We start from the raw sequence: 60,948 nt of genomic DNA, 5'->3' as shown, positions 1-60,948 counted from the left end.
TTCTCTTTTCTCCCACGTGCCATCTTCTTAATTCCATTTTACATGTTAAAATTTTCATTTTTTTGAATGTCCTGTTATCAAATAATTCTTTTAAAATCCCAACGTTTCAAATTCATTCATTTATTTTTTATTTGTCCATTTATTTATTTATTATTTTATTTAAGAATATATATATATACACGTATCCTTTTCAAAATAATCTCGTAAAATGTGATTTTTAAATTTATTTTACGAAACTTCAGATCTAACATTCACTTTTCCAAAACTCCAATATTTTAAATTTAATTTTTCAAAATTCAATTCTCAAAATAATTTTCTAGAACTCTAACTTTAAATTTAATTTTCCCAAAATTCAAATTTTCAGTTCCAATATTCCAAAAATTCCATTATTCACGTTCATTTGTTTAAACATTATTTTTATTAGTATTATTATTATTCCATATTTATTTATTTATTTCTTTTAAAAATTTCAATAATCAAAGTTTAATTATTCAAAAAATCTGACTTCCAAATTTAATTTTCAATCTAAAAAATTTCACTATTCACTTTCATCCGTTTAAATATTATTCTTGTTATTATTATTATTATTACTCCGTATTTATTTATTTAATTCTTTAAAAAACCCCAATCATTAAAAATCAATTATTCAAAAAACCTGACTTCCTAAATTAATTTTCAATCTCAAATATTTGACTATTCATTTTCATCTGTTTAGATATTATTCTCGTTATTATTATTATTATTCCGTATTTACTTATTTATTTCCTTTAAAAATTTCAATCATTAAAATTCAATTATTCAAAAACCTGACTTCCTAATTTAATTTTCAATCTCAAATATGCGACTATTCACTTTCATCCGTTTAAATATTATTCTTGTTATCATTATTATTATTTCATGTTTATTTATTTATTTTCTTTTAAAAATCTCATTCCTTAAAGCCCAATTCTTCAAAAATCCAATGTCCTAATTAAATTTTCAATCCCAAAAATTCTACAATTCATATTTATTCGTCTAAATATTATTCTCCTTAATTAGTATTATTATCCCATATTTGTCTATTTATTTCAATAATTAAAGTCCAGTTCTTCAAAAACCCAACGTCCAAATTTAATTTCCAATCTTAAAAACTCCATTGTTCACATTCAGCTGTTTAATGATTATTTTCGTTATTAATGTTATCTCATCCATTTATTTATTCACTTATTCATATACTAAAGATCTCATCTCTAAATAATTCTTCAAATTTCCAAATCTCTAAATTCAACTCCCAATTTCCAGAATTCCCATTTTTGTAATCATTTATCCATACTTTCGCTATTTTGTTCATTTATTTATTCACTGGTTCATTTATTTAAAATTTCATCCCTAAATAATTATTTAAATTTCCGATCCCTAAGTTCAATTTCCAATTTCCGAAATTCTAACTTTCACAATTATTTATCTAGTCATTATTATTTCATCATTATTATTATTTCATTAATTTTTTTATTCACGTATTCATTTATTTAAAATTCCGTCTTTAAATAATTCTTCAAAATTCTGATTTCCAAATTTAGTTATCTAAAACTCCAATTTTCCAATTTCCGAACTTAATTATCAGTTTCCAATATCTTAATTCTCGCATTTCTTCCGTTACTTATTTATTATTCTCATTTTATCCATTCATTTCTAAAAATTCTGCCTCCGAATGATCCCCAAGATTTCCAATTTTTATAATTCGATTTTCACAGTTTCTACTTCTCAAATGATTTTCAATTTTGGTTTCCTTCAAAATTTAATTTTCGAGGTCCCAATTTTCGTAACTTAATCCCGAACTCTCAAATAATTTTCAAGGTTCCAATCTCTTTCAAATTTAACTTCTAAAAAAACTCATTCTTACATTTAATTTCTAAAAATCCTATTTTCAAATAATCTCTAAAACTCCAATTTTCAAATAAACTTCAAAAATCCAGTTTTCCCTCGAACAGTTTTAATTTCTGTTTGGCGATGTATGTGATAGGTTTTGTGCTTTTTTATTGTACACTGACCTCATTTTTATGATAGCACATTGCTTGTTCGTGGCCCAGGTACGCATCCACTTTCTTTCTGGTCATTCTCTATGCATGTTTTGATTCCCATATGTGCATGATCGATTTGACACTACAAGAAAAAAGCCTTTCGTTGACAGTTTTTCACCATCAAGGTAGGGTATATCTGTCAAGGTATGTTACTATTTATATATGTCATCTATGCCAGTGTCAAGAAAAGTTTAAATCTACCTTGACATTTACATATGTCAAGGTTGTTTCTATTTCTACCAATGATCAAATCTTTGTTACTATGATATATGTCAATGTTTCTTTCACTTTTGTCAAGGTTCTCGGACTGAAATACCATTTTTCCAAACTCCAAATCCAATCTCCACTGTTAGAATGAAGATCAATGCGTCCTAACACATGCTCCTAAAATTGCAACTCAATCGGATCACGAATTGACCTCAATCAAAGCTAATGATCAAAACAGTTCGGAGAGAAAAGCCCACCAAAACAAAGGTTCTATTTTTGGCCGAAATATGACTTTCCAAAACTCTAAATCTGATTTTCACCGTTCAAATTGAAGATTAATGAGTTTTGAACCTCTCCTCCATTTCAGCTCGATCAGACCATGGACAAAGTGGCATTGTACCTTTGATGAAATTTGGGCATGATGTAAAAAACCTGCGTTTTTCTCTCTTCTCCTCTTTCTCTCTAATGACTGTCCGAAACTCCAAATCCAATCTTCACCGTTCATATTGAAGATACATGAGCCATAAACCTCTCCTTCAAATTTCAACTCGATCCGACCACGGACGAAGCCGGATCGGACATTTGATGAAATTTGGGTATGATGAGAAAAACCTGCGTTTTTCTCTCTTCTCCTCTTTCTTTCTAATGACTTTCCAAAACTCCAAATCCGATCCTCACCATTCAGATTGAAGATGAATGAGTCATGAAACTTTCCTCCAAATTTTAGCTCGATCGGACCACGGACGAAGTGGGATCAGACCTTTGATGAAATCTAGGCAAGATGAAAAAAAACCTGCATTTTTCTCTTTTCTTCTTTCTCTCTAAGAACGGTGGCTCTCTCCCTTCTTTCTCCATTCTTTCTTGTCTTCCAAAAGTTAGGGTTTTCAATGGAGAGTGAAAATTTAGGGTTTTCAATCAAGAAAATGGTAAAGGCTTGTTGAAGTATGAAATATGTCTTTCCGTCCCTTCCTTTCTCTTTTTATAGGACTTTATAACAAATTCCAAAATACCACGCATGTCCTTTTTCAATAAATTAAAAATAGTATTCTTTAATATTTCATCTTCCAATAATAATTTTTATATATTAAACTCATAATGAAAATTGATATTAACATTACTAAAAAAAATTATTAAATATTAACTTCCTTAATCAAAATTGATTGTTGTCACTTCAATTTATAATACTTAGTAAGTAAATTAGATATACACATATTAAACAAATTATTATCATTATTGCTTTTATTTAAGTACCTTGAATACATTGATTTATAAATTATCTGTCAAAATTCTATTATATAAGTCATGAAAGAATTCAACAAATTTTATATATGTCATTATTGGTTTAAACAAGTTGTATATGTCATAGTTGTTCATTAAAATAAGCAACATTGACACATATCACCTTAAGTCAAGATAATATATGACAACAATGACCTTTTTTTCTTATAGTGTGAGTATCCATTGATTTTCCTATTTATTGTCATGTCAGCTTCATTTTATTAGTAAAGACCCGATTTTAGGAACTTAGAGGGGTGCTACGGTTTTTACTGTACTTTCTCAATAAGTAACCCGATCCGGTTTTTCACATACCACCTTTTCCAAAATAAGGAGTCACACTTAGGGTTTTCTTTTTTATTTTGTTACCCTTTAAAAATAAAACAAAAATAAGTGGTGACTCCAAGTTATTTTCCTAATAAATGAAATCATTTTTCAAAATAAAAATCGAGCTCACCATCGAGTGGGAAACGCATGAACCGAAATGCAGGGTCCACACATGGTAATTTAAGCATTATTTTTAAAAACTGTCATACTCTTATAAAAAAACCCCTCTTGCTTCATTGGCCATTGCGACGCGTTTTTTCTTGGTCCTTTTGTGTGCCACTGCCTTCGTTAATATATAAATCAAATTTCACTTTCATTAAAAAATTTTATTATTCACTGCCACTCTTCCTCCCATATGTTCACCCCGAACTATACCTCCACGTATTGGAAGTTGTAATAAAAAACTATTGAAGTGGATGGCTAAGACCCAGTCTTTCACATCCAGTGGTCCAAAGGTCTTTTTGGTACCTGCGGTATGGTAGAAGTCTAGAAGATTCCATATTGGCATCGTCACATCTTTCCTCCAACGTATGGGCAGGAAGACTATATGTTCTCTCTCCATCTTTACCCTCAGATATCCAACGATGTGTAGAAAGTTTCCATGCTGTCATTCTCGCATAATTGTTCCAGGCGTATATCCTTATATATAGGGTTCAAGGCGTTATTCAATTTTATATAGTATTTTATATAGTCCAGAATTGTTCAATTTTATATTGTATTTTATATAGTCCATAATGGTTTAATTTTTATATAAAATAGTATTTTATATAGTCCAGAATTGTTCAATTTTACATAGTATTTTATATAAAAATTGAACAATTCTGGACTATATAAAATACTATCTGCTGTCTTTACCATTCCTTAATACTATCTGGTCTGTAAGAAATATTATCGTGTGCTGAGTTCATTTTCGCTTCCCAAATTGCCCCTCCATGGCTCGAGGCAGCTACATCCCTGTTTCCACGTCGGTAGGGAAGGTTTTAAATAATAAAAAAACACAAGAAACCATGGTCTGATATTTGGGTTACATTTCCTCACACCCGACCCGAGAACCTAAAATTTCCCAAACAACCAATCTTCTTCCTCTCATTTTAGAAAAGAAACCCTAAAAACTCCAATCTGCATATTTAATTCTTCTCCATTGTCTCAGCAACCAAACGGAGCACTTTATCATAAGAACACTGAGTAACTAGCCGGGTTGAAGAAGCGTAGCTGTGAGTGTGATTTTGATACAGCAAAGCGGACCCGAACGGAGTGTTGAAATCCGAAATATTGGCTTCCTTTTGATCATGCTTCTGTGGTGTCCATCAATCTATTTGTGGCACTCCTTTGTGGTTGCATTGTGATTGGTCATCTTCTTGAGGAGAACCAGTGGGTGAATGAGTCAATCACTGCCCTTGTGATTGTGAGCCTCTGATCTTATTTTTGCTTATGGTAAATTTTGAAAGAAAGTATCTGTATGGTTTCTTATGATAGATTCTGTGGGTAAGTAACTCTAAAAGAGTCCAACCAAGAATGTGAGGATTCAAGAGGATTGCCATTCACTGCAAGATTTGTTGTGAAGAATTAGAGTGACATTTTTAATGGATTTAACTATAGATAATGTGGTGGGATGATATTCCAAATAGCTCATTTTTGGCAAAAAGAAAATTATATTTTTGGGGGGTTTTGTTGATGTGGACAAACATTTTAGTGAAGGACAATTAGGAGTAGATTAGTTATAGTCAGAAAATAAAAGAGAATACCTTTTTAGGTGTGGAAACATCTATATTATTAGTAAATAAATTTATTTATGGTAAATAAGCAAATTTTACTCGAATACGTGCAGGAAAGGGGAGGAGTTATGACGGGATATAGAAGAATATCATGACATATTTGCTTTTGACAAAAAATTAGAGAAGAATGTTTGGGGAAAAAGTCCATTAAGGAAAAGGAGACTATGAAGGAATTTGTTGGAGATATGAGTTGTAGATTTTGAGTATGTTGCAATACCAATGGATGATTTTCAGTTGAGGATTATAGGATGGGAAATCGTTTTTTTAGTGCTATAAAACCTTTAAACACACGTTCTCTTGATCATCTCCAATATCTTTTTCTTTTTTTTTAGTATTTTAATTTCCTTACAATTTACTTTTCCTTGGCCTTTAGCATTTTTGTAACTTTATTTTCTTCACACATTTATCTTTGTTGGCAAAATTTTCTTTATTGCATGTTGATATCCATGCCTTTTCATTCTAGTCTTATATATTTCAGTTTATCTTTCTTTGGAGTCCTAGGCAGGCGAGGCATGGAAAAGAATCCAACATAGATCAGGGTACTTGACCTGTTTGGACAATTGCCTATTGGTGACCTGGTGACTGAACTTAACCTAATGTAGGTCGATTTCAATCAGTTGATCCCCAACCAATTTTAGTTGAAAGACTCGGGAACATCTGCACACATCAGTAGCATTGTATTTAAATGTCTATGAGGATACAGGTTCCTTACCCTGCTTCCTTCACTAGCGGGGCTAGCTGTTGTTCATGGATGCAAGCAGGCCTGCTCCATATGCATTCTACTCTTTGCAAGCAGGCCCTCTCTATATGCATTCTACTCTTTGCATGCAGGCCCACTTGCTTGGTTGTAGATGCATTTAATTGAATTGCAACTATGATATAATCTTCTTGGTTTCATATGCGAACCTATCCTGTCTTCTTATGTTTAATCATGTCACAAGCCCTCTGGCTTTGCCAATACCTGGATCAATTCAACAACTTCATAATTAGTCCTGCAACTTCAAATTATTTTCAGTGTTGCAATCAATTTTGTGTTTTCAAAATAGGCCATGTAAGTCTACTAAAGTAATCAACTGCCCATAATGGGCTTTCTTGAATGCTCTAGTATCTAATTTAAAGAATCAGGTTGTTGGATTTTGAGATAGCTAAGAGCGGTCATGTGTGTTTTGGAGATGGATTTTGGCTCAGATTTGTATATTTGGAATGCATGGGTCCATATGCATGGGAGCTGGACTTGATTAGAGGATTGCTTATTATGCTCAGGGACTTCAAACTATCTTCAAAAGAGGACGTGGTGCTTTGGAAGGGGGGGGGGCATGGGAGGTACGGGGTGAAGGATGCCTACAACAAGCTGGTTGGTAGCAATGCTTGCGACTTTCCGTATAGAGGCGTTTGGGTGGATAAGGTCCCAACCAAAGCGGCATTTTTTGCTTGGGAAGCCGCGTGGGGAAGATTCTTACTTTGGATAGGCTTCAAAACGGGGCTGGCAATTTCCTAACCGTTGTTTTTTGTGTGGTTGTGAAGAGGAGAGTGTAAATCACATTCTTTTGCATTGTATAGTGGTAAGGGCCTTATGGGAAATTATTTTTGCCCTAGTGGGGGTTCAGTGGGTGTTCCCAGAGTTGGTGAAGGAGGCGTCATTCAGTTGGAAGGGCCCCTTTGTGGGGAAAAAGAGGAAAAAAATTTGGAATTCTATAGCGTTGTGTATTTTTTGGACGGTATGGAAGGAAAGAAATAGGTTAGCTTTCAAGGGAGGGGTATTAAATATACAGAAACTCAAAAATTCTTTTGTTTGTACTTTGTGGAGTTAGGCTAGGGTGTATATTGGAGAGGAGTCCTCTTCACTCTTAGGTTTTTTGGAGTGGCTAGCGGCCACTTAAGGGAGGGTAAGGGTGCTTGTTTTTTTGTGCTCTCGTTTGAGGCAGATTGTATACGTCCTGTATGCTTGGTGGCCTTTGCCCTTTAATATATTCGTGATATTTATCTAAAAAAAAAAAATGTATTGTAGTTTAATGATTTGGACAAGCAGCATAAGATGATTGAGGAAATGCCTCTTAGGGCTTTTGGTTTCTTGGAATATAGCATAATTGGAAGAAAGCATTGGAAATTAGTTTTCATTCCAAAATTGTGGGTGTGGCACCAGATTTGTGCACTGTGCCAGGGCTCTTACCTGCCTGTGAAGGTTTGAGCGCTCGTCAAGAGGGTGGGTTAGTTCATGGGTTAATTAAAAAGCTTGGGAGTGAAAGGGATATAATTGTGAGAAATGTGCTTTTTTCCATGTACTGAAAGTTTGATAGATCAATAGATGGTAGAGGATTAAAAGTTTACTTTGGATGCATTGATTTATGGGTCCTCTCAAATGGATTTGTTTGAAGAGGCAGTTAGTTGTGTAGATGGAGAACCAATTTAGACCAGATTCGCTATCAAATCTATTCTTCACCATGAGACTTAGAATTTGGAAAATATGTTCACGACTTCATAATCATAAGCAATGTTTTAAAAGGTTAAAAGGCGGCTTGAGGTGTTTTCCCCAAAGTTTGCATGTGATTTTGGTTTGGGAATTGATATAGGAAATTTTATCTTGCATTCCTTTTATGGAATTAATTAAATGCATTAGAGATGATATATTCCTAATGTTTTTATGGCTGAATTCTAATATATATAACAATTTATTTATGAAAATTGATTACATAGGATATTCATAAGGAATAGAATTTGGGAAAAATTATTCCTAATTTCTAATAATTTAGCTGTAATATATAATATACAAAGATAGATGTTAAATTAAAAACATGATAATTATATATTAATAAAAGCATGGTAATTGATATACATATGAATATGGATATATAATAATTTTAAACTAGTTATGGATATCAAAAATTTATAATTACTATATTTAAATTAATAATTATATGTATATAATGTAATACAATTAATTACTTATATGCATTAATCAATTAATTCATGTTCAAATTAAACTTATAATATATGGATATTATGTATTAGGATTGAATGTATATTTAGATTTAGGGAAATGGATCAAATGCTCTCAATATGCAAATAAATGAAAGTTAGAGGACTGGAAAAAAGACCCTGGATGTAGATGGATGGAAATACAAAAAAACAGGGTTTATGTTTTTGGCAATGGGAATAAGTTTTCCAACAATTTGGTGAGGTTTATTAGGGATACTTGCTGGTTGAACCTGTAATTGTGGAGATTACCTGCAATGGATTGCTTGCTTGATCACATTAAAAAATAAGATTGCAATGGAGGAAAAATATATAGAGTCACATTGGCTTGATATCATGTCATTTTTCCTTTAAGGAAGTTTTGTTTGATAATGTTCAATAATCAAGTGCTTGTTTGGATATACTTTGTTTCTATTTTAAAAATATAAAATAGTACGAACTTCTATATAAAACATATATTAATCTTTATAAAAATAAAAAATAAAAAGATTTACTTTATGTTCTTAAAATTACTTCTAAATTTTTTAAATTTGGGGGATAAAAGGTTTTTATTACATAATTTTTTTTAAATAGTTTTTAAAATCCTCTTTTTAGGGTAACTCTCAAAGAGTTCTTACATTTTATATAGAAGTTACTATCATTTTCCATTTTAAAAATAGAAAATAGTAATGGCTGATTACTTCTATGTAAAATATAAAAAATCTTAGAAGGAAAATGTAATAGTTTTTAAAAACTGATTAAAAGAATGGGATATCAAAAAAAATTATTATCTTAAATTTAAAAATTTTTAAGAACGTAAAATAGTTTATACTTTTTGCATAAGAGATTTACTTTCTATATATAAGTTCTATTTTTAAATAAGAAAATAAGAATTGTATCTAAATGAAGCCTTAATATGTTGTTTTTTAATTGCAGGAGTTTTTGGAGCATCAAAGTACAAGTCTGTCAAGGTCCTAGATGATGCCATTAAGTTACTTTGAGAGTATTCCAACAGAAACTAGAGATCTCTTTGTTATACACCTTCTTGATGTTTTTGATGACAGCAGAAGCTCAGGTAAGAAGCTAGATGCCCTAAATTCAGAATGATATTTATCTAAGCTAATATGTGTTAAGGAAATGCATACTCTAAAGTTGTAATTGAGATTAAATCTTCTTAAGTAAATGCAAAATCATTAGTGAGTCTCACATTGGAAATTACTTGATGAGAAGCTAGAATATGCAGTATTTTATTTTATTTCTAATGCATTAATTACATAAAGTGAATTTGTCAATAAGACCTTGTTTGATGCCTTTGTTTTGGTCCAAAATTGAATTATGGGACTTTTGTGCATTGGATTTTTAGATCCAAATTTCAATTATCAGAACCTCAATTTTGTCTCATTCAAGTGTTTTAAAGGAACTCATGATGTCCTTCATTTGGGCAAAACAGTACTTGGACATCAGGAATTGATTTGATTGTTAGGGATGGTGATTGCATTAAGCCACTTCTTAAAGGGTGTTTGGTAAAACTTATACTTGTTACTTAATGATTTATGTTGATTTTAAGTTAAATTATACTTAAGTTGTTGACTTAGGACTTGTTACTTAATTATTACTTTAAGTATTAAGATTGTTTAATAATTAATTTAAATTTATTCTAAATCATCAAATTGACGTATTATCCTTATAAATTATAACTAGGGCAAAGGAGGTTGAGTAACAATAGAGTTATGAAGTAGCAAAAGTGATCATAGAGGTAATTAGGACAAATGGGATAAAAAGGTAAAATGAAGATGTGGACTTAAGAATAAGTTAATCATTTTTACTTATTGCTTAAAGTTGTTTTTACTTTAAGTCATACCATCAAATTATTTTATTAAACATACTTAATTACTTAATAACTTAAATTAAGTTATTAAGCCACTTTAAGTTATTAAGTCGGTTTGCCAAATACCCACTTAGTCCTGAGAGAATAGTGGACAATGTAGCTCCTCCAAAGGTATGGTCTAATGGAAGGGCCATGATTTTAATGGAAAATGAGGAAGAAGGAGAGGATTGTATGTAGAAAGGGAACTGAAATGAAGATATATAAATAACTACCACATGTATACATGTGGCTGGGAGCCTGGGAGATCGTCCTTGCCTTGTTTGGGGCTCAATGGGTGTTCCCAGAGACAGTCAAAGAGGTGTTATTTAGTTGGAGAAGCCTTTTTGTGGGGAAAAAGAGGAAAAAGATTTGGAACTCCATTCCGTTGTGTATTTTTGGACGGTATGGAAGGAAAGAAATAGATTAGCTTTTAGGGGGGGCTCTTTAGCTATACAAAAACTCAAAAATTCTTTGTATGTAATTTGTGGAGTCCTCTTCGCTTTTAGGCTTTTTGGAATGGCTTGCAGCTCCTTAAGGGCTGGTGAGGTTGATTGTTCATGTGTTTTTTGTTTTTAGGCTGCTATGTATACTACCTGTATGCTTTGTGGCTTTTCGCCCTTTAATATATTTGTGCTCATTTATCAAAAAAAAAAAAACTACCACATGTAAACATCATCTAGATGCAAAAGTCTTTGCATGTTACTGTTGAACTTTTGTTCTACATTCATATCTGCATACTTTTGTTAATGTCATTTTGTTGAGTAATTGAAATGTTTAAGTACTCCTAGGATTTGGGCTAATCAATAAGAAGGGTTTTGGTTCTAATGGAGAAAGCAAGTCAAACAGGAAAAGCAAAGTATGTTTACTTTAAAGATTTTCAAATTCATGTGCTCTAGTTCTTCATTTCCAAAGAATGTTGTATTTTCTGGTACCCAATATATTCATCACTATCCACTTCTGATTCATTGTTTTCTGGTGTCTTTATTCCTATCTCTGTGTTCTGCACTTCCTAATGCTGGACAGGAGAGGTCAAGGAAAAGGTTGAGGAGTTGATCTTAGAGGTTGGAGTTCCAAAATCACGTTTTTCTTCTGGTCCCTGAATCTAGAGAAGTGTGTGAAATTCCGTGTCCTTTAACATTATTACCTTGAAGGTATGGAATGTATTTATTGCTGGTAGAAAACGTTGGCAACTATATTGATAATGATTTTTGTTTTCTTTCCATTTGGGAATTATAGGATCTTTTGGCCTACAATTTTTTATTTTTCGTTGGATTGGACTTGATTTTTGAAATATGCAGCATTGCTGTTCATGACCATGTTCTACTGAATGCAAAATAAAATGGTGTTAAATCAATTTTGTTGCAGACCCAAAACAGCTGGGGATAAGGCCTTGTGCTGAGTACTGGTGCAAGGGTTCTTCGTTGGGGAAGAAGAGTGTTAGAACACTCCCTTTATATAATTCCAAAGACAAACTATTTGAAAATTCCACCTGCATTCAAGCATGCATTTATATGAAATATGCATGTACCATTTGGTTCTTGTTCATTCTCCTTTGTGAACCTAGAGGTTCATTTAGATGTTGATGCTGCTGCTGCAAGGATGGCATCAAGAAGGGCTTGGAACTAGATAATCGTTTTGTCTCAATGTGGCCAGTTTCCTTTAATGATTGGAGCGTCTGCAAAATCTTGTGTCCATGGAGACAACAATGGAAATTTCTCCTCATCCCCAACTTTTAAGCCAACAATCTCTTCCAATATGTTAATCAAGTTAGCGAGCCAACCCAAGGCAAGGTCAAGAAACATGGTTGTCTCTCCACTAAAGGACATTTTTCCCTTCAACTTTTCTTCCAAGAACTTCAGGTACTCTATGGCTTCCTCCAGCTCTTTCCCTTGTGTGATAAACACACTTTGAATTGATGTCAAACCATACATCAAAAAACAAATGAATATCAAACTACAAGATTTTTCTGAAGCTGAAAATAACACTACTTCTCTGGTTGATATATATTTTTGTTTGCCTGTCAGAAAAAAAAAAAAAAAAATCTATTTTTCTGGTTGATCAATACACATGAAGTCAGATGCTAATATAGCTCAATTTCCTTTCAGTGTTTGTCCTTTTATTTAAAATGCTGATTTTGGAAGACCTCTTAGAGGGATGTATCATCTCATTAAATCAAACAGCTAATTTGAGACGAGTGATGCGTTCCTCCTGAATCAGTTGGAGGACATTTATTGTTTGGAGAAGATTGATCTGCATGTCTTCCTCCATATATACAAAAAGAACAATAGCTCAATTTCCTCACGCAAGTTTCTGTGTCTAAATACCATGAGTTGAATATAAATACTTGTATAGTGAAACCTTTCCTGGTATATCTTATAACCTGAATCCACATTGCATTTCTACTCAGTCTTCTATGTTTTGTACCATTTTTTATTTGTCAGCTTGTACAAGCTCCGCGAGCTATCAACATCTTGGAATTTGACCTTTTCTTCCACATCCCCTAGCATATAATCGGTGCATTTGTTCTTCTAATTCATTGGAGTCTCCATTGCTTTTAGGTGGAGATTAAAAATAGCTGATAAATATGACAGAGGATTCAGTGGACTTTTGATGAAGGGCAGGTTGACGGTAAAAAAGGTGTTGGAAGTATGATATTTGCCTGAAGAGCTTAGCATACCTGTAGCAAAAATGGGGAAAATCTTAATCTTGCTGTAAGTACCATTTTGATACCTTTGCTTATTTTACAAATCTGAATCATTGACCAATTCATGCTTTTCCTGCTTTTGACTTGTCCATTAATTTTTTTGGTCGTTGTGAAGTAACTCTTAGGTATCATGACATAGCATAATAAGAACTGCCATCATTTCACTTGTCTCAGTGTGGAGACTTCCTGATACAAAATTCACATATTCAACTTACCAACTTTCTTCTGGATGGTTATGTTGTCTCAAACAATGGTATGAAGAGGAAATGACGAGGCCTGAATCTTTTATTGGGTCAATTTGGAAAAAATACCTACCAGATATAAGCCCTTTGCTTGCATGTGTGTGCATTGACACACATGTGAGTGAAGATATAATCTAGAGTCCAACGACTTTGCCCTATATAGGTTCCTTATATCTTGTAAACTAGGCTGTCTAGTTTTACCTTTTAGTAAATTTGGATTTTGAATTGGATGCAACAGGCAACCAGTTACTCTAGTTGGTAAGCCATGCATGGAGAAAGTTGCAAAGTCAGTTTCTAATTTAAAAAAATAAAAAGATAAAAAGTTGCAAATTCAGTTGGACGATGAATTTCAGGATGACATCTTACGTGGATCATATGTAGTACATATATATCCTGTGTATGTACCTATTAAGAGTATTAGAGGCTGTAATGCATATTTGCAGGTATGTTTATCATATGATCCATATACACTTTTGTGTGTGTGTATATATTTCGTTGACATCTAATGGAATTTTGATGTTCATTTTTTGTAAGAAATATTTGAGGCACAAAAATGTTTCATCATTCATGGCCATTGAGTTGGAATGCCACCAAAGATAATATTTGATCACAGATGTAGATCATCGAATTCATTAACCCACACCTTTCCTTGGGCAGCAGCTGCACATAAGCAAGGGATAAGGTAGGAACTTCAGCCCCATGTGTTTATCTTCGACACAGTCAACAAACTTGTTTGATTTTATTTTCCATCACTTTCTCAGCAAACAACTGGAAATTTAGAGCATCAAGATCAATGTTGTTGCTAGAACTAATGGATTATTGTTAATCATGCTGCCATATTCTGGTCGGCTTTGATTAAATTTAGACAGAGCATACCTGTTGCACTATGCTCTCCAAGATAATCATGCTATAATGACAAATTCCGCAATGTTCCTTAGATTTATCAGTATTAAAAAAATTTAAGAGAGTGATATTTAAAATGATTTGTTGTACATTGACAGAATGAATTAACATATAGGATAAGGATGACATTGGGACATAGTTAACTGAAAAATGGAGATTAGAAATGCTCTGGAGTATGAGGCAATTGCAAAGGAAAAATGGCCTGACATGGTGTTTGACTAATGTGCATCTGGTGCAGAGGACCACTGGACTCTGTTTGAGAATAGGCATGTTTTTTCAAGAATTCTTAATCCTTTTTATCTTTATCCATAAAAGCTACTGCTAAAACTAAATCATTCCACTATAAACCTTTGGTTCAATGCTTTACATATCATTTAATATTAACAAACTTGTAGAAATTTATATAGCTGTTCTTTGCAAAATTTTCTTTTTATTGAATTATAGGTTTCAACTCACATTCTTATTGATGTACGCAAGATAAACTTGGCCAAGGTCCTATGTTGTGAGGCGAGGCACTATTTCTTATCTTTTAAATATTTACGAAAGCCTAGTTTTTCAGTAAAAAAAAGGTGGCAGGTGGAGACGAAGGAGAGAAAAGGAGAAGGGTTCTTCAATCACTGACTCAAAGAGAAACCTGGGAGAATTTCCAGAAGCACAATGACAGAAGAAGCCAACCCCAACCCATAGGCCTTCCGCTTTGATGATGCTCCTCTGAACCTCAATTTTCCTTCGCTTTCCTCAGCTGCCAAACAGGTCAGACCCATCAATTTTCCCTCTGTTTTCTCGACTTTTCTTTCCCTCAAAGCCGTGAATGTCTACCATTTTTATTTTTTTTATTCTCTCAACTCTCTGCAACAAAAAAGAGGAAAAAATAGGATTTTTTGGTTGTTTTGTTTGGGGTTTGTGGAGATTGTTGATTGCGTTGGGGTCTGGTTTATTTGAAAGAAATGGGATCGAAAGAAAAGGGGAGAAGAGGGCTGTTCAATTTTATCGTTCCTCTCTACCATAGGAATGCTTGGGGGCGAGAATTTGAGATGAGGCTCACTTGCTTGGTTCAGAAATTTGGGTTTGTCTTTGTACTCGTCTGGCTTCTGATTGGGGATTGTTGTGATATTGAATAATTTGGCAAATGTGATGTGGGTTTATCTGGAATTTTTTTTTAGTTTAGCATTTGATGAATGAAAAAGGTAGAGGACATGGAAGAAGGTGATGAGATTATGCAAGAAGGAAAATTCTATGGTGCAAGAATTGCACTTGTACCTACTGATGCATCTGCCGAAACTCTTCACTCAAAACCTCTTTCTTTTAAACCAAGCACGTTGGCTAGGTACGTGTAGACACGCTTGTCTTAAAACAAGCTCAACTTTGAGACGAGTTACCAAAATCTTTCATGTCACTGAAAAGCTAAGAAACACTCCCTTTTATAAGTACATATGGGAAGATATTTATTGTGAACGTAAGTGATGATTTCCATTAAAGCTCATAACTCTCAACTTAATGTTAGAAGTATTTAAGGCTGTTAATAACTAATTAAGCTATAGTTGACTTACCAAGCCAATAAAATATTTTATTCCTTTTTAAAAAAAATAATTAAAGTTTTAAACTTTCTTTTCCCGCAAAGTTTAAAACTTCATAAATAACAATAAATTAAATTAATAAAAAAATATGTATGGAAATGAAATAAATTTGGCAACTTTATATTATGTATAAGTGTTTTTTGGACTTGAACCTACTTCTAGTGTTAAAAATTTTTATTTAGGGATCCATGAGCTATATTTTGATCTAAGTCCTTTAGCCAAATTACAACTATCACACACATTATAGATATAGGACTTGGTTTTAAGCGGGTTAGTTGATTGAATTAATAGCGATTGATTGATACCTTAATTCTCATAAGAATTACTAGGGAATAGCCTAATCTCATAGTTCATTTCCATCATCCCCCACGTGTGTGATGACCACAGCGCATGGCAATCTTCATTCTTACCATCCTTCACGCCCGTTATCAACAACTCATACCCCTCATATGCCCTTTTCCATCTATCATGTCACCATCTTCTTACAACGCCCATTAATACCCTCCTCCCATCATCCATGTCACTAATGATATCCACCCCTTCATAAACATTGGTCCCCATGCATGGAGTCTCGACATTGTGGTTGCGGGTTGGGATGAGTGAGCCAGGTCATTCCATAGTAAGAATGATGATTTCTCTTAGATATATCTAGGCCCAAAAAATACTCAGTTGGGGATGATTCATGAGGTGTTTGGCTACATGCAGATTTGGTTAGTTTGTTTTATGGTATCAGTGCACTGGAAATTCATTTGGTGAGGACATCTAAGCTGCTATAAGAGCTAGTATCAGTCATGTTGACGTCTATGCAGAATAAATTAAGCTGGAAACTCTTAATATTAACAAATGTGCTGATCATGTTCACAATGTTCAAAAGGAATCCATTGATAATTGAGATTGGGCCATCAAAGGAAATACAGAAGGCGCACTAGCAGCTAGAATACTTGCAAGCAAAACTTATCATTTGTGAAGAAGGAATTTCATCTGATGAAATGCAGGTTCTTTAAGGGAAGGATTAATGTAGATGTAGCCAAAGTCAACAGATTATGAAGTCAAGGAAGGTTAAGAATGCAAGACTTCACTCATTCTCTCTTGATGAAGATATCTCCAATTATGGCGCTTATTAGAGAGGTGGTACAGTCACATATGCGAAGCAACCAAAAGCATTAGACTGGGAGCTTTTGAAAGAGGCACCCAGTTGTTTACACTTACGGTGTTCATTTTTATACTTGCATTAGTGGGTGTATTTCATCCACACAACCGAGGAGCACTTTTCACTGCAATGGTGGTCATCTATGTTCTTACATCTAGCATAGTAGGATACATAGCAACCTCTTTCTATTGTCAGCTTGAAGGAACCAACTGGGTTAGGAATCTGTTGCCGAAAGAATGCCTTTTCTGTGCTCCTCTGTTCCTTACATTCTGCTTCCTTAACACTGTTGCAATTATTTACAGTGCAACTGCAGCACTCCCCTTTGGCACAATTATGGTAATTGTCCTTATATGGACATTAGTAACATCACCATTGCTTATGTTGGGTGGGATTGTTGGGAAAAATAGCTAGGTTGAATTCCAAGCTCCTTGCCGCACTACAAAGTATCCCCAAGAGATTCCGGCACTGCCATGGTACAAGAGCACTATTCCTCAGATGGCCATGGCAGGGTTTTTGCCTTTTAGTGCCATCTACAGTGAGCTTTACTACATATTTGCTAGTGTATGGGTGGGATCAGTACAACATCGCTATGGCTCGTCCAAGTTCAAATATAATAATGAGGAGGCTTTCAGGGGTTACTCCAACGTGTTCTGGAGTTGGAATAGGCAATGAGATGCCAGGCGAAATTTCAAATGTCACTATTGGTGGGTTGGCATAGTTGGGATTCTACAGCTGGGGTATGAATGAAGACTGATGAGGGAAAAAAAGAATTATTCGTAGTAGGATTCATTTAATGAATGGCAATGATATGAAAATGGTAGATGTTGAAGCAGATCGATTCAAAATCTGGGAAGGAAGTTCCCAAAACCCCTGGCTCTCTTCATATGCGGACGAGAGGTTCAAGGGCTTTGGTCATGTTGAGTTTGCTACTCTAGAAGCAACACAGAAGGCTCTCCAAATGAATAATAGAGACTTGCTGGGTTGAGCTGTCAGACTTGATTTGTCCTATGAAAGTGGCACATGTACTCCACATAGCAGAAGAGAAAACAATTCACTCTAAAAGATCAGGACCAAGGCAACTGACAGTTCCCTTGGGGTTTGGACCAAACAAAGCAACTGGGGTTGGATTTGGTTGGAATGGTGCATGGCCACCTTAGCATGGCCACTCTTATGCCACGTGTCACTTCCTTTTATTTTTCTCACTTTCACCATTCTTGGTTTTAAAAATATTTTTTCCAAATCTCATTCTTAGCATTATTTTCCAGATTCTTCATCCTTAGAGTTTTCAAGTCCCAAAAATCACATTTTTAATAAAATTTTGCTGTCATTTTCCTCGACATGCAATTTTCATAACTTCCATGATTTCTAAAACATTTTAAAAATAAGTGTGAATTAAATTTTGTAATTCTAAGTGATAAAATTTACGAAATTAATTCATGCAAGAATAAATTAAGCTTTAGTGGGGGCCCAACGTTGGACGTTTCCCTTGAAAATCCATTTGATTGAATTGTGATATATGATGATTTCGTACTTGATTCAGTGACATGTGAGCTATGTTTTATGTCCATTATTTGTGCACTAACCTCATTTCTTGATAGCGCATTGTGGCTCGTTACCCAGGTACGCATCCACTTCCATTCTGGTTATTCTCTATGCATGTTCTGACTTTCGTATGTGCATGATCGTTTTTAGTATCCATGGATTTTCTAGACCCGACTTTAGGGATTTAGAGGGTGGCTACAGTCTTTTTCGCACCTTCCCGATAAGTAACCTGACCCCCGAGCTCAATCCGGTTTTTCACAGACTACCTTTTCCAAAAATAAGAAGTCACATTTAGGGTTTTCTTTCTTATTTTGTTTACCATTTTAAAAATAAAACAAAAATAAGTGACGACTCCAAATCATTTTCTAATAAATAAAATATTTTGCAAATAAAAATCGAGTTCGCCATCGAGTGAAAGTACATGAGCCAAAATGTGGGATCCACAATAATATTCATAATTTACTATTTAAAATTTATTTTCTAGAATTAAATATGATTTCATTCAGTATATTATATCATTCCATTATCTTAATAAGTTTGTATTATTATATAGACAATGAACACAAAAGCAGCTAGCAGGCAGTACAAGCCGATGCGTGGTAGGGGGTACAAGCCGATGCGCGATAGGGGATAGGTGGGCCCAAGTGCTGATGCAGGGAGGGAAAAAAGAGGTGGAGTTGGGCCCAAGTAGCATCGACTCAATGAGAGGGAAAAGGGTGTGTGTTTCCCAACCACGGTTCAGCAGTGATTGTTTCCAAAACTAAAAATTAGACCTATTCATTAAAAGCATTTAAACTTTTGTTTCCAAGATAAAAAAACATATGAATGGCTTGTGAATTTAATATTAATGAAGACGATTAAGAGGTGATTAATTAGATATAAACAATTTTGATCTAAGAAAGAAGTGAGAATGAGAACATGGAAACTTTCTACTGAGACTGGGGAGTGAAGATGCGAGAATGACAGCATGGAAACTTTCTACACATCGTTGGATATCTGAGGGTAAAGATGGAGAGAGAACATATAGACTTCCTACCCATACGTTGGAGGGAAGATGTGACAATGCCAATGTGGAATCTTCTACTATACCACGTTGGCAGGTACCAAAAAATCCTTTGGACCATTGGATGTGAAAGACTGGATCTTAGCCATCCACTTCAATAGTTTTTTATTTAATTTTTTATTACAACTTCCAATACGTGGAGGTATAGTTTGGGGTGAACATATGAGAGGAAGGGTGGGTTGTGAATAATCAAAATTTTAATGAAAGTGAAATTTGAGTTATATATTAACGAAGGCAGTGGCACAGCAGGACCAAGAAAATACCGGTCATAGTGGCCAGTGAAGCAAAAGGGGGGCAACAAAAAAGAAATGATAAGGTGAATGAGAAACTAAAAAGGGGTACAATTTGAAAAATCAAACTTGTACGTCATTGTCTGTGCTAAAATATAAAGCAGGCGGCATGTGAGAGAAGAAAAATTGTAGGAGAGGAAGAGGAGGGAGGAAGACGAGGCAGCGAAACGCTTATAATCAGGTAAGTCCATCCGAAACCACCCTTGTTGCTGTTGTATTGAATGAGTTACTTGAGGCCTGAATCATGTCATTCTCAGAGTTTACTAATTTTTTTAGACAGATATTAACAGAGTAATATCCATAACAACATCATGCTTACTCACTATGCATCTTCCATTGATGTTTTGGGAAGCTGCCGGCTCGAACAACGAAAGCTTCATGCCGCCACTTTGCCCTGCATCATTCTTTCCCTTCTCAACTTCATAGTTCCAGTGCTTGTGGCTCTCGTTGGTTGGAGGTTCCAAAATGATACGGTCTCCGTCTTTCACTTGGAAGGAGGTGTCTGTCGGTTGGCCACAGAATATTCATGGAGAAACTTCACACTCTATTGACAAGAATGCAACAAAGTCAAATGAGAAGAAACCCTCCGGTTCTACCATTGACCATCATCGATAAAGGTCATACAGTCATTTAAATGCTTCAGTTGTGAATTTGATCTATTGGAGGGCAACTTTGATATAATAAAATTAAATAAATTTCATTTAAAATAAAACTTAAATATTAATGAATAATAATAAATAAATGTCAACAGACATTTTTAAATAATATAGCTTCGATAAAATTTCCCAATAGAATTTTTCTAGTAAGTGTATCCTTCTATCTTTATGTAACATGAAAGGGATCCAAACAAATTAAACTTCCTGCACTTATTTATATGCAAGTCATGTTTTAAAAACTAGACTGGATCAAACCGACAATCAGACCTTAATCCAGTTTGATTCACTTAATTGGACTGGAATTGATATAAACTGACATTGAACCGTCCAACCACTAAATCAGTGGACCGGCTCAACTGAAGTTAAAGTTTTTATTTTTTCAAAATTTATATCGGGCCCAACATTCCTAAGCCCAATATATAGTTCAAACCCAACTTTTAAAGAGCTGACCAATATGCTTTTTAATGAGGGTGCAACTTGGATAAGTTGATCTGACCCGACCCAAACTCAACCCGATATTTGGCCGAACTTGGGTAATCATTTTCAATACTCAAGTTGGGCTAAGGTAAAAGTGGGCTCTCATTTTCATGATATTTAGATATGAGAATCCCACAACCCAACTTGGGAGAATTCTACCCTACGGCCTGGCAGTTGTGCACGTGGCAGCAAGAGGTGTAGAAAAAAGTCAGTGGGCAATGGATAAAAAGGTTGTCAGGCAAAGGAAAAGCCAAAAATCAAACATGTGCGTCATTGTCGGTCCTAGAAAATAAAGTGGGCAGCAAGAACAGGAAAATTAATTTGTTGGAGAGGAAGTGAACGAGGGAGGAATAGATGAGGAAGAAACCCTCCGGTTCTACCATTGACCAACATGGATAAAGGTCATAGAGTCCCCATAACCAACATGGATGCAGTTTATACAGTCCCTACTAGTACAAGTCCACAATAGTAGAGCCCTTCCTCTTGTGTTTTTCTCTACTACGTACACACTTATTCCAGAGATTTGTTTACTACATACACAGCTATTCCTGACTTCTATTGTATTTCTTGAGTTAGTGTTACCAAGTTCTAACAACAGAGGAATGTGTTACTCAAGTTGGGCTAAGGTTAGGATTTTTCAATCCGAGCTCAATTGGGTTGAGTTTGGGCTAAAATTTGAACAACCCAAGCTTAGCACGAACTGGATTTTGAATGTTTTTATAACATTTATAATACATATTATCCTATATAATAATATTCATCTTCTTTTTCTATTTTTAATAAAAAAAATATATCAAATTATATAATATCATATTTTTTCATTTTTTAGAAAAATATATAAATTTATGTTTATTCTTTTGTTATTATTTTAAAATTTTGTCCTATTTACTATTTAAATTGTTTCTTAATTTGGGTTGGGTTTGGGTTAGTCATCAACTTGACCAACCCGCCCAAGTTGCAGCCCTACTTTTTAAAAGCCATTTAATACTCACATAATGGGCCTAATATTCTTAAGCCCAATGCATGCTTCGAATCCAACACTAAAAATGATTGATAGGTGTGTTGTTAGGCCTTTTTATGGGATAGGTTTGAAGGTTTTGCTAATTATATTCTTATGTGGGACTTAGAAAAGTTGGACGAGACTGGGTCTGTGGTGGGAAAGCGGGGGTGCACCAAGAGTTATTAAAATCTAAATATAAATATTTATAATTTATATATGTATATATATATATATAAATTAAATTTAATAAAATATATAATTATTAAAATCTAAACAACTCCGAATAATAAAATTTTATCTTATCTTAATAATTAAAATTTAGATATATTTAATCAAATTAGAAATACTAATTCAATAAATCTTCATATTATTCTTATCATAGTTTAAACTATCAATATTAATGATAAAAAGATAAAATATAATTCAAATTTTAATTATTATTTTTTTTAAAAAAAAAAATTATAGTTATTTTTAATTTTAAATTATATATTTATTATTTACAACACTGATTCGATTATCAACATGTGAACCAACTTTTCCTAATTCTTTTTTAACGTATAAAAAAATTGTTTATCATCTCAAACGTGAGGGATTGTGGTTGTAGAAATTGGAGCATACTATACACATTGATAATCTCCATATGTAGTGTCCTACTAATATTGTTCCTGAATATGTAGAAAATCATAGTGCCATAATGATACAAAAAAGTGAAAAATATCTTTCCATATGATAAATTGATGGAAGTATGCAAAATGAGGGAAAAACTATTATGTTAATGATAGTGCAGGTGCAATTCTTGCGTAATCTCATCACCTCCATGTCTTCCATCTCCTCTGTTTTTTTCAATCATCAAATGATAAACTAGAAAAAATTCCAGATAAACCCAAATCACATTTTCCAAATTATTCAATATATCACAACAATTCCCAATCAGAAGCCAGACAAGTACAAAGACAAACCAAATTTTTGAACCAAGCTAAGTGAGCTTCACCCCTAATTCTCACCCCCAAATTTTCCTCCGGTAGAGAAGAAAGATACAATTAAACAGCTCCACTACTCCCCTTTTCTTTCAATCCCGTTTGTTTCAAATAAACCAGACACCAACGCAATCAACAATCTCCACAAAACCCGCATAAAACAAAATCCAATTTTTTTTTCTCTTTTTTGTTGCAGAGAGTTGAGAGAATAAAAAATAAATAAATAAATAAATAATTGGTAGACATTGACGGCTCTGAGGGAAAGAAAAGTCGAGAAAATAGAGGGAAAATTGATGGGTCAGACATGTTTGGCAGCTGAGAAAAGCAAAGGAAAATTAAGGTTCAGAGGAGCGTCATCAAAGCAGAAGGGCTGTGGGTTGGGGTGGCTTCTTCTGTCATTGTGCTTCTGGAAATTCTCCCAGGTTTCTCTTTGAGTCGGTGATTGAAGAACCCTTCTCCTTCTCAATAGGAATGCGAGTTGAAGCCTATAATTCAAAAAAAAAAAAAGAAGTTTTTCCAAAGAACAGCTATACAACTTTCCACATAAGTTTGTTCATATATAAATGATAAGTAAAGCATTGAACCAAAGATTTTGAGTGGAATGATTTAGCTTTTATAGATAATAGATAAAGATTAAAAAGGCTTAAGAATTCTTGAAAAAGCATATGCCTATTCTCAAACAGAGTCCAGTGTTCCTCTGCACCACATGCATATTACTCAAACACCATCTTAGGCAATTTTTCCTTCGCAATTGCCTCATACTCCACAGCATTTGTAATATCTATTTTCAGTTAACTATGTTCCAATGTCATCTTTATCCTACATGATAATTAATTCTATTGAATTGCAACATATAATTTTAAATGTCGATCTCTTAAATGTTCAGTACTTTATGTCAAGAAACATTGCAGAATTTATCATTACAGCATAATTATCATGGAGAACATAGTGCAACAGATATGCTCTGTCTAAATTTAATCGATGCTGACCAGAATATGGCAGCATGATTAACAATAATCCATTATTTCTAGTAACAACATTGATCTTGATGCTCTAAATTTCTAGTCTGAGAAAGTGAAGAAAAATAAAATCAAACAAGTTTGTTGACTGCGTAAAAGAAAAACACGTAGGGCTCAAGTTTCTACCTTATCTCTTATGTGCAGCTCCTGCCTAAGGAAAGCTGCGACGGGTTGATGAATTCGATGACTACATATGTGATCAAATGTTAACTTTGGTGGCATTCCAATTCAATGGCCATAAATGATGGAACATTTTTGTGCCTTAAATATTTCAATGAAATATATATATATATATATATATATATATAGATATATATGTATATGTAGGGAGAGAGAGAGAGAGAGAGAAAGAAGTATATATGGTATATATGGTATATATGGATCATATGATAAGCATACCTGCAAATATGCATGATAGCCTCTAAAACTCTTAACAGGTATATATACAGGATATATATATATATATATATATATATATATATATATATGTACTACATATGATCCCACTTAAGATATCATCCCAAAATTCATCATCTCCAACTTAATTTGCAACTTTTATCTTTTTGTTTTTTAAAATTAGAAACTGACTTTGCAGCTTTCTCCATGGCTTACCAACTAGAGTAACTGGTAGCCAGTTGCATCCAATTCAAAATCCAAATTTACTAGAAAGTATAACCAGAAAGCCTAGTTTAAAAGGTATAAGGAACCTATTTGGGACTAAGTCCTTATTCTCTAGATTATATTCTTCATTCACATGTGTGTCTATGCACACATATGCAAGCAAAGGGCATATATTTAGTAGGTATCTCCATGAGATTTTCTTTTTCCAAATTGACCTGATAAAAGATTCAGGCTTTTTCATTTCATCTTCATACCATTGTTTGAGACAACATAACCATCCAGAAGAAAGTAAGTTGAATATGTGAATTTTGTATCAGGAAGTCTCCACACTAAGACATGCAAAATGATGGCAGTTCTTATTATGCTATGTCATGAGACTTAAGACTTACTTCACAACGACCAAAAAATTAATGGACAAGTCAAAAGCAGGAAAAAATTAATTGGTCAACAATTCAGATTTGTAAAATAAGCAAAGGTAGCAAAATGGTACTTACAGCAAGATTAGGATTTTCCCCTTTTTTGTTTACAGGTATGTCAAGCTCTTCAGACAAATATCATACGTCCAACATCTTTGTTACCATCAAAAGTCCACTGAATCCTCTGTCATATTTATCAGCTATATCTCCAACTAAAAGCAATGGAGACTCTGATGAATTAGAAGAAGAAATGCACTGATTATATGCTAGGGGATGTACAAGAAAAGGTGGATTTCTAAGATGTTGACAGCTCTCAGAGCTTGAAGAAAGTGACAAATAAAAAATGGTACAAAACATAGAAGACTGAGTAAACATGCAATGTGGATTCAGGTTATAAGATATACCCGAAAAGGTTTGTTCAGTACAGTAATTACATTCAACTCATGGTATTTAGACACAAAAACTTGCATGAGGAAATTGAGTTATTGTTCTTTTTGTATATATGGAGGAAGACAGGCAGATCAATCTTTTCCAAACAGTAAATGTCCTCCAACTGATTCAGGGGGAACAGAATAATGGGTTTGCATCACTCATCTTAGATTACCTGTTTGATTTAATGAGATGATACTGTGGGGATTCATGGTCTTGAGATGACAGTTTAGTTCTCAGCAACACCATCGAAATTGAAAGATGCAAATGTTACATTCATCTAAGAGGTTTTCCAAGATGAGCATTTTAATTAAAAGGACAAACACTGAAAGAATAATTGAGCTATACTAGCATCTGACTTCATGTGTACTGATCAACCAGAAAAAGAGATTTTTTTTTTTTTTTTCCCAATAGGCAAACAAAAATATATATCAACCAGAAAAGTAGAGTTATTGATATTCATTTGTTTTTTGATGTATGGTTTGACATCAATTCAAAGTTTGTTTATCACACAAGGGACAAAGCAGGAGGAAGCCATGGAGTACCTGAAGTTCTTGGAAGAAAAGTTGAAGGGAAAGAAGTCCTTTGGTGGAGAGATGATGAGGTTTCTTGATCTTGCCTTGGGTTGGCTTGCCAACTTGATTAGCATATTGGAAGAGATTGTTAGCCTAACAGTTGGGGATGAGGAGAAATTTCCATTGTTGTCTGCATGGATGCAAGATTTTGAAGATGCTCCAATCATTAAAGGCAACTGGCCACATTGAGACAAAATGATTATCTAGTTCCAAGCCCTTCTTGATGCCATCCTTGCAGCAGCAGCATCAACATCTAAATGAACCTCTAGGGTTCACAAAAGAGAATGAACACGAATCAAATGGTACTTGCATATTTCATATAAATGCATACTTGAATGCAGGTGGAATTTTCAAATAGTTTGTCTTTGGAATTACTATAAAGGGAGTGTTCTCACACACTTCTTCTTCCCCAATGAAGAACCCCTTGCAACAGTACACATCACAAGACCTTATCCCCAGCTGTTTTGGGTCTGCAACAAAATAGATTTAACACCATTTTATTTTTGTATTCAGTAGAACATGGTCATGAACAGCAATGTTGCATATTTCAAAAATCAAGTCCAATCCAACTATAATTCCCAAAGCAAGAAATGGACAAATGGAAAGAAAACAAAAGTCATTATCAATATAGTAGCCAAAGTTTTCTATCAGCAATAAATACATTCCACACCTTCAAGGTGATAATGTAAATGGACACAGAATTTCATAAATTTCTCTAGATTCAGGGACCAGAAAGAGGTAAAAAGGTGATTTTGGAACTCCAACCTCTATGATCAACTCCTCAACCTTTTCCTCCACTTCTCCTATCCTGCACTAGGAAGAAGTGTGGAACACAGAGATAGGAATAGAGACTCCAGAAAACAATGAATCAGAAGTGGATAGTGACAAATATACTGGTGATCAGAAAATCCAACATTCTTCCGAAATGAAGAACTAGAGCACATGAATTTTAAATTTTTAAAGCAAACGTACTTTGCTTTTCCTGATCGACTTGCTTTCTCCATTGGAATGAAAGCCCTTATTATTGATTAGCCCAAATCCTAGGAGTACTTAAACAATTCAATTACTCAACCAAAAGTAAATGAACAACATTAACAAAAGTATATAGAATATGAATTTAGAACAAAAGTTCAAAAGTAACATGCAAAGAATTTTGCAGCTAAAAGATGTTTGTATGTGGTAGTTATTTACAAACAATTCACCCCTTCTTCCTCCTTTTCCATTAAAATCAAGGCCCTTTTGTTAGACCAAACCTTTGGAGGAGCTACATTGTCCACTATTCTCTCGGGACTAAGAAGTGGCTTAATGCAATCACCATCCCTAACAGTCAAATCAATTCCTAATGTCCAAGTACTGTTTTGCCTAAATGAAGGACAACATGAGTTCCTTAAAACACTTGGAATGTAACAAAATTGTGGTTCTGATAATTGAAATTTGGATCTAAAAATCCAAATGCATAGAAGTCCCATAATATAATTGTTGGACCAAGGGCAAAGCACCAAACATAGTCTTATTGACACAATTTACTTTATGTGATCAAATGCATTAGAAATAAAGCTCGAAATGGGTTCCAGCGTTTAACTCAGTTGGGTTCAACTAACTAGCATGTTCGGCGGCTACAAAGCTCGAAATGGGTTCCAGCGGGCAAAAAGGGGAAGGTTTTCCAACGCGGGGGGTGGGGGGTTTTAGCGGGGTCGCGAGGGTCTTACCGGCGGGGACGACAATAGTGGGAGGGAAAAAAAATTGAACCGGACGGTTTGGAGGAACCATCCGATTCATCCTGTTCGCCGATCGAACCACCGATTTAACCAGTCCAATTCCGGCCCGACCACTTTTTGGTCCAATTGACCGGACCGGACCGACTGACGGTTCGACCGGTCCAGTCCAGTTTTTAAAACCATGGTGTATTGGGCCTTCTTATAGGATTGGTTTGAAGGTTTTGCTAACTATATTGCGGATGTGGGATTCAAAATGTGTGGACGAGACTAGGTCTTTAGCGGGAAAACGGGGTTCACCAACACTACACTCTTGTATTTGAATGCACTTAATATTATACATACATATATATATATATATATATATATATATATATATATAGAGAGAGAGAGAGAGAGAGAGAGAGAGAGAGAGAGAGAGAGAGAGAGAGAGAGAGAGAGAGAGAGAGAGATATGTGGACCTTGCATTTCGGCGTATGCGTTTCCCACTCGATGGCGAACTTGATTTTTATTTGAAAAATTATTTATTAATTAAAAATGACTTGGAGCCGCCACTTATTTTTGTTTAATTTTTAAAAGGGTAAACAAAATAAGAAAGAAAACCCTAAGTGTGACTCCTTGTTTTGGAAAAGGTGGTCTATGAAAAATCGGATCGGGCTCGAGGGTCAGGTTACTTATCGGGAAGGTACGGTATGGACCGTATCACCTCTCTAAATCCCTAAAGTCGGGTTTCTACTAATAAAATGAAGCAGACATGACAATCAATAAGAAAATCAATGGATACTCTAATCTATCATGCACATATGGGAATCAAAACATGCATAGATAATGACCAAAATAGGAATGGATGCGTACCTGGGCCACGAGCCACAATGCGCTATCAAAAGTAATATGGGTTATTGCACAACGATAGATATAAAATATAGCACACATGCCATTGAACAAGATAATGAACCATCAAAACACACATATGCGCGTCATTCAAATTCATTTTTATTTCGAAGAAAATTTATTTGATATTGGGCCCCCACCAAAGCCCGATTTATTTTAGCCTGAATTGGTTCCATAACCCCATTATTCGGAATTACAAAACTAAATTCCTGCTTACTTTAAAACATTTAAAAATCAAAGATGTGAAAGTAGCTCGCCAGAAAGAAAAATGGTAGCCACATTTTATTGAAAATGGGATTCTTAGATGATCCTGAAAACTCTGGAGATGAAAAGTGGGAAAGTTAAGATTATTAGAAAACCAGAATTTGAGAAGGTATTCATAAAATGGGGTCTAGGGCAATTATTCTCAAAAATCAAAGGATAAGGGAATAGAAGATGACATGTGGCATAAGAGTGGCAAGTGAACCATACAACTGGATCTACACATGCGTGGGCCCAGGGTAGAGTGATGAGATGGAGTATGAAATACCCAATGAAAACGTGGCAGCTCTGGAGACACCAAATGCAAACCTCTCAATGAGGCCTTCTTTTAGCATATCAACTTCTCTTTCCTCGTTCACAATCTCTCCAGGAACATCTTCTGTAACCAGATACTGCACTTGATGACAGGTAATAGCTTGCATGGCCAGATCATCAACTAGCCATTTAAAGATGTCGTCTCAGGCAACAAAAATCAGTCTCACGATCCACCACTATCAGAATGCTGATTCATCCATCATGAACATAAGAACCAATTCTTCTTTCAGCATAGGCTCTGCTAGCTTTGTGGTCAGTGCTTGCTAAACCTTTATTTCTTAGGAACTCCTGAGCTTTAACAATATCCCCTTCAGCTTCTGACAGAGTTCTTTCTTATTTTTATTTACAATCCATCTTTCCTTTGTCTAAAATGTGCCATGTGGCCAGCCTCTAATGCGTTAGCCTGACCAGTAGGTATCTCCCCTTTGCTATCCCACTTACTGCTAACAAGTTCATCACCAAAAAAAATTCCTTCATCATATCAGGATTTTCGTTGGGATCAAATGACCTAAACGGTTAAGAAAGAGTGTATAACAGTTGTATCTAACATTCGTCAGTATCCCATGGCATGAAATTATCGTTATATAGATGGCCAAATTGAGGATATTTTCTTCACACGATACCATCTAGAACCGCATGTGCCCTACAAGCTTGATATTCTCATTAAACTCGCTGATTAAAGATGATTTCAATTTCGGAACTAAATACAAGCACTGTACCGTAGGGTTCACGTAGTAGGTGCTTCCCAGATTAAATAAATCAGCATCATAACCCATGACCACCATTTGCTCTTTTCTCCGTCGCCACTCTCCGCATCCAAGCCACCGTCGGGATTGTCGGTCGGGGCGTCACTTCCAGGCCTGGATCTGGATTTTTCGGTGTCAACGCGTGTGTAGGAGTGATCGTCCTCAGATTCTGTTTCCCCTCAGCCTGCAGAGGGAATGCTGAAGGGACCGGAAACAGGATGTAGGTTTTTTAGGATCCGGAAATTGACCTTGGAGCATGCCTGCCGGTGGCAACCTCCCAGATTTATACATGAAGGAGATGGGAATGCTGAACATATCAAAAAAAAACTCTGGGACCTGATAACCACCTCTTTGCACTATTCAACTCAGAAATGGAGTTCACATCACCTTCAGAGAAAAGGCAAAGTACAACCTTGGTTTGAACGCGAACTGTTTTTGGACCTTGATGAATCTCGGATAAGCCACGTGGAGGTTGAATACTCATAGGATAAAACAGAAATGGACTTGTAGGTGTTGAGTATGAGGAATGAGAGGATAGAGATGGTTGTGTGCATGGTGGTGTAGAGAGAGAAGGATGACAAAAGAAATGGGTATGGGCATGGGGGTATCAGATGTGGGTATAAAGAATATGAGTGACACACAGGGTATGGAAAAGTGTAAAATAAGTGGAAGGTTGGGAGAGATACGGATTTGATAGTGGAGTTGGAAAATGGGTATGAATGGTGTAGGAAGATATGAACATGGAATTGGTGAATTAGGTGGTGAGGGTTAGTGAGAAATGGTTATAGGAAAGGGGTTAGGTTTGCATGGTCCACCATGCATGTGAGTGGGTGATTTGGAGGAGCTTTGGACAGCCATGCATGATGCAAGAGATGGGCTATGGGTTGGCGGAATGAGCAAGGTGATTTAAGCCACTGACGGTGAGCAGGGCACGGGTAAGATGACATGTATGGTGAGCGATGTGTTCTGCTAAAGTTTAGAGGGACTCTGACGTTTCTCATACAATGGGCCATCCATACTGACTTTGACAAATGGAGCACCAAACCATCCTTTTCCGGTCTACTTCAGCCTTCTTTGAAGCAGTGGTCAACGTGTTCTTCCCAAAAGATCGTACAAGTGTCAACCTCGTCAACCTGAACCTTGGCAGTAGGTGCACTGCCATTATTATTAGCCATGATCTGGTTATGACTACTTCCATTGGTAGCATGAGGACGCTCCTGCGGTACCTTTGGCGGCGCTTCTTTGTTTACAACTGCTGACTGCACCCCAGATGACCTGGACGATAACATCACATTTATTGTGGAATTTGCAAGAAACTCTCCTTGTCCTACAGATTATGGAGATTCAGATTCGGACCTAGGTGCATGAAACATCCAATTTCCTTCAGCGTAAACAGAACTTTTCATCTCAAGGAACCTCATTCATGGTGTCAGAGAACCCTCTTTTGCTGTCTGAAACAATCCATAGAGCCTGAAGAAGCCATTAAAGAGGTATTGCTCTGCCTTCTCTCCTCCACACCCAGTAGTGATGGAGACATCAGACTTCAATTTACTCTTTGAACCTCACAAGAATTGCAGGAAACGTGAAGTGAGAAAAGCAGAGAGTGCGCACTTAAAGTCCCCTCCATTGAATACAAAGTAAGCCATTATCGTGTCGAGATACTTGTCGGGGTCAAATATCCTATCCACCAATAACACTATATCGTCCTTCAGTTTCTACTGTAACTTAGTCCCAAACACAGCAAATCTATGCACCATGATCCCAAAACTTCATGGTCCTGAAATACAGAAACCCTTCCTCACAATTGTCTTCTCCTTCTATACCGTTATTACCTGCAGTAACTAAACCAATATGAGAAACAGTAGCAGCGACGTCAGTGGCCGTGAGTTGATATTTGGTTGTCAAAACTTCTTTACATCTCATGCTCTCTTCCCTTAAGCTCTGTCTCATTTCGGCGTAGAGGGACACGGAGGCAAAATCAACAAGAGCAAACACCATCAAAACGATCAGAAGAAGAGTGATAAAGTCCTTCGTCTGATTTCTCTCAAAAATATTCTAGTCAAAATAGCTAGACCCAACACAATGTTCAACTGTAGTTTTTCGTGTCCAAGGACTGAGAACCAATCTCCTGCAATACCCTTCCTCTTCAGGCAGAGATGGGAAATCTGATGCATGATATGGATGGGTACTCGGAACAGGGGATGGACAGCAAAACAGAGCAAAAACAGTAGGAAACGAAATGAACCCATTCAAGCCTCATTTCATGTATTTATCAGTGGGCTCAGATGCAGGGGATGGGTCAAAATGGTTTTCAAACAGATTTCATAGAAAGAATAAGATCGTGGTGACCAGCAAACTCATAGAGAGAAAATTAAGCTAACTCTCAGAAAATGGGTTAGAAACATAACATAACATAACATAACATGAGTATAAGCAAACCCCGACATCAAAATAAAATCTCATTACGTTCAAAGAACACAAATCAAATGACCTGGATACAGAAGCGAACTTATGGAAATCATACCTGTGTCGCCCTTTTGTATATTTCCTCCTCTTTCTGACCAGCTGGAAATAACCCTCCCTGAAATTGAATACGTTTCCCTTGATCTCTCTGGCTGGCTCTTCGAGACCCAGTGATGTGCTCCTCCTTAGACAACAACCCTCTCCCTCTCAACCAAACTTGCTTCCCTTCCCTCAGCCAATCTTGATTCCTAAAAAAGATGAACCTCTGCTCCCAAAATACCTCTATGAAAACCAGTCTCTCTCAGAATCTCACCCCCCAAAAAAATAGCGATGAAGACCTCTCACTGCCTCCAAACTAACTTGCTGCCTAAGCCCTCAAAACTCTCTCAAGATATCTCACTGAAAACGGCAAGGAAGACCTCTCTCCCGGCAACCCAAAACTCTCTATTCTCTGCAACCCCCTCCCAGAAGAAGAACCTCTCTCAAAATATCCTTCCAACCAGTAATGGAATCCCTACCCTATTCTAGCTTGCTCCCCAAGCTAAAAAAACTCTCACCAAATATCTTCCTAAATGGCAGCTCCCCCAAAAGCACCTGTCAACCCCAACTGAAAATATCTCGCTCCAAAAAGGCAAGGAAGACCCCCCCACCTCACTCTGCCAGCCTCTGCTTGCATAACGGAATACGCTCCTCAAATATTCTTCTTCCAGAACCTTTCTCCAAGTGTCTCACTCTCATAGGTCCTCAACTCCACTACCCTGATTCCACAGCAACCAATCAAGAGGCACCACGTGGCTCCTTGAGAGCCCTCCACCTGGCAAAAGTGAGCTGCAAAAAAGTGAGAGAAACCAGCCCCAAAATGGGGGTCTACAATATAACAATTAAAATTAATAAAATATATAGTTATTAAAATCTAAACAACTTTGAATAAAAAAATTTATTTTATCTTAATAATTTAATTTTAAATATATTTAATAAAATTAGAAATATTAATAATTCAATAAATATTCTTGTTATTTTTATCATAATTTAAACTATCAATATTAATGATGAAAAAATGAAATACAGTCCAAAAATTTAATTATTTAATTTTTTCTTAATTATTTTTAATTTTAGATTATATATATATTATGATGTCAACGATTTGACTACCGGTCCAACCATTGACCTATGAAGTAGTAACTTTTCTCAATTCTCTTTTCAAGTATCAAAGAGTCGTTTATCACCTCAAAGTAAGGAATTGTAGCATACTATATACGTTGATAATCTCTATGAAAAAGTGGAAAATATAAGGAAGTCACCTTTGAAGGTAACCCAAACTTTGTGATTGAAGATCTCACAAAAAAAGTTCAATAGGTAAGAACAATCCTCACTATAGGACTTATAAGTAATACTAGCTTTGAGGAAAGAGTATCTTCTCCATCCGTGAGATGACAATGTCATCAATGTGATGGTAGAAATGGTTTTGCCTTGAATGGACCCAAGGCAAAAAGAGCAATGAGATACAAGTTACAAGTACTCTTGAAGGATTCACCTAAGCAATAGTTGTCTTAAGGTTGCAACTATGAGATTAGGCTATTCCTTAGTAATTCTCATGAGAATTAATATCAATCCATCACTATTAATTCAACTAACCCGTTTAAAACCAAGTCCTATATCAATATCACATGTGTGATGGTTGTAATTTAGCTAGAGGACTTAGATCAAGATATGGCTCATGGATCCCCAAATAAAAAATTTTAACACTAGAAGTAGGTTCAAGTCCAAAAAACACTTATACACAATATAAGGTTGCCAAATTTATTTCATTTTTATACATATTTTTTTATTAATTTAATTTATTGTTATTTATGAAGTTTCAAACTTTGTGGGGAAAGAAAGTTTAAAACTTCAATTATTTTTTTTAAAAAAGGAACAAAATATTTTATTGGTTTGGTAAGTGAACTATAGCTTAATTAGTTATTAACAACCTTAAATACTTGTAACATTAAGTTGAGAGTTATGAGCTTTAATGGAAATTATCAGTTACGTTCACAATAAATATCTTCCCATATGTACTTATAAAAGGGAGTGTTTCTTAGCTTTTTAGTGACATGAAAGATTTTGGTAACTTGTTTTAAGACAAACGTGTCTACAACGTACCTAGCTAACTTGCTTGGTTTAAAAGGAGGTTTTGAGTAGAGTGTTTCTGCAGATGCATCAGTCGGTATAAGTGCAATTCTTGCATAATCTCATCACCTCCATGTCTTCCATCTCCTCTACCTTTTTCAATCATCAAATGATAAACTAAAAAAAATTCCAGATAAACCCACATCACATTTGCCAAAGAACAGCTATATAAATTTCTAAATAAGTTTGTTCATATTAAATGATATGTAAAGCATTGAACCAAAGGTTTATAGTGGAATGATTTAGTTTTAGGAGTGGCTTTTATGGATAAAGATAAAAAGGATTAAGAATTCTTGAAAAAACATGCCTATTCTCAAATAGAGTCCAGTGGTCCTCTGCACCAGATACACATTACTCAAACATCATCTTAGGCCATTTTTCCTTTGCAATTGCCTCATACTCCAGAGCATTTTTCAGTTAACTACGTCCCAATGTCATCCTTATTCTATATGATAATTCATTCTCTCTTAATTTTTTTTAATACTGATAAGTCTCAGGAACATTGTAGAATTTGTCATTATAGCATGATTATCATGGAGAGCATAGTGCAACAGGTATGCTCTGTCTAAATTTAATCGAAGCTGACCAGAATATGGCAGCATGATTAACAATAATCCATTACTTCTAGCAACAACATTGATCTTGATGCTCTAAATTTCCAGTTTTTATCGACAATGTTGAAGATAAACACATAGGGCTGAAGTTTCTACCTTATCCCTTGCTTATGTGCAGCTGCTGCCCAAGGAAAGCTGTGGGTTGATGAATCCGATGATCTACATCTGTGATCAAATGTTGTCTTTGGTGGCATTCCAACTCAATGGCCATGAATGATGAAACATTTTTGTGCCTCAAATATTTCTTACCGAAAATGAACATCAAAATTCCATTAGATGTCAACGAAATACACACGCACACACACGTGTATATGGATCATATGATAAACATACCTGCAAATATGCATTACAGCCTCTAATACTCTCAATAGGTACATATACAGGATATATATGTACTACATATGATCCCACGTAAGATGTCATCCTGAACTGAATTTGCAACTTTTTTATCTTTTTATTTTGTAACTTTTTTATCTTTTTATTTTTTTAAAATTCGAAACTGACTTTGCAACGTTCTCCATGCATGGCTTACCAACTAGAGTAACTGGTTGCCTGTTGCATCCAATTCAAAATCCAAATTTACTAAAAGGTAAAACTATAAAGCCTACTTTACAAGATATAAGGAACCTATATAGGGCAAAGTCGTTGGACTCTAGATTATATCTTCACTCACATGTGTGTCAATGCACACACATGCAAGCAAAGGGCTTATATCTGGTAGGTATTTTTTCCAAATTGACCCAATAAAAGATTCAGGCCTCGTCATTTCCTCTTCATACCATTGTTTGAGACAACATAACCATCCAGAAGAAAGTTGGTAAGTTGAATATGTGAATTTTGTATCAGGAAGTCTCCACACTGAGACAAGTGAAATGATGGCAGTTCTTATTATGCTATGTCATGACACCTAAGAGTTACTTCACAACGACCAAAAAAATTAATGGACAAGTCAAAAGCAGGAAAGCATGAATTGGTCAATAATTCAGATTTGTAAAATAAGCAAAGGTAGCAAAATGGTACTTACAGCAAGATTAAGATTTTCCCCATTTTTGCTACAGGTATGCCAAGCTCTTCAGGCAAATATCATACTTCCAACACCTTTGTTACCGTCAACCTGCCCTTCATCAAAAGTCCACTGAATCCTGTCATATTTATCAGCTATTTTTAATCTCCACCTAAAAGCAATGGAGACTCTGATGAATTAGAAGAAGAAATGCACTGATTATATGCTAGGGGATGTGGAAGAAAAGGTCGAATTCCAAGATGTTGATAGCTGGTGGGGCTTGTAGAAGGTGACAAATAAAAAATGTTACAAAACATAGAAGACTGAGTAGAAATGCAATGTGGATTCAGGTTATAAGATGTACCAGGAAAGGTTTCACTGTACAGTATTTATATTCAACTCATCGTATTTAGACACAGAAACTTGCGTGAGGAAATTGAGCTATTGTTCTTAATGTATATATGGAGGAAGACATGCAGATCAATCTTCTCCAAACAATAAATGTCCTCCAACTGATTCAGGAGGAACGCATCACTCATCTCAAATTAGCTGTTTGATTTAATGAGATGATACTATGGAGATTCATGGTCTTGAGATGACAGCTCAGTTCTGGTCAACACCACCAAAATTGAAAGATGCAAATGTTACATCCCTCTAAGACGTTTTCCAAAATCAGCATTTTAAATAAAAGGACAAACACTGAAAGGAAAATTGAGCTATATTAGCATCTGACTTCATGTGTATTGATCAACCAGAAAAATAGATTTTTTTTTTTTTTTTCTGATAGGCAAACAAAAATATCTTCAGCTTCAGAAAGATCTTGTAGTTTGATATTCATTTGTTTTTGGATTTGTGGTTTGACATCAATTCAAAGTTTGTTTATCACACAAGGGACAAAGCAGGAGGAAGCCATGGAGTACCTGAAGTTCTTGGAAGAAAAGTTGAAGGGAAAAATGTCCTTTGGTGGAGAGATGATCATGTTTCTTGACCTTGCCTTGGGTTGGCTTGCTAACTTAACTTGATTAGCATATTGGAAGAGATCGTTGGCTTAAAAGTTGGGGATGAGGAGAAATTTCCATTGTTGTCTCCATGGACACAAGATTTTGCAGATGCTCCAATCATTAAGGGCAACTGGCCACATTGAGACAAAAAGATTATCTAGTTCCAAGCCCTTCTTGATGCCATCCTTGCAGCAGCAGCATCAACATCTAAATGAACCTCTATGGTTCACAAAGGAGAATGAACAAGAATCAAATGGTACATGCATATTTCATATAAATGCATGCTTGAATGCAGGTGGAATTTTCAAATAGTGTCTTTGGAATTAATATAAAGGGAGTGTTCTGACACTCTTCTTCCCCAACGAAGAACCCCTTGCACCAGTACTCATCACAAGGCCTTATCTGTTATGGGTCTGCAACAAAATTGATTTAACACCATTTTATTTTTGCATTCAGTAGAACATGGTCATGAACAGCAATGCTGCATATTTCAAAAATCAAGTCCAATCCAACGAAAAGATAGAAAAGACCAAAAGATCCTATAATTCCCAAATGGAAAGAAAACAAAAATCATTGTCAATATAGTTGCCAAAGTTTTCTACCAGCAATAAATACATTCCATCTCTAGATTCAGGGACCAGAAAGAAAAACGTGACTTTGGAACTCCAACCTCTAAGATCAACTCCTCAACCTTTTCCTTGACTTCTCCTGTCCTGCATTAGGAAGTGCGAACACAGAGATAGGAATAAAGACACCAGAAAACAATGAATCAGAAGTGCTTGAACTTGTTGTGTTGAAAAGATTTTAAAAAACCCAATTCACCCCGCCTTTTGGGTGTTTTTCTTAATTAAGCATAGCCTTTATTTTCTCAAAGTCCAATCCAACAAAAAGATAAAAAGTTGTAGGCCAAAAGATCCTATAATTCCCAAATGGAAAGAAAACAAAAATCATTATCAATATAGTTGCCAAAGTTTTCTACCAGCAATAAATACATTCCATCTCTAGATTCAGGGACCAGAAAGAAAAACGTGATTTTGGAACTCCAACCTCTAAGATCAACTCCTCAACCTTTTCCTTGACTTCTCCTGTCCTGCATTAGGAAGTGCGAACACAGAGATAGGAATAAAGACACCAGAAAACAATGAATCAGAAGTGGATAGTGACGAATATACTGGGTACCAGAAAATCCAACATTCTTTGGAAATGAAGAACTAGAGCACATGAATTTGAAAATCTTTAAAGCAAACGTACTTTGCTTTTCCTGGTCGACTTGCTTTCTCCGTTAGAACCAAAACCCTTATTGATTAGCCCAAATCCTAGGAGTACTTAAACATTTCAATTACTCAACAAAACGATATTAACAAAAGTATGCAGAATATGAATGTAGAACATAAGTTCAACAGTAACATGCAAAGAATTTTGCATCTAGAAGATGTTTATATGTGGTAGTTATTTATATATCTTAATTTCAGTTCCCTTTTCTACATACAATCCTCTCCTCCTTCCTCATTTTCCACTAAAATCAAGGCCCTCCCATTAGACCATACCGTTGGAGGAGCTACATTGTCCACTATTCTCTCGAGACTAAGTGGGTATTTGGCAAACCAACTTAATAACTTAATTTAAGTCATTCAGTAAATTAAGTATGTTTAATAAAATAATTTAATGATATGACTTAAAGTCAAAAACAACTTTAAGCAATAAGTAAAAATGATTAACTTACTCTTAAGTCCACATCTTCATTTTACTTTTTTATCTCCATTTGTCCTAATTACCTCTATGAGCTCTTTTACTACTTCACAACCTCTATTGTTATTCAACCTCCTTTGCCCTAGTTATAATTTATAAGGATAAATATGTCAATTTGATGATTTAGAATAAATTTTAAATTAATTTTATCAAACAACCTTAATACTTAAAGTAATAATTAAGTAATAAGTTTTAAGTCAATAACTTAAGTATAATTTAACTTAAAATCAATATAAGTCATTAAGTAACAAGTATTAAGTTTTACCAAACACCCTTTAAGAAGTGGCTTAATGCAATCACCATCCCTAACAATCAAATCAATTCCTGATGTCCAAGTATTGTTTTGCCCAAATGAAGGACATCATGAGTTCCTTTAAAACACAGAGAAAATTGAGGTTCTGATAATTGAAATTTGGATCTAAAAATCCAAATGCACAAAAGTCCCATAATACAATTGTTGGACCAAAACAAAGGCATCAAACAAGGTCTTATTGACAAAATTCACTTTATGTAATCAAATGCATTAGAAATAAAATAAAATACTAAATATTCTAGCTTCTCATAAAGTAATTTCCAAATGTGAGACTGACTAATGATTTTGCATTTACTTAAGAAGATTTAATCTCAATTACAACTTTAGAGTATGCATTTCCCTAACACATATTAGCTTAGAAAAATATCATTCTGAATTTAAGGGCATATAGCTTCTTACCTGAGCATCTGCTGTCATCAGAAACATCAAGCAGGTGTATGACAAAGAGATCTCCAGTTTCTGTTGAAATACTCTCAAACAAACTTAATGGCATCACCTAGGACCTTGACAGACTTGTACTTTGATGCTCCAAAAAACTCCTGCAATTAAAAAACAACATATTAAGGCTTTGCTTAGATAAGCTTCTTATTTTTCTATTTTTAAAAATAGGAACTTATATATAAAAAGTAGAAACCCTTTTATGCAAAAAGTATAAACTACTCTATATTCTTAAAAGTTTCTTTAAAAAAATTTAGAATTTGAAATAATAAGATTTTATTGATATCTAAATTTTTTAATCAGTTTTTAAAAACTATTACATTTTCCTTCTAAGATTTTTTATATTTTATATAGAAGTTATCGGTCATTACTATTTTCTATTTTAAAAAATAGAAAATGACGGTAACTTCCATATAAAATGTAAGAACTCTTTGAGAATTAACCTAAAAAACATCAATTTTAAAAACTGTTTAAAAAATTTATGTAACAAAAAACTATTAATCCATTAAATTTTAAAAATAGATTTTAAGAACATAAATAAATCCTTAGTTTTTTTTTCTTTTATAAAAGATTGATATATATTTTATACAAAAGTTAGTACTATTTTTGTTTTTAAAACTAAAAAGCAAAGTATATTCTAACGAGCACTTAATTATTGAACATGATCAAACAAAACTTCCTTACAGGGAAAATGACATGATGTCAAGCCAATAGCCACTCTATCAATTTTTGGCACCCACAGGATAACAAAAAAAAAAAAATTGCTTTCTCCATTGCAATCTTCTTTTTGAATGTGATTAAGCAAGCAATCCATTATGGGAATCTCCACAACTATAGATTCAGCCATCAAGCCAGCAAGTATCCCTGATAAAACCTCACCAAATTGCTGGAAAAACTTATTCCCAATGCCAAAAACATAAACCCTGTTTTTTTGTATTTCCATCCATCTACATCCAGGGTCCTAGCTTTGAGTTTTTTGCATATTGAAAGCACTTGATCCGTTTCCCTAAAGCTACATATACATTCAATCCTAATACATAATATCCATATATTATATGTTTAATTCTAATATGAATTAATTGATTAATGCATATAAATAATTAAATACTTATAATATGGGATAATTTTCCTATCCTATGAAATCAATTTCATAAATAAATTGCTATATATATTAGAAATTCAGGCATAAAAACAATAGGAATATATCATCTCTAATGCATTTAATTAATTCCATAAAAGGAATACAAGATAAAATTTCCTACATCAATTCCCAAACCAAAATCAAACAGATGCAGACTTTGGGGAAAACACCTCAAGCCCGCCTTTTAACCTTTTAAAACATTGCTTATGATTATGAAGTCATGAACATATTTTCCAAATTCTAAGTCTGAATGGCGAAGAATAGATTTGATAGCGAATCTGGTCTAAATTGGTTCTCCATCTACACAACTAACTGCCTCTTCAAACAAATCCATTTGAGAGTACCCATGAATCAATGCATCCAAAGTGAACTTTTAATCCTCTACCATCTACTGATCTATCAAACTTTCAGTACATGGAAAGAAGCACATTTCTCACAATTATATCCCTTTCACTCCCAAGCTTTTTAATCAACCCATGAACTAACCCACCCTCTTGACCAGCGCTCAAACCTTCACAGGCAGGTAAGAGCCCTGGCACAGTGCACAAATCTGGTGCCACACCCACAATTCTGGAATGAAAACTAATTTCCAATGCTTTCTTCCAATTATGCTATATTCCAAGAAACCAAAAGCCCTAAGAGGCATTTCCTCAATCATGTTATGCTGCTTGTCCAAATCATTAAACCTACAATACATATGGACCCATGCATTCCAAATATACAAATCTGAGCCAAAATCCATCTCCAAAACACACATGACCGCTCTTAGCTATCTCAAAATCCAACAACCTGATTCTTTAAATTAGATACTAGAGCATTCAAGAAAAGCCCATTATGGGCAGTTGATTACTTTAGTAGACTTACATGGCCTGTTTTGAAAACACAAAATTGATTGCAACACTGAAAATAATTTGAAGTTGCAGGACTAATTATGAAGTTGTTGAATTGATCCAGGTATTGGCAAAGCCAGAGGGCTTGTGACATGATTAACCATAAGAAAACTGGATAGGTTCGCATAAGAAACCAAGAAGATTATATCATAGTTGCAATTCAATTAAATGCATCTACAACCAAGCAAGTGGCCTGCATGCAAAGAGTAGAATGCATATAAAGAGGGCCTACTTGCAAAGAGTAGAATGCATATGGAGCAGGCCTGCTTGCATCCATGAACAACAGCTAGCCCCGCTAGTGAAGGAAGCAAGGTAAGGAACCTGTATCCTCATAGAGACATATAAATACAATGCTACTGATGCGTGCAGATGTTCCCGAGTCTTTCAACTAAAATTGGTTGGGGAATCAACTGATTGAAATCGACCTACATTAGGTTAAGTTCAGTCACCAGGTCACCAACAAGGCAATTGTCCAAACAGGTCAAGTGCCCTGATCTATGTTGGATTCTTTTCCATGCCTCGCCTGCCAAGGACTCCAAAGAAAGATAAACTGAAATATACAAGACTAGAATGAAAGGGCATGGATATCAACATGCAATAAAGAAAATTTTCCAACAAAGATAAATGTGTGAAGAAACAAAAGTTCCAAAAATACTAAAGGCCAAGGAAAAGTAAATTGTAAGGAAATTAAAATACAAAAAAAAAGATATTGGAGAGGATCAAGAGAACGTGTGTTTATAGGTTTTATAGCACTAAAAAGACGATTTCCCATCCTATAATCCTCAACTGAAAATCATCCATCGGTATTGCAACATGCTCACAATGTACAACTCATATCTCCAACAAATTCCTTCATAGTCTCCTTTTCCTCAATGGACTTTTTCCCCAAACATTCTTCTCTAATTTTTTTTCAAAAGCAAATATGTCGTGATATTCTTCTATATCCCGTCATAACCCCTCCCCTTTCCTGCACGTATTCGAGCAAAATTTGCTTATTTACCATAAATAAATTTATTTACTAATAATATAGATGTTTCCACACCTAAAAAGATATTCTCTTTTATTTTCTGACTATAACTAATCTACTCCTAATTAACCCAACCTCCTGCCTAATTGTGCTTCACTAAAATGTTTGTCCACATCAACAAAACCCCCAAAAATATAATTTTATTTATTTATTTATTTCAAAAATGAGCTATTTGGAATATCTTCCCACCACATTATCTATAGTTAAATCCATTAAAAATATTACTCTAATTCTTCACAACAAATCTTGCAGTGTCACATTCTTGGCTGGACTCTTTCAGAGTTACTTACCCACAGAATCTATCATAAGAAATCATACAGATACTTTCTTTCAAAATATACCATAAGCAAAAATAGTAATGCATTTGGAATATCTTTCTGCTCAAGAATATTTTCATGTGAACACCATCCAATTCTGCCCCATCCTTGACCACGTATTCATCAGCCATGCAAGGATTCTAGACTTGCAAATTATGACTTAAACAATGCTCTCTACACAACTTGCATTTGTTTAATGCAACAAATAGTAATAATTCTTTCGAGTGATCAAGAAAAACATCTTTTTAGCAATCAAATTTATCCTTTATAAGTCATGAACAATATCCACAGATAGTTTGAGAGCAGTATCAAGAGTAGTAGTATCCTTATACTGGTGCAAGCCTCTGTGGATATCTCAGATTTATTGAAAATGGATCAAACCTAATTGGTTGACTTTCATTGCTTGTCAAAATGGAGTCTTCCCATCCCTTAGCATATTTGTCAACATCACTTTATCCCAATCCAAGACCCTCTAGCTTATTTCATGGCAGGGTTGAGCATTTCCATGCTTGCCCCTTAGGGGTCCTCATTCATTTTTATCATGTCGTTGACCAGCCAAGGTAACTAGGATATATCCAACTAGTCTATGCTTGAATTCTCACTCTTTTAGGTCAACAATGGTCCATCTTTGGAGGTCGACTTCCATGATTAAATGTTTGCAACCTCCAAGGTCTATTGCCCACCCTTGTAGACTGATTATCCAAGTTTGGTGGTCAGCTCACATGATTAAAGAAGTAAAAGTATTAGCAATCAATGTTAACGTTTTTGTAGATGAATCAGCTATGGATTACACCTAGATAGGGGTGAATAGGCGTGTTTTGAACTTTGAGATGGTTCCTAATGAAAGGCTATCGCTCCAAACTGATTTTTTTTTTTTTTTTCCCTATTTTTACCTTGTAGTGTTTTTAGCAAACAATCAAAACACATGCAAGAATCGATGCACCAACACTCTCCCCAATTAAAGCAATTGAAATCACATGCAAATGAACCAACACTCCTCAATCCATAGGTACTTAACCTTTCAACAACCAACCGTCAAATATTCAAGTGTTTAATTGATCCTTAGACCAATATGAAATTATTTCAACACTTTTCTAAGCGCAAGTGATAAAAATTCAACCAATGTCATCAACAATCCAAATCATTATAACAATCTAAAATTCACAATCATAGATAAACTAATCAAGATAATCAAATGAAGAAATAGAAAGAAAGAGACAATAACACAAGGATTTTACGTGGAAGATCTTTGAATTAATTAAAAAACCATGGGCCCACAAGTGATCAAAAAATTTAATTATGAAGAAAAATAACTAAATACAAAGTTTTACTTAACACAATTCTATCAATCATCTTAACTATTTTAACTAGCAGCTTCAAACTTCAACTATACACCTTTTCACCAAAAACAAACTTGGAGTTACCACTAACCTTGATCTTAGTGACTTCTTGATGCCCAATCAAGAAGAAAAGGGTTTTATCCCAATCCACAGACAACAGTGAGAAAAAAGGATGGTACAACAAGATCAGTCAACCCCTTTTTGAAATAAAACTAAACTAAAACATGTTTTTCAACTCAAAATAGGGATGGACTTTCTTGGGAAACAAACACAACCAATTTGGTAAGAAGGAGCTCGGAAAGGGTGTCTTAATGATTGCTTTGTCTCCACAAAACCTAATTTGGAAACTCGGTTTCAAATGGTAGGAACTTAGATCTAGATAGCTAGATAGATACATATCAGATTGTCCATCCTTAGTTCTTAAGATGAATCGATTGAACTTAAGGTTCGATAACAAATAGAGCAAAGAGGACTAAGCTAAAAAATGACGCCTTTTAACATCTTTAATCTTTTATTACAAAAGTTAACCAAGATACCCACAATTTAAAAAAGAAAAATATGGTTGATTTAATTTGGTCCATCTACAACCTCAAACCATTTACTTTCAACTCTAACGACCTTCAAGCATAATCGACTATAAAGGAGTTTGACCTAGAGTTTCCAATCCACCTAAAGCACTCACAGTTTTCATATTTAAACTAAACTAATTTTTCTATTTCTCTATAAAAGTTTCTATTAGGAAAAGGCGGAAACCTTGCAAAAAAGAGGACACCTTAGATTTGGCAAGAGAAAATCACCCTTGTAGTTAATATTTTGTCCCCACCTTTTTATTGTATTTTTCTCTTGCTTATTGTCTTTTCTTTGATTGGGCCATGGTTTTAAAAACCGGACCGGACCGGCCGGTCACGGTTCCTGTTCGGTCTGGCCAATCAGACCGGAAAGCAATCGGACCGGAATTGAACTGTTTGAACCGGCGGTTCGACCGGCGAACCGATCGATTCCCTCCGGACCCAACAGTTCATTTTCCTTCCCCCTTCCTCATGCGATTGGTACCCCCACTATCACTTGGAGTGTCGTCCGGCCAACAACGGTACCTCCACTGTCGCCTGGAGCATCATCCCACCGGCAGCACCCCCGGCGCTGGGAACCCCGGCCCACCTCCCCCGCCGCGCGCTGAAAAGCCCTCCCAACCTCGACAGCACTTGACGCAAATCCCGTCACCCCACCCCCGACAACGGATTGGAAAACTCCACCCCCCCTCGTGGGGGGTGAAGAGCCCTCCCATTGGAAGTTCCCCCACCCTTGCAAAGCTCCCCTCTTTCTCTCTCTCTCTCCTCCCATGACTGGAAAAGTTGTCTTCCATTTTAGTTTTTTAAAATTTAATTTTCTCTCTCTCTCTTTCTCCTCCCCCCCACCCCACGACTGGAATAGCCTTGCCTTCCATTTTAGTTTTTTTAAATTTTATATTTAATTTTTAAATTTTTTATTGATTATAATTTTTGTAATTTTTGTTTTATTTATTACATATTGACATTTTCATTTATTGAAATTATTGAAAATATTGGGTTGACTGACAACTATAGATAAAAAATTTTGTGAAAAAAATCAACAAACATGATAGATACTGTCAAAATTTAGATAGAATTTATTATTTTTATTTATTAATTTTTTTAAAAATTTAATAATATATAAAAATATATATTAATGACGTCATTGGTTTGACCACCGGTTCAACCACCGGTCCAACCAGTGAACCGTAAACCAGTAACTTATCCGGTTCGATGACCAGTCCGGTTCTGAAAACATTGGATTGGGCACATACTTAGAGTACTTAAAAATGGTAGGGTGCGAACACTCTCCCACTAGCTCACAGTGGTAACATTGAAGTTGAGGAGATTATACTTACAAATCAAATTGAGCCAATAATGGAGGCAAATAATGAAAAGAAAAAAAACAGAAAAAAAAAAAAGGATCATTAAGGACTAGATGCATAAGTAGAAACTCTTCACTGGAACAACATTAAATATCATTACTACTGTAAACTTTCTTTCAGACAACTAAGGAAATACACTCTGAAGTTGCATGTTTGTTCTAGAAATTCTCTCTTTCTTTCTCTAGATTTAGTGGGTTGGCGTCTAAACATAGGGAAATCTAAGTTAGGCATTCCTTTTACTTATTTAATAATTACAAATGGCCAATAGATAAATAAAAAACTAGAATTACTAGACAAAATGCGTTCCTGAGAAATCAGACATGGGGAACCCGTGAATTTGTAGGAATAGGGACAGTAGAAGGCGTAGCCCTTCTTCTCAGGTGCCATTGTCGCATACCTGTTAATACGGTCTCAAGGTTGTCCACGATTGTACGGTGAACCCAGTGATACCATTTCCGGACTAGGTTATGCAAGTTAGCAAGTGAGAGCAAGGCATAGAAGGCATATAGAAGGGGCCGCAATGCATCGGGCAACAATACTGATGCCAATGAAGCCAAGCAGAGGGAACCAGAAAACATCATGGCAGTGCGGAGGAGAGCAGCACAAGTAGGAGAGAGATGAGAAGAATGGAAGGTTAACTCAGTTCCGAATGCCAAAACAAACGCCAGTAAGCTAGCAAAGAACATCATGGTGGTCTTGAATTCTATGAATGTATGTATTGATTAATCAATACTTGGGTTATGATCATGGTAAAGAGTTTATATTAATATGGCTCACGCCATGATTGTTTGAAGCCCACCCCATAACCACCATGATGTTCTTTGCTAGCTTATTGGCGTTTGTTTTGGCATTCGGAACTGAGTTAACCTTCCATTCTTCTCATCTCTCTCCTACTTGTGCTGCTCTCCTCCGCACTGCCATGATGTTTTCTGGTTCCCTCTGCTTGGCTTCATTGGCATCAGTATTGTTGCCCGATGCATTGCGGCCCCTTCTATATGCCTTCTATGCCTTGCTCTCACTTGCTAACTTGCATAACCTAGTCCGGAAATGGTATCACTGGGTTCACCGTACAATCGTGGACAACCTTGAGACCGTATTAACAGGTATGCGACAATGGCACCTGAGAAGAAGGGCTACGCCTTCTACTGTCCCTATTCCTACAAATTCACGGGTTCCCCATGTCTGATTTCTCAGGAACGCATTTTGTCTAGTAATTCTAGTTTTTTATTTATCTATTGGCCATTTGTAATTATTAAATAAGTAAAAGGAATGCCTAACTTAGATTTCCCTATGTTTAGACGCCAACCCACTAAATCTAGAGAAAGAAAGAGAGAATTTCTAGAACAAACATGCAACTTCAGAGTGTATTTCCTTAGTTGTCTGAAAGAAAGTTTACAGTAGTAATGATATTTAATGTTGTTCCAGTGAAGAGTTTCTACTTATGCATCTAGTCCTTAATGATCCTTTTTTTTTTTTCTGTTTTTTTTCTTTTCATTATTTGCCTCCATTATTGGCTCAATTTGATTTGTAAGTATAATCTCCTCAACTTCAATGTTACCACTGTGAGCTAGTGGGAGAGTGTTCGCACCCTACCATTTTTAAGTACTCTAAGTATGTGCCCAATCCAATGTTTTCAGAACCGGACTGGTCATCGAACCGGATAAGTTACTGGTTTACGGTTCACTGGTTGGACCGGTGGTTGAACCGGTGGTCAAACCAATGACGTCATTAATATATATTTTTATATATTATTAAATTTTTAAAAAAATTAATAAATAAAAATAATAAATTCTATCTAAATTTTGACAGTATCTATCATGTTTGTTGATTTTTTTCACAAAATTTTTTATCTATAGTTGTCAGTCAACCCAATATTTTCAATAATTTCAATAAATGAAAATGTCAATATGTAATAAATAAAACAAAAATTACAAAAATTATAATCAATAAAAAATTTAAAAATTAAATATAAAATTTAAAAAAACTAAAATGGAAGGCAAGGCTATTCCAGTCGTGGGGGTGGGGGGGGAGGAGAAAGAGAGAGAGAGAAAATTAAATTTTAAAAAACTAAAATGGAAGACAACTTTTCCAGTCATGGGGAGGAGAGAGAGAGAGAAAGAGGGGAGCTTTGCAAGGGTGGGGGAACTTCCAATGGGAGGGCTCTTCACCCCCCCACGAGGGGGGGGTGGAGTTTTCCAATCCGTTGTCGGGGGTGGGGTGACGGGATTTGCGTCAAGTGCTGTCGAGGTTGGGAGGGCTTTTCAGCGCGCGGCGGGGGAGGTGGGCCGGGGTTCCCAGCGCCGGGGGTGCTGCCGGTGGGATGATGCTCCAGGCGACAGTGGAGGTACCGTTGTTGGCCGGACGACACTCCAAGTGATAGTGGGGGTACCAATCGCATGAGGAAGGGGGAAGGAAAATGAACTGTTGGGTCCGGAGGGAATCGATCGGTTCGCCGGTCGAACCGCCGGTTCAAACAGTTCAATTCCGGTCCGATTGCTTTCCGGTCTGATTGGCCAGACCGAACAGGAACCGTGACCGGCCGGTCCGGTCCGGTTTTTAAAACCATGGCCCAATCAAAGAAAAGACAATAAGCAAGAGAAAAATACAATAAAAAGGTGGGGACAAAATATTAACTACAAGGGTGATTTTCTCTTGCCAAATCTAAGGTGTCCTCTTTTTTGCAAGGTTTCCGCCTTTTCCTAATAGAAACTTTTATAGAGAAATAGAAAAATTAGTTTAGTTTAAATATGAAAACTGTGAGTGCTTTAGGTGGATTGGAAACTCTAGGTCAAACTCCTTTATAGTCGATTATGCTTGAAGGTCGTTAGAGTTGAAAGTAAATGGTTTGAGGTTGTAGATGGACCAAATTAAATCAACCATATTTTTCTTTTTTAAATTGTGGGTATCTTGGTTAACTTTTGTAATAAAAGATTAAAGATGTTAAAAGGCGTCATTTTTTAGCTTAGTCCTCTTTGCTCTATTTGTTATCGAACCTTAAGTTCAATCGATTCATCTTAAGAACTAAGGATGGACAATCTGATATGTATCTATCTAGCTATCTAGATCTAAGTTCCTACCATTTGAAACCGAGTTTCCAAATTAGGTTTTGTGGAGACAAAGCAATCATTAAGACACCCTTTCCGAGCTCCTTCTTACCAAATTGGTTGTGTTTGTTTCCCAAGAAAGTCCATCCCTATTTTGAGTTGAAAAACATGTTTTAGTTTAGTTTTATTTCAAAAAGGGGTTGACTGATCTTGTTGTACCATCCTTTTTTCTCACTGTTGTCTGTGGATTGGGATAAAACCCTTTTCTTCTTGATTGGGCATCAAGAAGTCACTAAGATCAAGGTTAGTGGTAACTCCAAGTTTGTTTTTGGTGAAAAGGTGTATAGTTGAAGTTTGAAGCTGCTAGTTAAAATAGTTAAGATGATTGATAGAATTGTGTTAAGTAAAACTTTGTATTTAGTTATTTTTCTTCATAATTAAATTTTTTGATCACTTGTGGGCCCATGGTTTTTTAATTAATTCAAAGATCTTCCACGTAAAATCCTTGTGTTATTGTCTCTTTCTTTCTATTTCTTCATTTGATTATCTTGATTAGTTTATCTATGATTGTGAATTTTAGATTGTTATAATGATTTGGATTGTTGATGACATTGGTTGAATTTTTATCACTTGCGCTTAGAAAAGTGTTGAAATAATTTCATATTGGTCTAAGGATCAATTAAACACTTGAATATTTGACGGTTGGTTGTTGAAAGGTTAAGTACCTATGGATTGAGGAGTGTTGGTTCATTTGCATGTGATTTCAATTGCTTTAATTGGGGAGAGTGTTGGTGCATCGATTCTTGCATGTGTTTTGATTGTTTGCTAAAAACACTACAAGGTAAAAATAGGGAAAAAAAAAAAAAAATCAGTTTGGAGCGATAGCCTTTCATTAGGAACCATCTCAAAGTTCAAAACACGCCTATTCACCCCTATCTAGGTGTAATCCATAGCTGATTCATCTACAAAAACGTTAACATTGATTGCTAATACTTTTACTTCTTTAATCATGTGAGCTGACCACCAAACTTGGATAATCAGTCTACAAGGGTGGGCAATAGACCTTGGAGGTTGCAAACATTTAATCATGGAAGTCGACCTCCAAAGATGGACCATTGTTGACCTAAAAGAGTGAGAATTCAAGCATAGACTAGTTGGATATATCCTAGTTACCTTGGCTGGTCAACGACATGATAAAAATGAATGAGGACCCCTAAGGGGCAAGCATGGAAATGCTCAACCCTGCCATGAAATAAGCTAGAGGGTCTTGGATTGGGATAAAGTGATGTTGACAAATATGCTAAGGGATGGGAAGACTCCATTTTGACAAGCAATGAAAGTCAACCAATTAGGTTTGATCCATTTTCAATAAATCTGAGATATCCACAGAGGCTTGCACCAGTATAAGGATACTACTACTCTTGATACTGCTCTCAAACTATCTGTGGATATTGTTCATGACTTATAAAGGATAAATTTGATTGCTAAAAAGATGTTTTTCTTGATCACTCGAAAGAATTATTACTATTTGTTGCATTAAACAAATGCAAGTTGTGTAGAGAGCATTGTTTAAGTCATAATTTGCAAGTCTAGAATCCTTGCATGGCTGATGAATACGTGGTCAAGGATGGGGCAGAATTGGATGGTGTTCACATGAAAATATTCTTGAGCAGAAAGATATTCCAAATGCATTACTATTTTTGCTTATGGTATATTTTGAAAGAAAGTATCTGTATGATTTCTTATGATAGATTCTGTGGGTAAGTAACTCTGAAAGAGTCCAGCCAAGAATGTGACACTGCAAGATTTGTTGTGAAGAATTAGAGTAATATTTTTAATGGATTTAACTATAGATAATGTGGTGGGAAGATATTCCAAATAGCTCATTTTTGAAATAAATAAATAAATAAAATTATATTTTTGGGGGGTTTTGTTGATGTGGACAAACATTTTAGTGAAGCACAATTAGGCAGGAGGTTGGGTTAATTAGGAGTAGATTAGTTATAGTCAGAAAATAAAAGAGAATATCTTTTTAGGTGTGGAAACATCTATATTATTAGTAAATAAATTTATTTATGGTAAATAAGCAAATTTTGCTCGAATACGTGCAGGAAAGGGGAGGGGTTATGACGGGATATAGAAGAATATCACGACATATTTGCTTTTGAAAAAAAATTAGAGAAGAATGTTTGGGGAAAAAGTCCATTGAGGAAAAGGAGACTATGAAGGAATTTGTTGGAGATATGAGTTGTACATTGTGAGCATGTTGCAATACCGATGGATGATTTTCAGTTGAGGATTATAGGATGGGAAATCGTCTTTTTAGTGCTATAAAACCTATAAACACACGTTCTCTTGATCCTCTCCAATATCTTTTTTTTTTGTATTTTAATTTCCTTACAATTTACTTTTCCTTGGCCTTTAGTATTTTTGGAACTTTTGTTTCTTCACACATTTATCTTTGTTGGAAAAATTTTCTTTATTGCATGTTGATATCCATGCCCTTTCATTCTAGTCTTGTATATTTCAGTTTATCTTTCTTTGGAGTCCTTGGCAGGCGAGGCATGGAAAAGAATCCAACATAGATCAGGGCACTTGACCTGTTTGGACAATTGCCTTGTTGGTGACCTGGTGACTGAACTTAACCTAATGTAGGTCGATTTCAATCAGTTGATTCCCCAACCAATTTTAGTTGAAAGACTCGGGAACATCTGCACGCATCAGTAGCATTGTATTTATATGTCTCTATGAGGATACAGGTTCCTTACCTTGCTTCCTTCACTAGCGGGGCTAGCTGTTGTTCATGGATGCAAGCAGGCCTGCTCCATATGCATTCTACTCTTTGCAAGTAGGCCCTCTTTATATGCATTCTACTCTTTGCATGCAGGCCACTTGCTTGGTTGTAGATGCATTTAATTGAATTGCAACTATGATATAATCTTCTTGGTTTCTTATGCGAACCTATCCAGTTTTCTTATGGTTAATCATGTCACAAGCCCTCTGGCTTTGCCAATACCTGGATCAATTCAACAACTTCATAATTAGTCCTGCAACTTCAAATTATTTTCAGTGTTGCAATCAATTTTGTGTTTTCAAAACAGGCCATGTAAGTCTACTAAAGTAATCAACTGCCCATAATGGGCTTTTCTTGAATGCTCTAGTATCTAATTTAAAGAATCAGGTTGTTGGATTTTGAGATAGCTAAGAGCGGTCATGTGTGTTTTGGAGATGGATTTTGGCTCAGATTTGTATATTTGGAATGCATGGGTCCATATGTATTGTAGGTTTAATGATTTGGACAAGCAGCATAACATGATTGAGGAAATGCCTCTTAGGGCTTTTGGTTTCTTGGAATATAGCATAATTGGAAGAAAGCATTGGAAATTAGTTTTCATTCCAGAATTGTGGGTGTGGCACCAGATTTGTGCACTGTGCCAGGGCTCTTACCTGCCTGTGAAGGTTTGAGCGCTGGTCAAGAGGGTGGGTTAGTTCATGGGTTGATTAAAAAGCTTGGGAGTGAAAGGGATATAATTGTGAGAAATGTGCTTCTTTCCATGTACTGAAAGTTTGATAGATCAGTAGATGGTAGAGGATTAAAAGTTCACTTTGGATGCATTGATTCATGGGTACTCTCAAATGGATTTGTTTGAAGAGGCAGTTAGTTGTGTAGATGGAGAACCAATTTAGACCAGATTCGCTATCAAATCTATTCTTCGCCATTCAGACTTAGAATTTGGAAAATATGTTCATGACTTCATAATCATAAGCAATGTTTTAAAAGGTTAAAAGGCGGGCTTGAGGTGTTTTCCCCAAAGTCTGCATCTGTTTGATTTTGGTTTGGGAATTGATGTAGGAAATTTTATCTTGTATTCCTTTTATGGAATTAATTAAATGCATTAGAGATGATATATTCCTATTGTTTTTATGCCTGAATTTCTAATATATATAGCAATTTATTTATGAAATTGATTTCATAGGATAGGAAAATTATCCCATATTATAAGTATTTAATTATTTATATGCATTAATCAATTAATTCATATTAGAATTAAACATATAATATATGGATATTATGTATTAGGATTGAATGTATATGTAGCTTTAGGGAAACGGATCAAGTGCTTTCAATATGCAAAAAACTCAAAGCTAGGACCCTGGATGTAGATGGATGGAAATACAAAAAAACAGGGTTTATGTTTTTGGCATTGGGAATAAGTTTTTCCAGCAATTTGGTGAGGTTTTATCAGGGATACTTGCTGGCTTGATGGCTGAATCTATAGTTGTGGAGATTCCCCATAATGGATTGCTTGCTTAATCACATTCAAAAAGAAGATTGCAATGGAGAAAGCAATTTTTTTTTTTTTGTTATCCTGTGGGTGCCAAAAATTGATAGAGTGGCTATTGGCTTGACATCATGTCATTTTCCCTGTAAGGAAGTTTTGTTTGATCATGTTCAATAATTAAGTGCTCGTTAGAATATACTTTGCTTTTTAGTTTTAAAAACAAAAATAGTACTAACTTTTGTATAAAATATATATCAATCTTTTATAAAAGAAAAAAAAAACTAAGGATTTATTTATGTTCTTAAAATCTATTTTTAAAATTTAATGGATTAATAGTTTTTTGTTACATAAATTTTTTAAACAGTTTTTAAAATTGATGTTTTTTAGGTTAATTCTCAAAGAGTTCTTACATTTTATATGGAAGTTACCGTCATTTTCTATTTTTTAAAATAGAAAATAGTAATGACCGATAACTTCTATATAAAATATAAAAAATCTTAGAAGGAAAATGTAATAGTTTTTAAAAACTGATTAAAAAATTTAGATATCAATAAAATCTTATTATTTCAAATTCTAAATTTTTTTAAAGAAACTTTTAAGAATATAGAGTAGTTTATACTTTTTGCATAAAAGGGTTTCTACTTTTTATATATAAGTTCCTATTTTTAAAAATAGAAAAATAAGAAGCTTATCTAAGCAAAGCCTTAATATGTTGTTTTTTAATTGCAGGAGTTTTTTGGAGCATCAAAGTACAAGTCTGTCAAGGTCCTAGGTGATGCCATTAAGTTTGTTTGAGAGTATTTCAACAGAAACTGGAGATCTCTTTGTCATACACCTGCTTGATGTTTCTGATGACAGCAGATGCTCAGGTAAGAAGCTATATGCCCTTAAATTCAGAATGATATTTTCTAAGCTAATATGTGTTAGGGAAATGCATACTCTAAAGTTGTAATTGAGATTAAATCTTCTTAAGTAAATGCAAAATCATTAGTCAGTCTCACATTTGGAAATTACTTTATGAGAAGCTAGAATATTTAGTATTTTATTTTATTTCTAATGCATTTGATTACATAAAGTGAATTTTGTCAATAAGACCTTGTTTGATGCCTTTGTTTTGGTCCAACAATTGTATTATGGGACTTTTGTGCATTTGGATTTTTAGATCCAAATTTCAATTATCAGAACCTCAATTTTCTCTGTGTTTTAAAGGAACTCATGATGTCCTTCATTTGGGCAAAACAATACTTGGACATCAGGAATTGATTTGATTGTTAGGGATGGTGATTGCATTAAGCCACTTCTTAAAGGGTGTTTGGTAAAACTTAATACTTGTTACTTAATGACTTATATTGATTTTAAGTTAAATTATACTTAAGTTATTGACTTAAAACTTATTACTTAATTATTACTTTAAGTATTAAGGTTGTTTGATAAAATTAATTTAAAATTTATTCTAAATCATCAAATTGACATATTTATCCTTATAAATTATAACTAGGGCAAAGGAGGTTGAATAACAATAGAGGTTGTGAAGTAGTAAAAGAGCTCATAGAGGTAATTAGGACAAATGGAGATAAAAAGTAAAATGAAGATGTGGACTTAAGAGTAAGTTAATCATTTTTACTTATTGCTTAAAGTTGTTTTTGACTTTAAGTCATATCATTAAATTATTTTATTAAACATACTTAATTTACTGAATGACTTAAATTAAGTTATTAAGTTGGTTTGCCAAATACCCACTTAGTCTCGAGAGAATAGTGGACAATGTAGCTCCTCCAACGGTATGGTCTAATGGGAGGGCCTTGATTTTAGTGGAAAATGAGGAAGGAGGAGAGGATTGTATGTAGAAAAGGGAACTGAAATTAAGATATATAAATAACTACCACATATAAACATCTTCTAGATGCAAAATTCTTTGCATGTTACTGTTGAACTTATGTTCTACATTCATATTCTGCATACTTTTGTTAATATCGTTTTGTTGAGTAATTGAAATGTTTAAGTACTCCTAGGATTTGGGCTAATCAATAAGGGTTTTGGTTCTAACGGAGAAAGCAAGTCGACCAGGAAAAGCAAAGTACGTTTGCTTTAAAGATTTTCAAATTCATGTGCTCTAGTTCTTCATTTCCAAAGAATGTTGGATTTTCTGGTACCCAGTATATTCGTCACTATCCACTTCTGATTCATTGTTTTCTGGTGTCTTTATTCCTATCTCTGTGTTCGCACTTCCTAATGCAGGACAGGAGAAGTCAAGGAAAAGGTTGAGGAGTTGATCTTAGAGGTTGGAGTTCCAAAATCACGTTTTTCTTTCTGGTCCCTGAATCTAGAGATGGAATGTATTTATTGCTGGTAGAAAACTTTGGCAACTATATTGATAATGATTTTTGTTTTCTTTCCATTTGGGAATTATAGGATCTTTTGGCCTACAACTTTTTATCTTTTTGTTGGATTGGACTTTGAGAAAATAAAGGCTATGCTTAATTAAGAAAAACACCCAAAAGGCGGGGTGAATTGGGTTTTTTAAAATCTTTTCAACACAACAAGTTCAAGCACTTCTGATTCATTGTTTTCTGGTGTCTTTATTCCTATCTCTGTGTTCGCACTTCCTAATGCAGGACAGGAGAAGTCAAGGAAAAGGTTGAGGAGTTGATCTTAGAGGTTGGAGTTCCAAAGTCACGTTTTTCTTTCTGGTCCCTGAATCTAGAGATGGAATGTATTTATTGCTGGTAGAAAACTTTGGCAACTATATTGACAATGATTTTTGTTTTCTTTCCATTGGGAATTATAGGATCTTTTGGTCTTTTCTATCTTTTCGTTGGATTGGACTTGATTTTTGAAATATGCAGCATTGCTGTTCATGACCATGTTCTACTGAATGCAAAAATAAAATGGTGTTAAATCAATTTTGTTGCAGACCCATAACAGATAAGGCCTTGTGATGAGTACTGGTGCAAGGGGTTCTTCGTTGGGGAAGAAGAGTGTCAGAACACTCCCTTTATATTAATTCCAAAGACACTATTTGAAAATTCCACCTGCATTCAAGCATGCATTTATATGAAATATGCATGTACCATTTGATTCTTGTTCATTCTCCTTTGTGAACCATAGAGGTTCATTTAGATGTTGATGCTGCTGCTGCAAGGATGGCATCAAGAAGGGCTTGGAACTAGATAATCTTTTTGTCTCAATGTGGCCAGTTGCCCTTAATGATTGGAGCATCTGCAAAATCTTGTGTCCATGGAGACAACAATGGAAATTTCTCCTCATCCCCAACTTTTAAGCCAACGATCTCTTCCAATATGCTAATCAAGTTAAGTTAGCAAGCCAACCCAAGGCAAGGTCAAGAAACATGATCATCTCTCCACCAAAGGACATTTTTCCCTTCAACTTTTCTTCCAAGAACTTCAGGTACTCCATGGCTTTCTCCAGCTCTTTCCCTTGTGTGATAAACACACTTTGAATTGATGTCAAACCACAAATCCAAAAACAAATGAATATCAAACTACAAGATCTTTCTGAAGCTGAAGATATTTTTGTTTGCCTATCAGAAAAAAAAAAAAAAATCTATTTTTCTGGTTGATCAATACACATGAAGTCAGATGCTAATATAGCTCAATTTTCCTTTCAGTGTTTGTCCTTTTATTTAAAATGCTGATTTTGGAAAACGTCTTAGAGGGATGTAACATTTGCATCTTTCAATTTTGGTGGTGTTGACCAGAACTGAGCTGTCATCTCAAGACCATGAATCTCCATAGTATCATCTCATTAAATCAAACAGCTAATTTGAGATGAGTGATGCGTTCCTCCTGAATCAGTTGGAGGACATTTATTGTTTGGAGAAGATTGATCTGCATGTCTTCCTCCATATATACATTAAGAACAATAGCTCAATTTCCTCACGCAAGTTTCTGTGTCTAAATACGATGAGTTGAATATAAATACTGTACAGTGAAACCTTTCCTGGTACATCTTATAACCTGAATCCACATTGCATTTCTACTCAGTCTTCTATGTTTTGTAACATTTTTTATTTGTCACCTTCTACAAGCCCCACCAGCTATCAACATCTTGGAATTCGACCTTTTCTTCCACATCCCCTAGCATATAATCAGTGCATTTCTTCTTCTAATTCATCAGAGTCTCCATTGCTTTTAGGTGGAGATTAAAAATAGCTGATAAATATGACAGGATTCAGTGGACTTTTGATGAAGGGCAGGTTGACGGTAACAAAGGTGTTGGAAGTATGATATTTGCCTGAAGAGCTTGGCATACCTGTAGCAAAAATGGGGAAAATCTTAATCTTGCTGTAAGTACCATTTTGCTACCTTGGCTTATTTTACAAATCTGAATTATTGACCAATTCATGCTTTCCTGCTTTTGACTTGTCCATTAATTTTTTTGGTCGTTGTGAAGTAACTCTTAGGTGTCATGACATAGCATAATAAGAACTGCCATCATTTCACTTGTCTCAGTGTGGAGACTTCCTGATACAAAATTCACATATTCAACTTACCAACTTTCTTCTGGATGGTTATGTTGTCTCAAACAATGGTATGAAGAGGAAATGACGAGGCCTGAATCTTTTATTGGGTCAATTTGGAAAAAATACCTACCAGATATAAGCCCTTTGCTTGCATGTGTGTGCATTGACACACATGTGAGTGAAGATATAATCTAGAGTCCAACGACTTTGCCCTATATAGGTTCCTTATATCTTGTAAAGTAGGCTTTATAGTTTTACCTTTTAGTAAATTTGGATTTTGAATTGGATGCAACAGGCAACCAGTTACTCTAGTTGGTAAGCCATGCATGGAGAACGTTGCAAAGTCAGTTTCGAATTTTAAAAAAATAAAAAGATAAAAAAGTTACAAAATAAAAAGATAAAAAAGTTGCAAATTCAGTTCAGGATGACATCTTACGTGGGATCATATGTAGTACATATATATCCTGTATATGTACCTATTGAGAGTATTAGAGGCTGTAATGCATATTTGCAGGTATGTTTATCATATGATCCATATACACGTGTGTGTGTGTGCGTGTGTATTTCGTTGACATCTAATGGAATTTTGATGTTCATTTTTGGTAAGAAATATTTGAGGCACAAAAATGTTTCATCATTCATGGCCATTGAGTTGGAATACCACCAAAGATAACATTTGATCACAGATGTAGATCATCGAATTCATCAACCCATAGCTTTCCTTGGGCAGCAGCTGCACATAAGCAAGGAATAAGGTAGAAACTTCAGCCCTACGTGTTTTTCTTTGACACAGTCAACAAACTTGTTGTTAGAACTAATGGATTATTGTTAATCATGCTGCCATATTCTGGTTGGCTTCGATTAAATTTAGACACAGCATACCTGTTGCGCTATGCTTTCCATGATAATCATGCTATAATGACAAATTCTACAATGGTCCTTGGACTTATCAGTATTAAAAAAATTTAAGAGAGTGATATTTAAAATGATTTGTTGCACATTTGACAGAATGAATTATCATATAGGATAAGGATGACATTGGGACATAGTCATTAACTGAAAAATGGAGCAAAGGAAAAATGGCCTAAGATGGTGTTTGACTAATGTGTATCTGGTGCAGAGGACCACTGGACTCTATTTGAGAATAGGCATGTGTTTTTCAAGAATTCTTAATCCTTTTTATCCACTCCTAAGACTAGATCATTCCACTGTAAACCTTTGGTCCAATGCTTTACATATCATTTAATATGAACAAACTTATGTAGAAATTTATATAGCTGTTCTTTGGAAAATTTTCTTTTTATTGAATTATAGGTTTCAACTCCCATTCTTATTGATGTACGCAAGATAAACTTGGCCAAGGTCCTGTGTTGTGAGGTGAGGCACTATTTCTTATCTTTTAAATATTTACGAAAGCCTAGTTTTTCAGTAAAAAAAAAAGGTGGCAGGTGGAGACGAAGGAGAGAAAAGGAGAAGGGTTCTTCAATCACTGACTCAAAGAGAAACCTGGGAGAATTTCCAGAAGCACAATGACAGAAGAAGCCACCCCAACCCATAGGCCTTCCGCTTTGATGATGCTCCTCCTCTGAACCTCAATTTTCCTTCGCTTTCCTCAGCTGCCAAACAGGTCAGACCCATCAATTTTCCCTCTGTTTTCTCGACTTTTCTTTCCCTCAAAGCCGTGAATGTCTACCATTTTTATTTTTTTTATTCTCTCAACTCTCTGCAACAAAAAAGAGGAAAAAATAGGATTTTTTGGTTGTTTTGTTTGGGGTTTGTGGAGATTGTTGATTGCGTTGGTGTCTGGTTTATTTGAAAGAAAAGGGGAGAATGTTTGGGGGCGAGAATTTGAGATGAGGCTCACTTGCTTGGTTCAGAAATTTGGGTTTGTCTTTGTACTTGTCTGGCTTCTGATTGGGGATTGTTGTGATATTGAATAATTTGGCAAATGTGATGTGGGTTTATCTGGAATTTTTTTTAGTTTAGCATTTGATGAATGAAAAAGGCAGAGGACATGGAAGAAGGTGAAGAGATTATGCAAGAATTGCACTTGTACCTACTGATGCATCTGCAGAAACTCTTCACTCAAAACTCTTTCTTTTAAACCAAGCACGTTGGCTAGGTACGTGTAGACACGCTTGTCTTAAAACAAGCTCAACTTTGAGACGAGTTACCAAAATCTTTCATGTCACTAAAAAGCTAAGAAACACTCCCTTTTATAAGTACATATGGGAAGATATTTATTGTGGACGTAACTGATAATTTCCATTGAAGCTCATTACTCTCAACTTAATGTTAGAAGTATTTAAGGTTGTTAATAACTAATTAATCTATAGTTCACTTACCAAACCAATAAAATATTTTGTTCCTTTTTTTAAAAAAAATAATTGAAGTTTTAAACTTTCTTTCCCCACAAAGTTTTAAACTTCATAAATAACAATAAATTAAATTAATAAAAAATATGTATAAAAATGAAACAAATTTGGCAACCTTATATCATGTATAAGTGTTTTTTGGACTTGAACCTACTTCTAGTGTTAAAATTTTTTATTTGGGGATCCATGAGCCATATCTTGATCCAAGTCCTCTAGCTAAATTACAACTATCACACATGTGATATTGATATAGGACTTGGTTTTAAATGGGTTAGTTGAATTAGTAGTGATGGATTGATATTAATTCTCATGAGAATTACTAAGGAATAGCCT

At 35.0% G+C, this 60,948-nt stretch overlaps 2 protein-coding genes and 1 long non-coding RNA gene across 26 annotated transcripts; 2 read left to right on the top strand and 1 right to left on the bottom strand.

Annotated features, from left to right (window-relative positions):
- Positions 1-4,921: 4,921 nt before the first annotated feature.
- LOC117932347 lies at positions 4,922-60,220 on the top strand. 14 transcript variants are annotated; one of them, XR_004654147.1, is made up of 9 exons: positions 47,223-47,533; positions 54,487-54,626; positions 55,770-55,834; positions 55,996-56,106; positions 56,373-56,483; positions 56,672-57,165; positions 57,946-58,063; positions 58,848-58,995; positions 59,555-60,220. XR_004654147.1 is itself a non-coding variant. In XM_034853569.1 (5 exons), the coding sequence occupies exons 2-5, from the start codon at positions 9,575-9,577 to the stop codon at positions 58,013-58,015; spliced, it is 384 nt and encodes a 127-aa protein (XP_034709460.1). In that variant the 5' UTR covers positions 4,922-5,274; positions 9,533-9,574; the 3' UTR covers positions 58,016-58,041. The 14 variants fall into 14 exon arrangements, 1 of the variants encoding a protein (XP_034709460.1); XR_004654152.1 differs by lacking the exons at positions 47,223-47,533; positions 58,848-58,995 and having other exon boundaries at positions 54,335-54,626; positions 59,555-59,617; positions 59,689-60,220; XR_004654146.1 differs by lacking the exon at positions 47,223-47,533 and having other exon boundaries at positions 54,337-54,626; positions 57,913-58,063.
- On the top strand, positions 12,270-15,464 carry LOC117932348. 3 transcript variants are annotated; one of them, XR_004654159.1, is made up of 4 exons: positions 12,270-12,322; positions 13,022-13,174; positions 13,944-14,091; positions 14,872-15,464. It is a non-coding gene; the product is annotated as an uncharacterized LOC117932348 (long non-coding RNA). The 3 variants fall into 3 exon arrangements; XR_004654158.1 differs by having other exon boundaries at positions 14,757-15,464; XR_004654160.1 differs by lacking the exon at positions 14,872-15,464 and adding an exon at positions 14,171-14,348.
- On the bottom strand, positions 22,944-30,995 carry LOC117932345. 9 transcript variants are annotated; one of them, XR_004654143.1, is made up of 5 exons: positions 29,240-29,999; positions 26,504-26,574; positions 26,075-26,369; positions 25,179-25,312; positions 22,944-23,529 (listed from the first exon to the last, which is right to left on the bottom strand). XR_004654143.1 is itself a non-coding variant. In XM_034853566.1 (5 exons), exons 1-4 carry the CDS (start codon positions 29,391-29,393, stop codon positions 25,297-25,299), a joined length of 489 nt encoding a protein of 162 aa, XP_034709457.1. In that variant the 5' UTR covers positions 29,394-29,999; the 3' UTR covers positions 22,944-23,529; positions 25,179-25,296. The 9 variants fall into 9 exon arrangements, 4 of the variants coding, with proteins under 4 accessions (XP_034709457.1, XP_034709459.1, XP_034709456.1 ...); XM_034853566.1 differs by having other exon boundaries at positions 25,179-25,330; positions 26,075-26,280; positions 26,480-26,574; XM_034853568.1 differs by having other exon boundaries at positions 26,075-26,280; positions 26,480-26,574.
- Positions 60,221-60,948: the final 728 nt, after the last annotated feature.

This window comes from Vitis riparia, chromosome 15 (genome assembly GCF_004353265.1).
Source record: "Vitis riparia cultivar Riparia Gloire de Montpellier isolate 1030 chromosome 15, EGFV_Vit.rip_1.0, whole genome shotgun sequence".
NCBI lineage: Eukaryota > Viridiplantae > Streptophyta > Magnoliopsida > Vitales > Vitaceae > Vitis > Vitis riparia.
Note: the sequence above shows the minus strand (reverse complement) of the source record. Positions and strands in the feature narration are given on the sequence as shown.

Coding starts and splice junctions, on each gene's coding strand:
- LOC117932345 (XM_034853565.1), bottom strand. CDS start 29,393: ATGCAAGCTATTACCTGTCATCAAGTGCAGTATCTGGTTACAGAAGAT. Junction 26,575..29,239: donor AGCTGCCACGTTTTCATTGG/GTATTTCATACT, acceptor ATTTTGTTGCAG/ACCCAAAACAGCTGGGGATA. Junction 26,281..26,479: donor GTGAGAACACTCCCTTTATA/GTAATTCCAAAG, acceptor CAATGTGGCCAG/TTGCCTTTAATGATTGGAGC.
- LOC117932347 (XM_034853569.1), top strand. CDS start 9,575: ATGATGCCATTAAGTTACTTTGAGAGTATTCCAACAGAAACTAGAGAT. Junction 56,107..56,372: donor ATGGAATGTATTTATTGCTG/GTAGAAAACTTT, acceptor TTCCTAATGCAG/GACAGGAGAAGTCAAGGAAA. Junction 56,484..57,945: donor ATGGAATGTATTTATTGCTG/GTAGAAAACTTT, acceptor TAAATATGACAG/GATTCAGTGGACTTTTGATG.